The sequence below is a fragment of the Hordeum vulgare genome, chromosome 3H (assembly GCF_904849725.1).
Source record: "Hordeum vulgare subsp. vulgare chromosome 3H, MorexV3_pseudomolecules_assembly, whole genome shotgun sequence".
Taxonomy (NCBI): domain Eukaryota; kingdom Viridiplantae; phylum Streptophyta; class Magnoliopsida; order Poales; family Poaceae; genus Hordeum; species Hordeum vulgare.
The window spans coordinates 80,148,986-80,221,074 of NC_058520.1; the positions used below are offsets into that span (position 1 = coordinate 80,148,986).

At 44.2% G+C, this 72,089-nt stretch overlaps 3 protein-coding genes and 3 non-coding genes across 7 annotated transcripts; 1 reads left to right on the forward strand and 5 right to left on the reverse strand.

Annotated features, from left to right (window-relative positions):
* Nucleotides 1-14,937: 14,937 nt before the first annotated feature.
* Nucleotides 14,938-16,091, reverse strand: LOC123439566. Its single transcript, XM_045116262.1, has one exon. It carries the CDS (start codon nucleotides 15,975-15,977, stop codon nucleotides 15,225-15,227), a length of 753 nt encoding a protein of 250 aa, XP_044972197.1. The 5' UTR covers nucleotides 15,978-16,091; the 3' UTR covers nucleotides 14,938-15,224.
* A 12,325-nt stretch (nucleotides 16,092-28,416) lies between these two features.
* Nucleotides 28,417-29,577, forward strand: LOC123439567 (probable glutathione S-transferase GSTU6). The gene has a single exon (XM_045116263.1). The coding sequence runs from the start codon at nucleotides 28,716-28,718 to the stop codon at nucleotides 29,466-29,468; it is 753 nt and encodes a 250-aa protein (XP_044972198.1). The 5' UTR covers nucleotides 28,417-28,715; the 3' UTR covers nucleotides 29,469-29,577.
* Nucleotides 29,578-29,617: 40 nt separating this feature from the next.
* TRNAP-AGG lies at nucleotides 29,618-29,689 on the reverse strand. Its single transcript has one exon. It is a non-coding gene; the product is annotated as a tRNA-Pro (tRNA).
* Nucleotides 29,690-37,763: 8,074 nt separating this feature from the next.
* On the reverse strand, nucleotides 37,764-37,835 carry TRNAP-AGG. Its single transcript has one exon. It is a non-coding gene; the product is annotated as a tRNA-Pro (tRNA).
* A 5,197-nt stretch (nucleotides 37,836-43,032) lies between these two features.
* Nucleotides 43,033-43,104, reverse strand: TRNAP-AGG. Its single transcript has one exon. It is a non-coding gene; the product is annotated as a tRNA-Pro (tRNA).
* Nucleotides 43,105-43,280: 176 nt separating this feature from the next.
* On the reverse strand, nucleotides 43,281-44,834 carry LOC123439568 (peroxidase 25). 2 transcript variants are annotated; one of them, XM_045116264.1, is made up of 4 exons: nucleotides 44,573-44,834; nucleotides 44,200-44,379; nucleotides 43,923-44,085; nucleotides 43,281-43,821 (listed from the first exon to the last, which is right to left on the reverse strand). In XM_045116264.1, exons 1-4 carry the CDS (start codon nucleotides 44,786-44,788, stop codon nucleotides 43,400-43,402), a joined length of 981 nt encoding a protein of 326 aa, XP_044972199.1. In that variant the 5' UTR covers nucleotides 44,789-44,834; the 3' UTR covers nucleotides 43,281-43,399. The 2 variants fall into 2 exon arrangements, with proteins under 2 accessions (XP_044972199.1, XP_044972200.1); XM_045116265.1 differs by having other exon boundaries at nucleotides 44,569-44,715.
* Nucleotides 44,835-72,089: the final 27,255 nt, after the last annotated feature.

Genomic DNA, 72,089 nt, shown 5'->3' on the forward strand with positions numbered 1-72,089 from the left:
ATAAGTCGAGAGGGTCAATTAAGTATCCCAACGTGTGGTAGTATCTGGTCTTGGATTACATACATGGAACTCGGTTCCTAAGGACGGTTCCAATGAAACAACCCGCCATGTACTCCTACATAGCCTTTCACCGGTACCTTTACCAAATCAGGTTCAACACACAACCTTCACTTACTGAACACATTCTCACAATTCTGTTCATCTCCCAGATGGCAGACCATACACAACTCTAAGCATAGCATGCATAGCAGGATAAGGAACATCATGGCTCAAGCATCTACCAGGTATGCTAGGTTGCAAGGTTCATCTATTTACGGTGACAAAACAGGTCATGCAAAGGAAGTGGGTTCAACTAACGTGGCAAAAGCATTTGAGGCATTTGATCCTAATGCGATAAGTAAGTGCAGGAGCAAGAACATGGGATTTATCGGGATGATCAAAATGGTTGCTTGCCTTGTTGCTCATAGGAGGGACAATATCCGTCAGTCGGATATTCAGTGGAATCCGGAGGAGCGGAGCCTACCGAAAGAAATGACAACAATCAATAACAATCATATGCAACAAGATGATGCATGAGCATGGCATGAGGATGCAAGGTGGTATGCTAATATAGCTGACATTTATTAGGTTTGAAGTTGATTTGAATCAGATTCAAATGTCACTTCAAACGAGGTATTCTCGAATACCATTTTAATTGATTCGACCTGATGCTCAGATCAACTTGTTTTTAACATGCATGGAAATGATATGTTAAGTTGCTGGTTATGATTGAACAATGTTTGATCATAGCATTTGAAGTGGAATTCAAATGATTTTCAAATTCCATCTCCGTAGCATTTATAAAATTTAACTTATTCATTATTCTACATGTTTGGTCCAGTAACATTTTCAAACATGTTTGAAAATAACATATTCAGATTCCTTGGATTTTTCTGATACTTTTTCATATATAAATTATTTTCATTGGAGTTACAGATTAATTTCTATGATTTTTAGAAGTTATGGCATTTTTCTGGAATTCTTTTAAATCAGAAAATCTTTACTGCATCAGCATGACATCAGCAGGTCCAACTTGCCATTGAAAGTCAAACCTGACTAGTGGGACCCACTGGTCAGTGACTCTGGTCAGTTTTAGATTAGTTTTAAACTTAATTAGCAAATTAGCAGTACTGGACCCACATGTCACTGACTTATTAAATTAATTAACTTTATTTTTATTAATCCAAAACATCCAGAGGCTGGCCCAACGCGTCAGTGGCTCAGGCCAGCTGAGATCCACCGGCGGCGAGGTCGTCCTCGCCGACGGGGAGCCTCCAGCGACCACCGGTATGGCGGAGGGCATCGGAAACTCGTCTCCGACGACCAAACGCACGGCGGAGACCACAGGGAGATCAGCCACTCGACGGCGCGCACGATGGGGCAAACCCCAGGGGCTAGGGTGGCTGGAATCGACGCCGACGACGAGCTCGGCGGCGACCAAAGCTCGGCCATCGTCGAGGTCATCGGAAACAGGGTCAAATCGCGCGGGGCTGGGCTCCTAAAGCATCTATGCGACGGCGTGAAGCTGCTGGTGGCCTTGGATGGACCAACCCTTCACCGGAGGGCTACCGGTGACGAGCTGCAGCGGCGGTCCTCGTCGGGCTCCGGTGGAACTAGGCCTAGACGAAGAGATCGATGGGGAAAACTTGGGGGAAAGCTGCGCAAGCTCACGGGGAGTGCAGTGGTGGCGCTAGCTTGCTCGGGGAGGCGCTGAAGGCGACGAATCGATCGGAGCTCACCAGCGGCCGAAGCTTGAAGACGACGGTGCCGTGGGCGTTGCAGGGCTCGGGGGACCTTAAGCTTCTGCAGGAAGGACCAGCTCGTCGAGGCGGAGCGAATGGGGCACTTGGGGGAGAGAACTAGTGACCAGAGGCACGGGCAGCTCGAGCTCGAGCTCCTGTCAATGGCGGCAGAAGGGGGAGGAAAGAACCAAGAGGAGAGGGGGAATGGTGCACGGGAATGGATAGGCCAGAGCTCGGGGAGGTTATCCCTGCTGTCGCGCTGTCCTGGGGAGCACCGGAGCATGCCACGGCGAAGCAGGAGGTGGAGGAGACGCCGTGGGCGTTCGCTCCTCTACCAGAAGGCAGGAGGAAGAAGACGCCGCTGCCCGTGGTGGGCTGGGCCTCCTCAGGGCGACAGGTAAGTGCTTCTTCCTTCTTCTCTTTTTTCTGTTTTGTTTTCTATTTTACTAACTATTTTGGTTTCCTATTTATTTCAGCTCCAAACTAGTTTACCAAAAATATTTTGAACACACCAGAATATTTGTTGGACTATATCCAACCATTCCTGAAGTTTTCAGCATTTTTGAAAACTTAAAGTTTTTGAATTCAAATTTAAACTTGAATCCAGTAGCTTTTCGCATTTAAATAAAATGCCAAATGTGTTATGAAAATAGTTTTCTTCACTGCTTACTTGTTTCCATGAATTATCAGAAAAGTTGAACTTTTCTTGAGGCCATTTTGGGTTCATCGATTTGAACAAGTTTATAATTTCTTTGATTTTGAGAAGTGGCTAGGGTTTTTTGAGTTTTTCTTCACCACTTGCTTTGTTCTTGTTGAAATTTTCTTGGATGCAATGCAAAGAAGATATGAGCACAATGCTATACTTGATTAGGGTTTCGGGGATGTGACAGAGATTTATGTGATAGACAAGACCCAATCCTAAGCATAGCACTAGATCGTATTGTTCGTATGCTAAAGCTTTTCTAATGTCAAGTGTCTTTTCCTTCGACCGTGAGATTGTGCAACTCCCGGATACCGTAGGAGTGCTTCGGGTGTATCAAACGTCACAACGTAACTGGTTGACTATAAAGGTGCACTAGGGGTATCTCTGAAAGTGTCTGTTGGGTTGGTACGAATCGAGATCGGGATTTGTCACTCCGTGTGACGGAGAGGTGTCACTGGGCCCACTCGGTAGAACATCATCATGAGCTTAATGTGACTAAGGAGTTAGTCATACAATGACGTGCTATGGAACGAATAAAGAGACTTACCAGTAACGAGATTGAACAAGGTATTGGTATACCGACGATCGAATCTCGGGCAAGTTCTATACCGACAGACAAAGGGAATTGTATACGGGATTGATTGAATCCTTGACATCGTGGTTCATCTTATGAGATCATCGTGGAGCAAGTGGGAGCCACCATGGGTATCCAGACCCCGCTGATGGTTATTGGCCGGAGAGGTGTCTCGGTCATGTCTGCCTGTCTCCCGAACCCGTAGGGTCTACACACTTAAGGTTCGATGACGCTAGGGTTATAGGGAATTGTTATACGAGGTTACCGAAAGTTGTTCCGAGTCCCGGATGAGATCCCAGACGTCACGAGGAGCTCCGGAATGGTCCGGAGGTAAAGATTGATATATAGGATGGATGGTTTTGGACACCGGAAGTGTTTCGGGCGTTACCGGTAACGTACCGGGACCACCGGAGGTGGCCCCGGGGGTCCACCGAAGGGGGGCGACGACCCCAAGAGGCTAGATGGGCCAAGTGCGGGAGGGAACCAGCCCCTAGGTGGGCTGGTGCGCCTCCCACACCCAGCCCAATGCGCAAGTGGTGGGGAGAGGGGGCAACCCTAGGCGCAGGTGGGCCTTAGGCCCACCAGGTGGTGCGCCACCCCCTCCCACCCTAGCCCCCCCCCCCCTCTCCCATCTAGTGGCCACCGGCTCCTAGGGAGCGAACCCTAGGGGTGGCGCAGCCCTCCCCCCTCCTCCTATAAATAGAGAGGGGTTTTGGCCCTTGGGAGACAAGACTTCTCCCTCTCCCTCGACGCAGCCCTGCCCTTCTTCCTCCTCCTCTCTGCCGGTGCTTGGCGAAGCCCTGCCGAGAGACCTCGTCCCTCCATCGACACCATGTCGTCGTGCTGCTGGAGTTCTTCCCCAACCTCTCCCTCCTCCTTGCTGGATCAAGGTGCGGGAGACGTCACCGGGCTGCACGTGTGTTGAACGCGGAGGTGTCGTAGTTCGGCACTAGATCGGAATCACACCGCGATCTGAATCGCTGCGAGTACGACTCCATCAACCGTGTTCTAGTAACGCTTCCGCTTAGCGATCTTCAAAGGTATGAAGATGCTCTTACCCCTCTCTCGTTGCTGGTCTCTCCATAGGAAGATCTGAATATGGCGTAGGAAAATTTTGAATTTATGCTACGTTACCCAAGAGTGGCATCCGAGCCAGGTTTTCTATGCGTAGATTCTATGCACGAGTAGAACACAAAATTTGTGGGCGATGATTTGTCAATTTTCTTGCCACTACTAGTCTTATTCTTTTCTGGCGGTATTGTGGGATGAAGCGGCCCAGACCGACTTTACACGTACGCTTACGTGAGACTGGTTCCACCGACAGACATGCACACCGTGCATAAAGGTGGCTAGCGGGTGTCTGTCTCTCCTACTCTAGTCGGATTGGATTTGATGAAAAGGGTCCTTATGAAGGGTAAATAGCTTTGGCATATCATCGTTGTGGCTGTCACGTAGGTAAGAAGGCGTTCTTGCTAGAAACACAAATCAGCCACGTAAAACTTGCAACAACAATTAGAGGACGTCTAACTTGTTTTTGCAGGGTTTGACATGTGATGTGATATGGCCAAAGTTGTGATGTTGCATGTATGATGTATGAGATGATCATGTTATTGTAATAGGTTTCACGACTTGCATGTCGATGAGTATGACAACCGGCAGGAGCCATAGGAGTTGTCTTAATTTATTGTATGAGATGCAAGGCCATGTGCTTACTACTTTTACTTCATTGCTAACTGTTAACTATAGTAGTAGTGATAGTAGTAGTTGGTGTGACGACTTCACGGAGACACAATGATGGAGATCATGGTGTCACGCCGGTGACGATGATGATCATGCGATGCCTGAAGATGGATATCCAAAGGGCAAAGATGATAATGGCCATATCATGTCACTATATGATTGCATTGTGATGCTTATCATGTTTTTCATCTTATTTCTTAGAACGACGGTAGCATAATAATATGATCCCTCTTAAAATTTCGAGAACGTATTCCCCTAAGTGTGCACTGTTGCGAAGGATCGTTGTCTCGAAGCACCACGTGATGATCGGGTGTGACAGATTCTAACGTTCGCATACAACGGGTGTAAGCCAGATTTACACACGCGAAACACCTAGGTTGACTCGACGAGCTTAGCATGTACAGACATGACCTTGAATACAAGAGACCGAAAGGTCGAACATGAGTCGTATGGTTGAATACGATCAGCATGAAGTTGCTCACCATGGTGACTAGTCCGTCTGACGTGATGATCGGACACGGGTTAGTCAACATGGATCATGTATCACTTAGATGACTAGAGGGATGTCGATTTAAGTGGGAGTTCATACTTAATTTGATTAAGTGAACTTAATTGTCATGAACTTAGTCTAAAAGTTGTCTTTATAAATATGGTAGATGGCCAACGTCAACCTCAATTTCAACGCATTCCTAGAGAAAAACAAGCTGAAAGATGATGGTAGCAACTATGCGGACTGGGTTCGCAACTTGAAGCTCATCCTTGAAGCAACTAAAAAGGCTTATGTCCTTGATGCGCCGCTAGGTGACCCTCCCGCTCCTGCAGCAGCCCAGGACATTCTAAACGTCTGGCAAACGCAGAGTGATGACTACTCTCTAGTTAGGTGTGGCATGCTATACAGTTTATAAACAGGGCTCCAAAGGCGTTTTGAGCAACACGGAGCATATGAGATGTTCCAAGAGCTGAAGCTAGTTTTTCAAGCTCATGCCCGTGTCGAGAGATATGAAGTCTCCGACAAGTTCTTTAGCTGTAAGATGGAGGAGAACAGTTCTGTCAGTGAGCACATACTCAAAATGTCTGGGTTACACGGTCGTCTGACTTCACTTGGAGTCGAACTTCCGGATGATGCTATAATTGACAGAATCCTCCAGTCTCTCCCACCAAGCTACAAAGGTTTGTGCTTAACTACAACATGCAAGGGATGGAGAAGACCATTCCCGAGTTCTACTCAATGCTCAAGTCTGCAGAAGTAGAAATCAAGAAAGAGCATCAAGTTTTGATGGTCAACAAGACCACTAGTTTCAAGAAGGGCAAGGGTAAGAAGAACTTCAAGAAAGACGGCAAAGTTGTTGCCGCGTCGGGTAAGCCAGATGCCGGGAAGAAGAAAAGGAATGGACCCAAGCCTGAGACTGAGTGCTTCTATTGCAAGGGAAAGGGTCACTGGAAGCGGAACTGCCCCAAATACTTAGCGGACAAGAAGGCCGGCAACGTTAAAGGTATATGTGATATACATGTTATTGATGTGTACCTTACCAGCGCTCGTAGTAGCTCCTGGGTATTTGATACCGGTGTTGTTGCTCACATTTGCAACTCAAAGCAGGAACTGCGGAATAAGCGGAGACTGGCCAAGGACGAGGTGACGATGCGCGTCGGGAATGGTTCTAAGGTTGATGTGATCGCCGTCGGCACGCTACCTCTACATCTACCGTCGATATTAGTTTTAAACCTTAATAATTGTTATTTAGTACCAGCTTTAAGCATGAACATTGTATCAGGGTCTTGCTTGATTCGAGACGGCTACTCATTTAAGTCAGAGAATAATGGTTGTTCTACTTATATGAGTGATATGCTTTATGGTCATGCTCCGCTGGTGAATGGTTTATTCTTGATGAATCTCTATCGTGATGTTACGCATATTCATAGTGTGAGTACCAAAAGATGTAAAGTTGATAATGATAGTCCCACATACTTGTGGCACTGCCGCCTTGGTCATATCGACGTTAAGCGCATGAAGAAGCTCCATACTGATGGACTATTAGAGTCTCTTGACTTTGAATCATTTGACACATGCGAACCGTGCCTCATGGGCAAGATGACTAAGAGTCCATTCTCAGGAATAATGGAGAGAGCAACCAACTTATTGGAAATAATACATACTGATGTGTGTGGTCCAATGAACGTTGAAGCTCGCGGTGGCTATCATTATGTTCTCACTCTCACCGATGATTTGAGTAGGTATGGGTATATCTACTTCATGAAGCACAAATCTGAGACATTTGAAAAGTTCAAGGAATTTCAGAGTGAGGTTGAGAATCAACGTGACACAAAAATTAAATGTCTACGATCTGATCGTGGAGGAGAATATTTGAGTCACGAGTTTGGCACACACCTAAGGAAGTGTGGAATCGTTTAACAACTGAAGCCGCCTGGCACACCACAACGCAATGGAGTGTCTGAACGTCGTAATCGCACTTTATTAGATATGGTACGATCTATGATGTCTCTTACCGACTTACCGCTATCGTTTTGGGGATACGCATTAGAAACTACAGCATTCACTTTAAATAGGGCACCGTCTAAATCCGTTGAGACGACACCGTATGAACTATGGTTTGGCAAGAAACCTAAGTTGTCGTTTCTTAAAGTTTGGGGCTGCGATGCTTATGTGAAGAAACTTCAACCAGAAAAGCTCGAACCCAAAGCGGAGAAATGCGTATTCATAGGATACCCTAAGGAAACTATTGGGTATACCTTCTATCTTAGATCCGAAGGTAAAACCTTTGTTGCCAAGAACGGATCCTTTCTAGAGAAAGAGTTTCTCTCGAAAGAAGTAAGTGGGAGGAAGGTAGAACTTGATGAGGTAATTACACCCCCTCTCGAAGAGGATAGTAGCGCAGCGCGGGAACTTGTTCCTGTGGCGCCTACACCAACTGAAGAGGAAGTTAATGATGATGATCATGAAGCTTCAGATCAAGTTACTAGTGAACCGCGAAGGTCCACGAGGGCACGCTCTGCACCAGAGTGGTACGGCAACCTTGTGATGGAAATCATGTTGTTAGACAACGGTGAACCTTCAAACTATGAAGAAGCGATGGCGGGCCCGGATTTCAACAAATGGCTTGAAGCTATGAAATCCGAGATAGGATCCATGTATGAGAACAAAGTATGGACTTTGGTGGACTTGCCCGATGACCGGCGAGCCATAGAAAATAAATGGATCTTCAAGAAGAAGACTGATGCAAACGGTAATGTAACCGTTCACAAAGCTCGACTTGTCGCAAAGGGTTTTCGACAAATTCAAGGAGTTAACTAAGAAGAGACTTTCTCTCACGTAGCGAAGCTGAAATCAGTCTGAATCATGTTAGCAATTGCCGCCTTTTATGATTATGAAATTTGGCAAATGGACGTCAAAACAGCATTCCTTAACGGGAACCTTAAGGAAGAGTTGTATATGATGCAACCAGAAGGTTTTGTCGACCCTAAGGGTGCTAACAAAGTGTGCAAGCTCCAGCGCTCCATCTATGGGCTGGTGCAAGCATCTCGGAGTTGGAACATTCGCTTTAATGAGGTGATTAAAGCGTTTGGGTTCATACAGGTTTACGGAGAAGCCTGTCTGTACAAGAAAGTGAGTGGGAGCTCTGTAGCTTTCCTCATACTGTATGTGGATGACATATTATTGATGGGGAACAATACATAAATGTTGGAGAGCATAAAGGCCTATTTGAACAAGAGTTTTTCAATGAAGGACCTTGGAGAAGCTGCATAAATATTAGGTATCAAGATCTATAGAGATAGATCAAGACGCCTCATAGGTCTTTCGCAAAGTACATACCTTGACAAGATATTGAAGAAGTTCAATATGGAAAACTCAAAGAAAGGGTTCTTGCCAGTTTTACAAGGTATGAGATTGAGTAAGACTCAGTCGCCGACCACGGCAGCAGATAGAGAGAAGATGAGTTATGTCCCCTACGCTTCAGCCGTGGGCTCTCTAATGTATGCCATGTTGTGTACCAGACCTGATATAAACCTTTCCACAAGTTTGGTAGGGAGGTACCAAAGTGATCCCGGTATGGAACACTGGACAGCGGTCAAGAATATCCTTAAGTACCTGAAAAGGACTAAGGAAATGTTTCTCGTTTATGGAGGTGACGAATAGCTCGTCGTAAAGGGTTACGTCGACACTAGCTTCGACACAGATCCGGATGACTCTAAGTCACAGACCGGATACGTATATGTGTTGAATGGTGGGGCAGTGAGCTGGTGCAGCAGCAAGCAAGAAGTCGTGGCAGCATCTACATGTGAAGCGGAGTACATAGCTGCTTCAGAAGCGGCTCATGAAGGAATTCGGATGAAGGAGCTCATCACCGACCTTGGAGTGGTTACAAGCGCGTCGGGTCCAATGACGCTCTTCTGTGATAACACTGGGGTCATTGCCATAGCCAAGGAGCCCAGGTTTCACCGGAAGACGAAGCACATCAAACGCCGCTACAACTCCATCCAAGACCATGTCCAGAGTGGAGTAATAGATATTTGTAAAGTACACACGGATCTGAATATTGCAGACCCGTTGACTAAACCTCTTCCACGAGCAAAACATGACCAACACCATAATGCTATGGGTGTTCAATACATCACAATGTAACTAGATTATTGACTCTAGTGCAAGTGGGAGACTGTTGGAAATATGCCCTAGAGGCAATAATAAAATGGTTATTATCATATTTCCTTGTTCATGATAATCGTCTATTCTTCATGCTATAATTGTATTAACACGAAACAGTAATACATGTGTGAATAAATAGATCACAATATGTCCCTAGCAAGCCTCTAGTTGGCTAGCTCGTTAGTCAATAGATGATCATGGTTTCCTGATCATGGGCATTAGATGTCATTGATAACGGGATCACATCATTGGGAGAATGATGTGATGGACAAGACCCAATCCTAAGCATAGCACTAGATCGTATTGTTCGTATGCTAAAGCTTTTCTGATGTCAAGTGTCTTTTCCTTCGACCGTGAGATTGTGCAACTCCCGGATACCGTAGGAGTGCTTTGGGTGTATCAAACGTCACAACGTAACTGGTTGACTATAAAGGTGCACTACGGGTATCTCTGAAAGTGTCTGTTGGGTTGGTACGAATCGAGATCGGGATTTGTCACTCCGTGTGACGGAGAGGTATCTCTAGGCCCACTCGGTAGAACATCATCATGAGCTCAATGTGACTAAGGAGTTAGTCACACGATGACGTGCTATGGAACGAGTAAAGAGACTTACCAGTAATGAGACTGAACAAGGTATTGGTATACCAACGATCGAATCTCGGGCAACTTCTATACCGACAGACAAAGGGAATTGTATACGGGATTGATTGAATCCTTTACATCGTGGTTCATCCGATGAGATCATCGTGGAGCAAGTGGGAGCCACCATGGGTATCCAGACCCCGCTGATGGTTATTGGCCGGAGAGGTGTCTCGGTCATGTATGCTTGTCTCCCGAACCCGTAGGGTCTACACACTTAAGGTTCGATGATGCTAGGGTTATAGGGAATTGTTATACGAGGTTACCGAAAGTTGTTCGGAGTCCCGGATGAGATCCCAGATGTCACGAGGAGCTCCGGAATGGTCCGTAGGTAAAGATTGATATATAGGATGGATGGTTTTGGACACCGGAAATGTTTCGGGCGTTACCGGTAACGTATCGAGACCACCGGGACCACCGGAGGTGGCCCCGGGGGTCCACCGAAGGGGGGCAACGACCCCAAGAGGCTAGATGGGCCAAGTGCGGGAGGGAACCAGCCCCTAGGTGGGCTGGTGCGCCTCCCACACCCAGCCCAATGCGCAAGTGGTGGGGAGAGGGGGCAACCCTAGGCGCAGGTGGGCCTTAGGCCCACCAGGTGGTGCGCCACCCCCTCCCACCCTAGCCGCCAGCCCCCCTATCCCATTTGGTGGCCGTCGGGAGAGGGAACCCTAGGGGTGGCGCAGCCCTCCCCCCTCCTCCTCTAACTAGAGAGGGGTTTTGGCCCTTGGGAGACAGACTTCTCCCTCTCCCTCGGCGCAGCCCTGCCCTTCTTCCTCCTCCTCTCTGCCGGTGCTTGGCGAAGCCCTGCCGGGAGACCTCGTCTCTCTATCGACACCACGCCGTCGTGCTGCTGGAGTTCTTCCCCAATCTCTCCCTCCTCCTTGCTGGATCAAGCTGCGGGAGACGTCACCGGGCTGCACGTGTGTTGAACACGGAGGTGCCGTAGTTCGGCACTAGATCGGAATCACACCGCGATCTGAATCACTGCGAGTACGACTCCATCAACCGCATTCTAGTAACGCTTCCGCTTAGCGATCTTCAAAGGTATGAAGATGCTCTTACCCCTCTCTCGTTGATGGTCTCTCCATAGGAAGATCTGAATATGGCGTAGGAAAATTTTGAATTTATGCTATGTTACCCAACAGTTTCCAATCCCTTCATTTGGTGAATCAAATAAGTCGTAGGAGTTGGAGGAAACAAGTGCAATGTCGGCTACACCTTCACCTTGACTGTAGTCAGAGTTGGAGTTATAGCTTCTCTTGGATTGGTTGTCAGACTCAGAGCGAGAAACCCATTCACCAACATGAGCTTGATGTCTTATATTTGAACTTCCCTTGGTGTACTAGTCCTTCTTCTTCGATTATCTGCCTCTCTGGGAGTGTCTTCATTCATAATGATCTTCTCTACTCCTTCTCTCTCTGCACGTGACTCGTCTCTTGAGCTTCTTCTTTTGGGTGACTCTTATCTTTGAGAACTCATTTGAAAAGTGTCCAGGCGTTCCACAGTTGTAGCAGTTTCAGTCACGACTAGACAAATGCTTCTCATCATATGTTGAGCTTGAGCTTCTCTCTTTCATGTACTCTTGTATAACTTTTTGAACTTTCTGAGCATGAGGCTAATCTCTTCATTGGTAACAAGGTTGTCACTTGAAGTAGCGGGAGCATCGACTGAATCTTTGTAAGCACCGCTTGACTTGTTGTGCAACTAATGTTTGTCTTTGAGAGACATTTTGTGAGCAACAATCCTTCCAATGACTTCAGTTGGCTTGAGATCTTTGTAGTTGCGCATCATTTGGATTAATGTGCACATGGTGTCGTATCTTCCATCCAAAGCTCTAAGTATCTTCTTGGTGATGAATTTGTCGTTCATCTCTTCTCTTCCTAAGCGGGCAATCTCATTTGTGATGAGAGCTAGCCTATAGTACATATCTGTGACTCCTTCACCATCCTTCATCTTGAACTTGTCAAGCTGACTTTGAAGCACATCTGGCTTAGATTCTTTGAAAATTTGGTACCTTCGTGCATATCAATTAAAGTATCCCAAATTTCCTTTGCATTCTCAAGGCGAGTGATTTTGTTGAATTCTTCGGGACACAAGTAGTTGAACATGATGTCACTGGCTTGAGCATTGAATTGGAGCATCTTCAATTCTTCCGCTGTGGCATCACGATCTGGTTCTTTTCCATCTTCGAAGAAATCACCTTGCACACCAACACGAACAACAACCCAAACGGCAGGATTATGACCAAAAATATGCAATTTCATTTTATGCTTCCAACTAGCAAAATTAGTGCCATCAAATATGGACCTCTACGGTGATAATTTCCCTCACGAGACACCATACTTTCCTAGGTTGTGAAACCAATGCAATGGAGATCAAAGCTCTGATACACTTGTAGGATCGAAAGTATGTCTACACAGGATTGATTAGACTACTTGACAAGATAGACACTTAGCCTTTTCCCAATTTTTAGTGTGGGCCAGTTTTAGCAACTATGACTAGTCACGTACACCCTACACATGCATATCTAAGAGTATTGCAGCATAAAGTAAAAGATGCAAGTGTAAATAGAGGGTAAGGTAGGGAGATCAAATGCAAAGGTTGACACCGCGATTTTTTGCATGGTTCCAATAGGTGGCGCTATCGTGCGTCCATGTTAGTGGAGACTTCAACCCATGGAGGGTAACGGCTGTGAGAGTCCACGGAAGGCTCCACCCACAAGGGGTCCACGAAGAAGCGACCTTTTCTATTCCACCATGGCTTCCGCCCACACAAGACTAGCCTCACTCACGGTAGATCTTCACGAAGTTGGCGATCTCCTTGCCCTTACAAACATCTTGGTTCAACTCCACAACACAAAGTAGGAGGCTCCGAAGCGACACCTAACCAATCTAGGAGGCACCACCCTCCAAAAGGTAATAGATGTGGTAGAACGATGAACTCCATGCTCTTGCGCTTCTAAAGATAGTCTCCTCAACACTCAATCACTCTCTCTTGGATTTCGCAGGGGTAGAATAGATTGATCTTGTGGAAAGCAACTTGGGGAGGCTAGAAATCAAGGCTCAAATGGTAGGAATGGAACCTCTTGATCTTAACACATGAGTAGGTGGCTCTCTCTCAAAAATGGATCTGGCAAGTGTAAGTGTGTTCTGAGTGCTTCCTCTACGAATGAGAGGTAGGTGGGGGTATATATAGGCAACCCCCAAAATCCAATCGTTACACCATAATTGACCAACTCGGTGACACCGAAGTTAAAAACTCGGTGGTACTGACTTGCTCAAAAGGTAGCAACTTTGAATCTCGGTGGAACCGTTATACACGACTCCGTAGAACCGAAATGTGACTAACGATCAGATGACACAACTCGGTGACACCGATACAAAAACTCGGAAATTCTGCTTTTGTGTACCGAGGCAACATAAGGTTGGTCACCCCAACTCGGTAGCACCGATGCAGATTTGGTTGTACCAAAAAGATAGGGTTTGGCTGGGATGTGTCTAAGTCTGAAATCGGTATGACCGAGTGATAAATGTTGGCGGCACCGATTTTGGATATTTGGCTCGGGAGATATATTTTGTGGAAGAGTGGCTGAGTATTTTTGGTGGCTATATCTAAGCACTTGAGCAACCAATTCATCATAATACCTCATCCCCTTTTAATAGTATTGGCTTTCCTATGGACTCAAATGTGATTTCTCACAAAGTGTAAAATGAAGAGACTTCTTGCTTGAAGTTTTAGCCAATCATATTCCTTCCTTCATCAAAGGGGCATCTCCACTCAATCCTATAGCCAAAGCATATTTGAACTTTTCTGAAATGTATTTGAATAAATTCATTAGTCCAATGATGCATATGTTGTGATTAATTACTAAAACCTCCTTAGCGAGCAAATGTGCTTTCGGATATTTTTGAATTTTATGGACCAAAGAGGGACGTCGGGGGCCACTCGAGGGGGTGGGGGCACTACACGTTAAGGCATGGCCACCTCCCCTGGGCATGCCCTGTTGTGTGACCCGAGGGGGTGGGGGCGCTGTATGAGGAAAGGAGCACACAATAGGGAATGTCTAGAGAAGGTGGCCACGCCTTAATGTGTAGTGTCCCCACCCCCTCGGGTGGCCCCCCTTAGATCAATGTGGTCAATAGCATGTGATGAAAGTAAAATAAACTACACGGTGCCTAGATCAAATGCATGGGGTGTAGCGAGCAGAAGTGATGAGACAAAACATGTAGAATCATGATTATACACGAGAAGATAAACAATATAAGACATAGATGATCCATACAACATAGTCTCACACATAGATAGATAAGGTAACTCACAAGCACATGAAAACAATGCAAATAAGAGTATCTCAAGCCAAATAAACACCACAGAAAACACGAGACCTTGAGATATCAGAAACTCAAACTCCTAAACCACTTCTCTTCCTTTGTCATCAAGACAACAAAAAGGGAAACGACACCGGGAAGTTTTTTTTTCCTTTCTTTTGTCTCCCTTTTAAGCTTGGTCGTCTCTTGTAAAAGTTCAAATCAACCAATTCTAGCTGAGGTTGTGAGTCATAGTGGTCAAAAAGGTAGCAACCATAAAGGATGACGAGTTTCTGCAAATATTGTTGTACCATCCGACACATCCAACAAACATGCTAAAGCGAGTCGTCCTACACAAAATTCAAGGACAATTATCCAACTCAACATTTGTCTTCTTCTTTCTTTATCATGCACTACTAGCTCGGTTTAACATAAACATTTTTTTACGGAACATAAACAATTGTTACTACTAGTAATCTACCACGTGGATCGAGTAGTTCTTTTACTTTATATATACTCCTGCAGTTTACAGATTCAAATTGAAGCATCGAAGAATATATTCATCTTAGCATGTAAACAGCAGAGGACTGTTTAAACAAGATCCGGGGAAAATTTACGGGAAAGACAGAAAAATCTCTCTCAAATTAACAGAAACCAGAGCAAACTGATTAAATGCGACATCGACAATTGACTGGTGTACAAGGACAAGCGTCAACACACAAGACTCATGCATGCGGCGTGTCTAGAGTCTAGACACTCCTGCCAGCCGGCGGCCGGGCGACCGGTGGCCGCCTCGGGCTCCTCCGAGACTTCCCCTTCACTAAACGATGCCAGCGGCGACGACCGGACGTGGGGAACGCCCAGTGTACGAGCCGGCAGCGTAACCGTCGTTCTCCGGCGTGGCGGCGACGCTCTTCTGGGCGCGCAGCTGCTCGTAGAACCTCCTGATGAACTCGTCGGCTTTCCTGTCCACCTGCTGCTCGCCCGGCGTTTCGTTGCCCGGCGCCGAGAACGGGGAGTCGGCGATGCGGAGCTGCCTCGTCCCCGGGTTGGGCCTGGCCCCGGACCCGGAGGCAGATGAATACCACGGCGCGGGCGACGGCGTGGCCGTGGCCGCCGCCATCACGACCGCGTCGTCGTCGAAGGGGTGGCCGCCCTCGTTGAGCATCTCGAACACCTTCGCGATGTCGGCCGCGTCGTAGCTGTAGTAGTACCCGGGGTCGTCGTCGTTGTCGTTGCGGTGGTGCCGGCCCTTGGCGGCGGCGGAGAAAGGGGTGTTGCTGCAGCTGAACTCGACCTCGCGGCGGCTGCGCGAGGGCTCGTGCACCGCGAGGGCCGGGTCAAGCGCACGGCACGAGAAGGACGACGACCTCGCCGAAGAAAGGCCGCCGAGGACCTTGCCGGCTTTCTTGCCGCGGCGGAGGAGGAGGCCGAGGTCCATGGCCAGCTTGCTCCCGGACGGAAGCACGCCACGCCGGAGCATGTAGAGCACGGCGCGCACCACGCGCCACAGCCGCCTTGCCACGCTCTTCCGTTGGGTGGTCGCCGTCGGCACGACGTCCTTACCAGCCATTTTCGGTGGAGGGGGGAGAGGCGGAGAGATCGAGGAGAGGAGAGCGAGATTGAGGATGGTGACCACGGTGGGCTGCTTCAGCTCACTAGCTCGCACCTGGTGGTTGGAGGAGGGTCGGGGGCCGCAGCTCTATCTTAAAGGAGGTAGGAGTAGGAGAGTTCCCGTACAGAAGAAAGAGGTAGGACCGTAGGAGCGCCAAGCGTCAGATATTTCCTTGATTCAAGATTCACGCCGGGAGTGATTAGTCTTCACTCGGCCTGTGTACGGCATGCGGCCAGCCGTTTTCCCGTTTTCCTTTCCTTTTTATGTTAGAGCAACGGGAAACGTTTATACGCCGCGCGTCCGGTCAAATAATTTCGGCCGGACGCACCGTGTTCATCTGATCTGAGTGGATCGCGATAGGCCGTCGTCGCCCCCTCCCTGTGTAGGTGTCGCCGTCGCGTGCGTCCCCTCTATGCAGGCCTATGTCGACCCTCCCCCGCGCACGCGCCGTCGCACGCCCTCGTACATTCGTTGGCGTCCCCTTTGCGCAGGTCGTCGACTCCCTCCCCCGCAGGCGTCTCCGCACGCCCTTGTACTCTTCGCTGACGCTGCTGCAAAACCACCATCGTCGGTGCTCGGGCCAAGCCACGGGGGAGATGTCATGGCTGCCTCCTACCATGGACGGATCTGTGCTAATGCATCTATTAAAAAAAAGCTACAAGCCGTGTGCAAAAAAGCTTTAAACGGCATAAAAAAGCTTCAACCGGCATGGAAAAAAAAGCTTCAAGTGTTGACGGAAATTTTGCTACAAGCGTTGGCATGGCGAGCTGCAACCATGATGAAAAAATGCTACAACCATTATACAAATTTTCTACATCTATAATTTTGTTTTGTTGCAAACCGTTTTGTTCTTTGCTACAAGCATTGGCATGGCGAGCTACAACCATGATGAAAAAATGCTACAACCATTATACAAATTTGTTACATTCTTCATTTGATTTGTTGCAACCGACGATATAAAAAGCTTCAACCGGCGACTGCGAAACACAAAAAGCTGCAATCGTTGACACGAAAGCTTCAACCATATGTTTGAAAAGCTTCAACCATAGATCAACGAGGAAAGCCTGTCATTTTTGCTACAACCGGCAAAAAGCTTCAAACGACATGGAAAAAGCTTCAACCGTTGTGAAAAAGCTTCAAGCAACACGGAAAAAGTTTCAACGAAAGTGAAAAAAGCTTCAAACCAGCGGCGTCGACGGCGACAAGTGGCGAGCGACGGGGTGAGGGCATGAGGGTGCTTTGACGAGCGACGACAGGCTCCAGCGAGCGGCTCTGACGAGCGCGCTGACGAGCAGCTCCGACGAGCGTGCTGGCGAGCGCGCCGACGAGTAGCTCCGGGGAGCACGGGGTGTGTTGTGCTGCTTCGAGCTCAGTCGCCTCACGGAAGATTACGGCCGGGGTCAATGACGCTCGTGACGCTGTAATTTTTCAGAGGAAGACGATGCAAGAGATTGACGGAGAGACAAATAGATCTGATGGCTAGCAGATGTTGCATCGTAGGGTTGCGCGTTGACCGGCGGGAGCGCTCGCGCTGGTGCGCCGACGAAGAACGGTGCCCTAGAGCAACTCTAACGGCGATTCAAACGGACATGTGTTTTGTCGATTTTTTGTTTGTTCGGATTGTGCATTCTCTTATGAGTATCTACTTTTTTTATTTGGATCGGCACATGCTTTCAACGGGGCAAACGCATTTGATGACATGTTCGTTGGACATTTCGTCGAACACCTGATGGGACTCCATCCTTGAACTGTCTCGAGCTCCCGTGCCGCCGCCCCGAGCTCCTGTGTCGCAGCCCTTCTGGCGGGCAAGGCCGTCGGCGACATTGAAGGCCACCTGAATGCGTTGCTTCCGCAGCCGGTTGTCCGGCCGGTTGATTTGCACTTGGACGGCTCGGTAGCGACGAGAACAAAAAGCGAGTCGATGGATGACAACAACCTTCCCTTTCCCTACCTTGCCTCCTCGGCCAGCAAGCACTCACCGATAGGCAGGGCACGATAACAATCACGAGTCGCGAGTGAGACGACAACTTGGTCGGATACATGTCGCTCCTGGCCGCCAATGCGTATGAGCTAATCCTGGGCCGCGGGCACGTCGGACCCTGAGGAGGTCGAACGGGACGACGAGCGCATCGGGGCAGTGCAGGCCGGCGTCGGTGTAAAGGCGGACGAGGTCGACCCGCAAAGCTCTACATGGCCTGCACGACCTGCACAAGCTCCGCGGCATGCGGCCTCGAAATGGAGCAAGTGGATGGAGAAGAGAGAGGTAGGGTGGGGTGGACCAGGAAATAAAATAAGAAAAGGGAGGTGGATGTGTGGGTAACAGGTGGGGCAGGCCCGGACACAAATGGACGATGCAGACACGAAAAATGTCCGCTTTATGTCTGTCTCGGGTCCAAATGTGACCCAAGTTTGGGACGGGAATGGATCGAAGCGGACATAAAATAGACATGAATGAAAATGGGTTTTTCTGTTGGGTCATTGTTTTTGTCCATGCCAATCTAAAAGGACATGAATTGATGAAATGCGTCACCTGGTTGGAGTTGCTCTTAGGCTTTGTTTTGTGGGTTTGTGCGGTGGGTTGGGCGGGTGAATTTCTGATGCTACAGGAGCACGTCACATTAGGTGCTCTTAATTTTCAAAATACATATTTAAACGTATAGAAAAATTCCAAAACAATTTGTGGATTTTTGCGTCACATGAGAGTACAATCCCTAAAAAATTCAAATCAACATTTGAAATACACATTTGAGAAACAGAAAAGATAAATCCAGCATGAATATTTTCCAGAAACCCCCCTAACATTCTTGAAATAACGCTTTGGTCCACATCCCGTGATGCTAGCCATTCGACCTCAGATCGACGCGTGAGGTCGCGCGGAAGCACCTAATTTGAGGTTCTCCCGTATCACCAGATATTCTCCCTGGTTGGACAGGTGTTCGAAGCGAGACTTATATAGGAGACTCTAATGACGTGAGCGTTATGTCTAGCATTAAACGAGATGGTAACAACTCTCGCTCGCGAGAACCTAGGCATTGGTAGCCACTCTGCCAAGGTTCCATTGGTGGTAAGTAAGAAGGGCGATTCAAGCCGGGTTTTTTTTTTTTCATTTTTTCCTTTTCCATTTTCTTCTTCGTTTTATATTATTTCTTTGCATTTTGTTTCTTTGCTTTCTTTTTCGGTTCTGTTTGTTCTTTTGGTTATTATTATACATTTGTTGTATATATTAGCAACATGTTTCTAATACACATCTAATATTTTTTCTATACAAATTAAACATTTTAAAAATGTATAGTTTAAAAAAAATCCATATACATTTTAACATTTTCAAACACTTGATTAACATTTTCAAACACAAGATTAATTATTTTTATAATATATGGTCAACATTTTCTATATATTTTAAACATTTGAAAATAATCTATTAATAGTTTTCAAATGAAATGACTAACACTTGTTGAATACATTGTCAACATTTTTTATACACATTTAACATTTTACAAACGCTTTATATACATTTCTCAGACACGTGTTCAACAAGTTTTCAATGCTTCATTAACATTTATATATATATGATAAAAAACCAGAATTTTTTAATACATGGTCAACATTTTTTATACATATTTATATTTATTCAAATACTTAACTAATTTTTCCCAAATAATTGTTTAATATTATCCAAATGCTTGATTGACGTTTTCAAATATGTATTCTCAAAAATCTTATATTATTTTAATACATGGTCCACATTTTTTATATACATATTTAACATTTTAGAAATGTTTGACTAAAATTTTGAAATAATTTTTCAACATTGTTACTCAAAACGCTCAGTTAACATTTCTATGCACATGATAAAAAAAATATCATTTTTTAATACATGATCAACAATTCTTCTATACACATTCAACATTTTTAAAATACTTGATTAAATTTTTTAAAATACTTGTTTAATATTTTTTAGATGCTTATTCAACATTTTGTAAAATATGGAGAGAGAGAAAAAGAGTTATATATATATATATATATATATATATATATATATTCCATGCGCATGAATTAGTACCTTCAATTATATTTCTCAGTATTCTGTTGCTATATAGCTCGATTGTTTTTAAAAATACAATGGGCTCAAACTTGAATGTTTTCCAAACATAAGAGCCCAAGGACTTGCAATAATCTGGCCGAGCCGCCGAGGTATTAAAGCTGGACAAAATCAATTACCAAAACAAGGCCCCTGCACTTGCCGTAGTTTGGCCGTGGAATTAAAGTTGGACAAAATTAAATCACGAGCATGCACTTTACATACTCGGACGTGATTCACTCTCACTCATTCATCTTGTACATGAGCATACGCATGCGATTTCTCCTCTCCTTCGTTCGTCCTCTCCACCAGCATACCCAGGTCATCATCGATCCATCGTTCGCCCACAACACGAGCATACCTAGAGTTCAATTCACGAACATACACATGTCATCATCGATCCATAGTTCATGCCTAGAGGTAAGTATGGTTGTTCAGTTCAATCCTACTGATTCTTTTCATCAACCCCAATACTTGTAATTTCATCAATTAGCAAGGTACGTCTCATTTTTTCCTCACAAGCCTAGGATGTCGAGACTACCTCAATATATCAGGTTATTGTCTCTCATTTTTTACCATTGTGTTCAAGGCTTCCTTTCATTCATCAATTTGGATACTATATGCATGCTCTTTTTATATCCTGAGTAGAGTTTTTGTGGTAACTTTTCAGATAGATCCAGAGAAGAATGTTCTGTAGTGCACATTGAGCCACCAGACTTATTAAATGATGTTCTGGTTGATGGCGAAGGCTTTGTGTGACAACGCCAAGGACTCAAACAACATGCAAGAAAAGGACATGGAGACATGTGATTTAAGAAATTTTCTTTCTCTTTGGGATTCTTGTATGTGTACTTGTAAATACAATAGCAAATACCTTTTTATTTCTCGTAGATTGCAATATAATATGGTTGTGTATACGCATGGCCAAATTAAAGGGAAACATGAGAATCAAATAGTACGGTCACTTTTTCGTTGAAACTCTAATTCTTGGTAAAAACTTAGTGATTCACGTATGTACAAGCTTAAATAAAAAATGCATATTAGGACATATGGTATTTTGAGTATGTACACACTGAACCGCCATTGTTTATTAGAATGATTATATCACAATACCTTCCACTTTCATAGGTATAGAATACCCACATTTTTGAACCATTTTTATAGATGCATACGAATCAAATACCCATATTTCAATACCATAACTGAGGTATCTATTTCCATCCAATGAGAAGCAAAGTTTAGACCCTGTTTTGAACCACAATAGATTATGGTAATCTGGATTATGAAGATAGATTATATAATGTGGTTTATAAAAATAATCTAGTGGGTATGTTTGGAGGCCAGATTATATAAACTGTAATCCAGGTTTTGCATAGCATAATGACCTGTTTGCCCTTATTTTTTTTTAAAAAAAGAGGAGGGTGTTCGTGGCAGGAATGTAATTATCTCTAACTTTACAAGGGTAATGGGTCATTAGCAATCCGTAATCTCATTTTAGCTGGGGTAGAGTAGATTGTGAGTTTTTAATAATATGTGCATCTAGTTTTTATAATCTACACCATAATCTGTCCTCTTTGAAGACAAAATCTTTCCCTAATACTAAACATGCAGTGCTTCTACCCGCTCACCCGTCATGATGCTTTTACAACTAAGCCCTTGTGCTTTATGGAAATAAACCCACAATACAAAAATAGGTGAGAAAAAACGATTCAACAATTCGCTTGTCTTCTGGTCGCCCGACTGGGTTTCATTCATAGGCGCTACGCGCTCCTGTGCGGGATTCATCGGTTATGTATTTGATCATACATTTTAATTAATAGCCCCACTCTGTTTGTATACATCAAATCCTACCAACTTATATATATATATATATATATATATATATATATATATATATATATATATATATATATCACGAGTTACAAAATCAACAAGCCAACAAGAGGTGGATGAGATATGGTTCATGTGTAGCCAGAGCCAAAGAAATGAAGAAAGGTGGCTGATACAACAAAAATTGGAGCAAAAAAGAGGAGAGGTGGGCCCCGTCGCCCCCAGCCGCCAGCAACCCACCACCACCATGGCCCCGTAGGCCGACCTCGCAGCAGCACGCCATGGGAGACGATCGCGAGGTGAATAGGTGGGCGGCAGTGGAGGAGCAGAGGAGGAAGCAATGGCTCCCCCAGAGTTGCACGCGCGAGACCTCGCAGCAGCACGCCATGGGAGGCGGTCGCGAGGTGCAGAGGTGGGCAGCGGTGGAGGAGCAGAGAATGAGCAACGGCTCCCCTAGAGTTGTAGGCGCGAGACGTGCTCACGTCGCGACGCATGAGGCATTGGCAAGGACAGGCAGGGGAGACGAGGGGAATTGTGTGTGCCATAGGAAGGGGGAGTCGGGGAGATTGGGGATCAACTGGGCTGTCTCCCCTGGCGGCGCGAGGTGGTGGGGAAGAGGGGGAGCTGGGAATCAAAAGAGTAGATGGGATCGAGCTAGATTAGGGAATTTAGGAATGGGTGTGGTTGGGCCTTGGCAGACTGGATGGGCTCTGCACTATTGCTCTCTCTCTCCTTTAATTTCTTTCTCTAAATTCCTTTATAGAAATTAGAAAGAAGAAGTAGAAATAGAGAAGGATGGAAAAGAAATGGCTAGGGTGCATGGTAAATGTTGAAACTTTTAATGTAAAGCATATGATTTATACTTAGTTCAACAAAAGAAGTTTCAACCGATATGGAAGAGTTGAATTCAAATTCATTTGAATAGGAAGTAGATATTTGTAAGGTCCGAAAAAAAGTTCAGATATTTGGTGGGGCTTGGGAAGGTGACAAAAAAAATTATGGGCAAAGTTTGGGGACCGAACTTTAAGTAGAAGTGACATTCAATTTTTAACAATATAAGTTTGTTCATGGATGATTCCAAACGACTAGAATATTTATTATAGCTCCCCAAAAAAATTGTGTTTCACGTCCCATCTTATAAAATATTCTTTTAATTACATATTTCCTCGTATATAAATTATTGCGAATGTCATTGATTTAATTTATAGAGTTAGAACGGATGGTATTATTTTTCTCCCGTTGCAACGCACGGGCTTTTTTGCTAGTAGATTATAAAATCTAGATCATATAATCTGAGTGGTTCCAAACATGACGCTAATTCTGCAATTGCACAATTGAGGTATTTATAATATATACACATTGAACTTAAAACCGTCCTCGCTGTATTGTGAGTATATAACCCATCTATACATGATTACCGGATGTATAGTATACCTCGTTAGTAAATGATTTCTATGTATGCATTTATACAAACAAATCCATGATACTTGCGGATACCTAAGACCTACATGTAATTTTGTAGTTTAGCCCCCCAACATGAAATGATATGCTCACTACATTTCTAGATATTTCTAGGTATGTATATATGTGAGTTATTCGTGGGCATATGAATTTTGAATTTAGGAGTTCTTAAGTATCATTTTAGTTTTATTTGGCACACTAAAATTTTGAATTAGTCACATTCACCAAATTGTTATCATTTTTTTAAATTGGGCAACAATGGCAAAAACAAAAGCACATCCACGTCTACAAATTGAAGTATGTTAATTTTAGATTTATTCTATAAACGAATGTTGCATGTAAGGCTCTCTTCTATTGCTTTGGCTATGAACAATGTCGCCATGCATGGCTTAATAATTGATCCTATGTACTCGCAATACAAAGCGCAGATACCCGACTGAGTGTGTATGTGCGTGGATATAGTTATCAGCAATTATATATTGAGAAAAAAAAACATTGGAAGCATACATTAAATCATGTTCACAAAAGGAGTTGACAAATTCTACACTTTTTTGTGCATACACGTAGTGGCAAGATTGTACTCAGTATATTATTTCCATAATATGGTTCACAATTTCTGACAAACCTAACACTGAAATTTCTCCCAAATTTACTACTAATTTATTTCACGGACGGACAATTGATGACACATATAAATTCGACTGTTTTTATCATTTTCCATACAAGGAACGCAATGATTAAACAATTAGAAAGTAATAAAGTGACATACACAGGTATGATTTCCCCCTATGAAGATATGCATGCATTGTTTTTTGGAATGTCCTTGATTGGGGTACGTAGGTATGAAGCTACAATAAAATTAAGGAAAGGTTTTCATAGAAGGTATATCGTATCAAATATAACCTAATTTGTTAACGGGTTAAACCCAGTAATTTAACAGCCATCTCAAAAAACAAAAAAACATGATACGATCCAACAACATCTAGACAAGATGTCCAGGCACCTAGGTGTCCCAAATGACCGTCCTTTGTATGTATGTCTGTGTGTGTAGAGAAAGAGTGTGAGTGAGAAAGAGAGAAAGATATTTTAAACTGTAAACAAAGTTACTTAAATGAAGCAAAAACGAAAGGGGACTGATCTGCGTCGGCGCGTCGGCCCAAACTTTCGGCCGGCCACGCGCGAGCCACAGGATCCACCAACCCCGCGTCGTCCGCACCGTTGGATCCGCATGCAACATTTTTCCCTCTATGCAGCAAAATTTTGATGCGATGCAACAAAAAACAAAATTTGTAGTAAAAAAAATATCTACGTGATTGTACCAAAAAAACGAAGTTGATGGTGCGTGGTAGCAAAAGTCAAACGCCGGTTGTAGCAAAGATTTACGTGACGTGTATGCAACTTTTTTAGTGAACGGTTGCAGCAAAACATGATGCCGGTTGTAGCAAAAATTAACACGATTGTAGCAAAGGTAAAAAACATCGATTGTAACGAAATATCCGACGAACTGGAGTTGCAACCAAACGTATATGCAGTTTGTTTTACTGGGACAAAAAATAGTAAAAAACGCTTGCAGCAAGTATGACGCTGATTGCAACATATTTAGACGAAAAATGTTGCATCCACTGACCAGCAAAGGACGCGGGTGGGAAAAATATTGCATGGGTCCACGCGCGCGAGGAAGCGACCGACGCATCGTATGAAAACGATTCCCAAAACGAAAACAGAAAACAGAAAAAAAGGATCTCGACCCGTCGAACGCCGACAGATCCGAAGTGGACTCGCTGAAAGCGAGACATAAGGACGCCCTTATAAGGGAGCACCCAAGGATAGATACCAACATCTCCTATTTGTTGTGTAGCCTTGCTAGCCAATGAGTCAACATCAGCTTCATGTTAAATTAGTATAGCACCACCAGTAAAAGGAAAGAGCCGCATTTCCTTTGGTTTTTACTGGGTATTTGTAATGCTTTTTTATTGGCTTTTGTTTGTTGATTTCTCTATTTTTAATGAGTTTATTTTTTCTCCGTTCCTCTTTCTTTCTTTCTCTGTTTTCACTACCTTTTTTCTTTTCTTTATTTTCTCATAATTTTTCTTTGGTTTCCTTTGTTTTTTTGTCGGTTTTCAATGGATTTTTTTCTTTGCTTTGCTTTTCTTGTTTTCTTTATTGTTTTCCTTTCTCATTTTTCATTGGTTTCCTTTTGTTTTCACTTAGATTTTTACTATTTTTATACATACTTTTGGTATGGATCTAATATATTTCTGTAATACACATTTAACATTTCTCACATTCAATATAAATATTTATTGAATACATGATCGACATTTTTCTATAGACATTTCGCTTGATTAACATTTTCAAAATGGCAGATTAATATATTTTGACCTGATAAGTGGCATAGTGCATGTACATCACTGCTTACATCACGGTCAGGGGCGTCCATCAGCATCGGCGAGGGGAAAGGGGGAAGGAGGGGGCCGACGAGGGGGGTGGAGCACGCTGCCTCGACCGCCTCCCGGGAGACGACGCTAGGGCAGGACCGTCCGGAGGAGGGGAGGGGCTCGGGGGAGGGAGGAGGGCTGATGACGACGAGCGGGGGCGACGGTGAACCCTAGAGGGGGGGTGTCGGGGTCGGGGATGGGGGCGGGGGGGGGGGGGGGGGCTCGCCTTGTCCAAGATTATGAAGCTCGTTTTTGTAAATGGTCGAAGCAACTGTACTTCAACATCTCCATCGACAAATATTTTGGTAGGGGAGTATTACACACAAAAACGAGCATTGAACAATTTATATACATAAATAATTGGGCACTCAACTGTGCCGGACGCTGGCCGAAACTTTCGGCCGGTCGCGCGCGAGCCGTCAGATTGAACCCTGTTGACCGTAAGATCGAGCCATGCAGCAAAAATCGTCGATGATAGCAAAAACAAGCAGCAATGTAGCAAAATTTGGTCACGGATGCAACAAAAACATGGTTGCAGCAAAATCGTCGTCGTCGTCGTCGCGAGGTTGCAACACTGCCTTGATGGATGTAGCAAAAAAGTTCGCCAGTAGTAGCAAAATGCAACTACGGTTACAACAAAAATTCAATGCAGCAGTCGCTAGGTTGCAGGTCCACCTTGATGGATGTAGAAAAAAGTTAGCTGGTAGTAGCAAAATGCAACTACGGTTGCAGCTTTCGTTGCTGGGCAGAGTCGATTGAAGCTTTCTTTGTCTATGATTGAAGCTTTTTTTTTGAAAGATCTAGCAGCTAGCTGGCTTATATTGAACAAAGCAGATAGAAAGGCGGGCTACAACAAGGTGGGATTGATCCTAAGGATCAAGGAAAAAAAAGAAGAGTAAAAAAGGGAACAACATCCCAGAAAAGACCTACTAACTTCTCCCAGTGATTCCCCGAATGGGTGCTCGAGGCAGGCCGCTCCCGCCTGCCTCGAGAACTCTATGGCAGGCAGCTCCGACTCTGAAGGAAAGATTCAAAGAAGAACTATGCCAGGCTGGTGCCGTGGAAGAACACCGAACGGACCAGCTGCTGCCTGTCATCATTGCCACAGGGGTCCCGCCGCTGCAGCTCCGACTTCACTCGCCCCATCATCGTTGCCACAGCAGCCTCGACGCCACAACAACGCTTTCCATCACCTAACCTTCCAACACACCCCTTGGTCCCTGTGACCGGATTAACCTCCAAAATCGATGCCCTCAAGAGGGGAGCGGCGTCAAATGCCGCCAACGACCGACCCTTGGGTCTGGAGTTTCCTCCGGAGTTGTCCCTCGCAGAGGAAGAGAGAGCGTCCCGTCGACGCCTTCAGGAAGGTCACGGCGTCCACGGACGCCGCCCTTCACAGGCTCCAACCATGGCCAGAAACGGGTTTTCACCCAGCCCTCGAAATCCTCTGGTCGACAGCCAATCCGTCAGCCCACCTTCGGACCTCCTCTACGCTGCACCTCCACGCATCAGCCACCCAGGCAGCCAAATCTTGCATCCCTATCGCCGCAGCACGATTGGATGCTCTCTCTTGGCCCGCAACCAACACCACCGCGCCGCCCAGCAGGAACGACGCCCGAGCTCCGGGGCCGCCCCGGCGTCCAGGCTCAGCCCCCCTGCAGCACCGCATCCGCACAGCCTCCAGCAGCCGCCGCCGCGCAGATCTGGCGCTGCCGCAGCAGCCCCCTCACGCCCCGCCACCAGCTGTGTCGCCGAAGCCCGACCGGAGCACCGGATCCCAAAGCCCCAGGCACCGGAACCCTGACCTGGGAGGGAGAGGGGTCGGTCGGGGGCCTTCACTTGCCTATCCCTGAGAGGGGTCATCCGCCACCGCGTAGATCTGGCGCCGCCACAGCAGCCCCCTCACGCCCAGCCACCAGTTGTGCCGCCGAAGCCCGACCGGAGCACCGGACCCCCAAGCCCCAGGCACCCCCGCGCCGCGACGCCCGACGCCGGCGCCGTCCCCTGGGCGGAGGGGTCGCTCCGCGCCGCCCCCGACCACCATGAGAACGCGAAGGCCCCACCGCCGCCGGCTCCGGTCGGGCCTTACCCGACCGAGCCCCGGGGCGGCGGCGGGGGAGACAGGCGAGGGAGGGGAGGGGGCTGGGCGGCGGATCTGGGATCCGCCCGGTCGCCGCGCGGGGCGACCTGGGAGGGCAGGCGTTTCCTCTCCACCGACAGAGTTAATGCACGTACGTTTGCAAGCTTCCCTTAAAAGGCAAGGCCTATGCGTTGTGCAACGAACCAGTTGGGCTTTTTTCAACATTGTTTGACTGTTGCAACACTTGTATACGAACGAACCCGACCATGACAACAGGCGAAGGCTGGAACCAACAGAGCGGGCGGTCGATGGGACGAGCATCGACGATGCGGGCGGTCGATGGGGCAGGCACCAGCGATGCGGACGGCAGCAGCACACGGACGCAGGGATCGCGTGGGTCGCATGCGATCGGCCCGAGCATTCAGCCAGCGCACCGGTTTCAACGTTTCCCTAAACAATTTTTTGAATGTCGACGAAAATCGGTGGTATATGATCCGCCTGGCCTCACTCTTACATGCTCATAGAGCCACCGAGGAAAGATCGGACCGACTGATGAGAGTTGTGCATATCTGACTTTCCATTCTTAGCTGTCACAACGAAAGAAAATAGCAAGAAATGGCCAGTTTGCTCACTTGGTCGCGCCAAAAATGGCATCCGAGATAGGATAACCATTCCGATTTTACACTCACGGCCACACCCTCGCCGTCACGCATGACGAAACGAGGTGCTATATCTGAGCAGGCAGACGATTCGTGCCCTGCGCCACACCAGATCCACCAACCACTCGACCGGCGGAGACAGCAGCAATGGCGGCGGCGGCGGCTGAAGCGACCGGAGGCGGCGGCGGCGGCAGGGAGGAGGGGCTGACGCTGCTGGGGTTCTGGACGAGCCCGTTCGCGCTGCGGGCGCGGTTCGCGCTGAACCTCAAGGGCATCCCCTACGAGTACGTGGAGGAGGACCTGTTCGGCGAGCGGGGCAAGAGCCAGCTCCTCCTCGCCTCCAACCCGGCCCACGGCGGGAAGGTGCCCGTGCTCATCCACGGCGGCCGCGCCGTCGCCGAGTCTCTGGTCATCGTGGAGTACGTCGACGAGGCGTTCCCGGAGAGCCTCCCGCGCCTCCTCCCCGACGACCCGCACGGCCGCGCCGCCGCCCGGTTCTGGGCCGCCTACGTCGACCAGAAGCTGCTCCCCACGTGGATCCCGCTCTACGGCGGGAAGACGGCCGAGGAGAGGGCGCGGGCGGCGGGGGAGGTCGTCTCCGTGCTGGAGGCGTTCGAGGGGGAGCTCGGGGACAAGGACTTCTTCGGCGGGGACGGCGTGGGGCTGGTGGACGTGGTGCTCGGCGGGTTCGTCGGGTGGTTGCGCGCGTCCGAGGCCATGTGCGGCGTGCGGACCCTCGACCCGGCCAGGACGCCGCGGCTGGCGGCGTGGGCGGGGCGGTTCGGCGCGCTGGACGGCGTGAGGGAGATCGTGCCGGACGCGGCGCCGCTGGTGGAGTACAACCTCATGAAGCGGGCTCGCCGCGGCCTGCCGTATCTGCCGCCGCACCAGACGCAGTAAATCGCTAGTTTTAATTCCAAGGCGAGTGGCTGGATCCATCGCGCGCAGAGGAGGAATTGAATTGATTTTGAATCTGATCCTTTAATAAAGTCTGTGTTCTTGTTTGGAACTCTGGATTTCTGCAGAGGCAAAAAAAAAAGAAAAATAAAGGGGCATTCCGAGAATTGAACTCGGGACCTCTCGCACCCTAAGCGAGAATCATACCACTAGACCAAATGCCCTTGTTCGAAATAAATTGGGCAAGTAGGTTATTTGAATATTTGGATTCCTGTATTTGACAACACAATGAACGAATTTTGTCGGTTTATAAATGAAACAACAAACATCCTAGAATCCGCAAAGCTACATCAGAAAACAGGTTCAAAACGAAAAGCAAAACAAGTTCACTCTTGTGAGCAACATCACAACAATATGCTCCAAGCCCGAATGGATACAACCAAGAGGAACAGATGGAGGGGCCAGTCTACGAGCCGAATCCCCCAACCGGGCGTGAAATCTTTGATGACGACATTTTCACGCTATTTACTAAGGGCCAATCACTAGTGTAAGAAACTATGCAATTTAAAAAAATGTATCAATAACGCATTGCCGCCGAATATTCTTAGTGACAAGCTTGATGTGAATGACGAAAACGGCCAACAAACGACACCAAACACAACCCAATGTTGCGTGAGCCCAAATGATCTCGTAAAGATAAAGATCTGAAATGTTCATAGGAGACCCCCTTATCCTAAAACCCTATTAAAGCAACACCAAAGGAAGTGGATGGTCACACAAATGAAGTATATGTGATTGTTACTTTCCAGGACATCACACAACGGACATCTGCCATCGTCGGGGTTTTTATACTTCAAGACCTTCACCCCTACAGGCAAGTGATCATGAACTAATTGCTAGAGGAAAATCCTAATTCTAAAGGTTAGCTTAATCGACCAAATGTCGGTTAACTTCGAAGGACGAGATTCCTCCACAAATGGTACCATAGAATGATCTATCGGAGAAACATCCAAAGGATCCTAGACGCTAGAAAATCGAATGAGGAGCCATCGATGACATGAATTCCTCTAGGTTCGAGACCAACATGTCCAAGGCAACAACCTCCCCCGGTCCAAAAGGATGCCGAAACACCGGAGCACTAATATGAGTGAGGGTCGCTACCATCGAAGCATTTGGATTCACGCAAAATATAAAAACACCTCATGGAATTTTACCCATAAGGGAATCTAAATCAACTAACAATCGTGCTAAAGGAGGATCTGTGATCCCGACTCGACCGAGATCATGGTATCATGGTGAAAAATATGCATCAAGGAATTGACATCTAAAGTAGCACTACTGGAAAATGGCTTATAGGTGAACCCCGTCAGTGGCGGGTGGTTTGTGTCACCCGCCACTGCTAATTTTAAGGCAAGCACTAGCGAACGCTAAAACCTAGCCGCCAGTGCTACACATGTAGCTGTGGCGGGCGGCGTCGGCGACCTACCACAGCTATGGTTTTTCCAATTCGTGTCTGGCTGACAAGCTACGGCGGTGGGTGCATATCACTGCCCACTATAGCTTGCTTCCATACCTATGGCATGCCGCCTTCCTTGCCCGCTACAACCATATTTGGGCACCCTCGCGCCAAACGTTTTCAAATATTTTCATGCATCGCAAGGCAGGTGTTTGCTGTCGCTTGTCACTACTATATTTGATCATGTTGCCACCTCCCACGCTTATACCTTGGTTGGGATCGTTTTTGTGCACTCATCACTGCTAAACAACACCTTACCTACCCCCCCCTCCGTGGAAGTAGGATATGATTCTAAACTCCAACTCCTTCTCCCTCCTCTCTCGTCGCTCTCAGCATCGTGGCATCGTTCGCCGCAACCGTCAAGGTCGTTGTCTGCCGCCTCAAACAACATCGAGGACCTAATCTTCCCCGTCGCCCGCATCGTCCGTCCCCGCCTCGAAGTTCGTCGGTGTCTCCATGCAATGCTACCTTGAACTACTTCCTCGTGACCGTCGCTCGAGCCTTCCTCCGCATTAAACATTGTCCTTGTCTCCATAGAACTCGCCGTCCGCCGACTCCTCTGCCATCGACCTACGCCTCATCCAGCCCTTCGTCCTACTCCGGCCCGGTAAGCACACCTCCCTTCTCCCTGTTAATGTTACTTGCAGCATGAGTTTATTAGTTTAGTTACAACATATGAATAAAATTCTTGTACAATATTTTATTAGGATAGCTAAAATTTGTTGTGAGTGCCAATGTCTACAAATATGCACACGACGTTTTATTATTATAGTTAAAATGTATCATTAAATCTTCATAAGTGAATGCCTTAAAATATGGACGATCATATGGTACATCAGTTTTTTCATGATTCAGGTGTATTCATAGTGAGTGCCAATGTTTTTGCGAAGCATGGATTAAGTTCTTTTTCACTTAATTTCTGGTACTCAATATGTCCAATTTTTATCAAAGGTCATGATGTTTTTTTTACTAAATGCCCTATCTAAATGTCAAATTGTTTAATGCAATTTAGATGAAGAAGTTAAGATGCTTGTTAGGACTCCTACAACCATAGATGGAATTCCTACTGCCGTCGACATCGTCACGAGGGTGGCTCAGTACACCGAGATCGTGCTCGCCTATGTTGTGAGTGCTCGAGCAGCCATCGAGAGCCCTTAGTCATATTCAGAGAGCGCTAGAGCAGCCGTTGCGAGCGCTAGAGGAGCTGTGGAGAGTGCTCGAGAAATCGTCGAAGCTTCGATGGAGTTGAACAACTAGTGCACTACTTTCTTGTGATCTATATAATCGATGCTCGTGAACTAAATTTCTAAGTTGTTATGATGGAGCTGAACATGTGCTTCTGAACTACTAATAAACTGTGCAACGTGGTGACTTGTATTGTCTATGATGCTATGAGGATTAAGATGTGACATCGCTCGATGTGATTGGATAACTATGAAATTGACTTGTTTGCTTCTTTATTTATTAACGTAGATGAAGTGGAACAATTACACAAAGAGCTGATGCAAATGATATAAGACTAAAAAAGAAGCTAAGGGTCATTATGCCAACTACATTCGTAGAGAAGATGAGGATCATTATGCTAACTACATCTGCAGAGAAGTTGATGGTCATTATTGCCAACTACATTTCGTCAAGAGAAAATCAAGTATGAAATATGCAAGACCATGTGGACAAGTGGACGAGTAAAGAACTTGATTATCTTTATCCTACTCATTGTCATTATAGTATTGTTGTTATCATGAGGTATTGTATGCATGTGTACGTAATAAGATGCGACATGAGTTGTTGTACATTAATGATGCGCATCTATTTGTATGTATCTTAGGTTATTGTTATGTTAAATATAATGTGTATGATTACTAAGTTAGTTGTATGCTGTAATGTGGTATATTTGTATCCTGTAACGCGTAGGAGCTGCTAGGGTTGCACGTCGAAGAGGTAGCACTGACGGATGACAGGGACAGCTCATCGCAACTCTTAACATGCACCAATGGCTGGCGTTCAGCAGCGCCCACTACTGGATGAGCTCTAACAGTGGCGAGTGCCCGCCCACCACAGATGCCATAATAGCAGTGACAGGAGGTCGGTGGCTGGCGCCCCTGGGGGCCTCACCCGCCACTACTAGGATTTTTACGCCCGCCACTACTGGGCATTCCTACAGTAGTGTGGTGTGGGGTGCACAGTCCGGTGAAGAGAGCCCGATGGTACCTAGACATGAATTTTGTCGGATGCCCCTCTCCCCACTGAATCAACAAGCGCGTCGCTACTTAGTCCACACATTTCAAAACCCAATGACCAGTCTGCCTTCCCATGCGCGAGCATACCATACTAGAAGGGTTGAGCCCACTTTGTTGCATCGTTGGTGTCGTAGGAAATTCATAATTTTTGTTTGTTCTTTAGTTTGTCATGTGGGAAGATGGCGTGTGATCTTTCATAATATGGTATTTTGGTGGACTTTCTTGGCAGTGCAATTCCATGTTAATCGACTCATATTTATGTGAGGATTTTTCTTGTGTTGGTGACGGTATGTATTATATTGGTGCTATAATGTCATATCTTGAAAAACAATTCTCGATGATGACAGGATGTGGGGGACTGATGTGATTTTTGGTTTGTTTTTGTCGGTTAATTTGAGAAATAGTTGACCCAGCCAAAATAATGAATAAGCTCTAAAATTGATTACCTTCACTCAGTGAAAGAGCCTCTTGAGAAACTGTTGACCCGATCAAAACCGTGAACCAAATCCGAATGTAACACCTCAATTGAACGAGAGTCTCTAAAATTAGGGAGGGTAGTTTTGAGAAATCGTTGACCTTGTCAAAATTGTGAATTAAAATTGATTGCCATAACTGAAAGAGGGAAATCCTTGATCCGACGAAAACCACAGACCAAATCCAATTGTAACACCTTAATTGAATAGGAGGGCGCTAAAATTAAAGAGCATAGTTTATTACTAAATGGTTGTGCGCGTTTTGTTTTGTGTTGTCGATGTCTCGTATTTTTTTTTGTTTGGCACATGGAAAGATAATAGAGTATGCTTTAATCAAAATCATGAACCAAATTCAATTTTGAATGGTTCAATTGAATAACAATCATGAATCAAATCAAAAATAGACATCTTAATAAAAATCATTGACCTAGTCAAAATCGTAAACCATATTCGAAATTGAACACTTCAACTAAATGAGAGAGCTCCAAAACTAAGAAGTATATGGGTGATTTGAATCCCTTGAATAAATCTATGGTTTGTGGTTTTTCCTAGATTGGACGCATATTGTTTTGTGTTGTCGGAGTCTCGTAAATAAGTTTGGTTTGGCATGTGGGTAGATAATAGAGTATATGTTTTAGCTTTTACTAGGAAAAGGGCCCGTGCGTTGCAACGGGGAAAAAAATACCACACACTCTTAATTCATAAAAAGATGCTCTATAATTTGAGTATTCGTAGCTACGACCAAAACAAAGATGATCTTAGCCTAAAAAACTTAATTCAAGATTCTACAGGTCATCTATTTAAATACATCTTGCATGTAGATTTAATACGTACAAAGATACGGTCAAGTGATCTTCAATTTGGTCTCTAATCTTGATTTTGGTGAGATGTGCATCCACAATCCAAATCAGTACCGGTATGAAAGAAAGATGGGTATGTAATCTAATCCCTACAAAAGTTCAATTCAAGATTCCACAAGTCTTCTATTTTTATATGGCTTGCATGTAGATTTAATACATATAAAGAAACGGACAAGTGACCATCAATTTCATCTCCAATCCAGATTTTGTTGACGTGTTCATCTCCAATCGGGATTGGTACCGTTATGAAATAAAGGCGAATAACGAATTATTTATTCAAATTGCACCCTAGATATTTTTTTATTAAATTTTTAACATGTAAAATAACATCATATTCAAATTCTACATATTTTTCTAATCAAATTCTATATATAATATGTTAAATTTGGAGTTACCATTTAAAAGACATGACTATTTTAAAAAACATTTAATAAATACTGCGGGTTTAATGTTTGAAACATCAGGGAGTTTTTAATAAAATAACAAGACGAACTAAGAATACTTATTTCTTTTATTAATAATAGCAAAAAGGCCCGTGTGTTGCAACGGGAGAAAAAAATCATAATCTTCAATTGTGGTAATCACATTATGTTCTTAAAATTTTAGGACATTTCTTGAGATGCATGAACATTATTTGAATTATGATGAAAATGGCAAAGTATGTTTTGCTAATTAATGATAGCATATGCATAAGAACATTATTTTTATCTTGCTGATATTTGTGTTTGCATTTGTAATCTAAGTGAAGTCTTAATTTGGTTGCAAACATATTAGACAACTTCATCGAAAACAATCAATTTGTAAGTACATGCCTACCAAATGTTTCAGGTTGCGTATCAATATCAATATTCTTAAAAGAATAATTAGCAAAACAGTTTATATATATGAAAGATCAGAGCTAAGCCATTTGTTTACATAAAGCTTGTATAAACATCATTGTATATTTTTTATACATTAGAAACATTTTTTTGTCGTGTGACATCAGAAACATTATTGAGTTTTGATGTCTATTTCTTTAATACACATTTCACATATTTTGTATGCATCATGAACATTTTTTATATACATGGTTTACATTACTCAAATACACGATTAACATTTTTGAAAAGTCTTTTTTTTATATCTACTTTGTTCCATACACATTATATAGTTTTGTATATTTTTCTTATACACAGGAAACATTATCCTATGCACATTTAAAGTTTTCTAAATACACGATCAATAGTTTTTAAAATTAAAAAAAAATATTATTTATTGTCCATACTCACTGTACATTTTTTTGTATAAAGGCAAAAGAAAAGAAAAAGTAAAAAAATACGAAATAGAAGAACAAAAAAGGTTGTAGGCTGCAATGGGGATTAAACTTGGGTCTCCTGGGTGGAACAAGGCGTACCCAACCAGTTGGGCTAACTTTGTGCCTGTGAGAAAATATGGGAACCGCATCCTTTAGAATCAGAAAAAAGAGCCGAATCGAAGTTTAAAAAACGAATCGTTTTTGTCATTTACGGGTGGCATTGGTGGGTAATTTTGACGAACTTTAAGGGTAAATTTAATGACGTACCACAGAAGCAATAGGTGTTTTATTAGTAGGTATAGATATAGATATAGATATAGATAATACTGTTTTTCGGTGGGCCTTTCATGCATGTGAGATTACATGTTCTGTACTAATCAACGCACATGCATGTGGGAAAGTTTCTCATCTAAGATCACATGTACTATATTGATGGTATAATGTCGCATGTTGATGTTTTTTTTTGCCATGTGATGAGAGGTTGTGCGGGGCTGATGTGTTTTTATAGGCTGATTGTCGGTGATTGATTTGAGAAATCGTTGACTATGTCGGATTCATGAACCAAATTCAAAATTGAGCACCTCAATCGAAATCATTGACCCGTAACAATCATGAATCAAATCAAAATTAGACACTTTAATCAAAATCATTGACCTAGTGAAAATCGCGAACCATATTCAAAATTGAACACTTTTTTTTTCGAATACGCATAAGCTATACGTATCATATACTCCCTCCGTTCCTAAATATAAGTCTTTTAAAAGATTTCACTAGAGGTCTACATACGGAGCAAAATAAGTGAATCTATAGTCTAAAGTATGTCTATATACATCCGTATGTAGTTTACTAGTGAAACCTTTACAAAGACTTATATTTAGGAACGGAGGGAGTATTATAGATAGAGAAAGCGTTAGAGAGCCCTCTACATGGATATGTTTACAAGACGCAACCTAGTTCACCGCTGCAAAGTTTGTTACACTGACTACTAGCGGTGACAACATGTGAAAGATCCCGTCAGCTTCCAAGCCTTTCCTTCCGCCAAGATCCTTCTACCAACCTGTCGTGCTGACGGTGATGCTCTGTCGAAGACAATTGAGTTCCTCTGTTTTCATAGCTCCCAAAGAGCAAGCATGAGGATAGTCCGATGATCTTTCCGCGGACCACTCATTTAAACGGCTAGCTGGCTGCGGCACCCAATCCTCTCTGCCGAGGACGTTGCATACCTCCTGCCAGACAGTCCTTGCCAGTACACACTCCACCAACAGGTGGTTAATTGTTTCGTCGCTTTGACTACAGAAGGGACAGGCGTCTTGATGGGGTAAGCCACGTATTGCAAGACGGTAAGAGGTCCAACACCTATTCTTCACCACGAGCCACGTAAAGAACTCGCATTGCAGCGGCGCTTGCGAGTTCCATGTGAATTCAACTGTTGGGCTGATCTCCCTCCCAGCGAGTCTGGCCGCGTATGCCAACCGGATCGAGAACTCGCGTTTGCACTCCCATGCCCACCTGAGGCTGTCCGGTGTCTCCGGGTCGAGCTCGGTTACCGCAACTCTATGCCACAAGTCCACATACTCTGCGAGCGTCTCCAAGTCCATGCTCGGGCCGATGCCAAGCGGCCAGGCATCTGCCCTCCTGGATGGCTCCAGCGACCGTGAAGCTTTTCTTCATCCGTAGAGGTATTCTTTCATATACCCCTTGGCGCCACTTCCTGAACACTGTAACTAAATGAGAGAGCTCCAAAATTAAGAAGTATATGGATGATTTGAATCACTTGAATAAATCTATGGTCTGTGTTTTCTCCTAGCTTGGGCATCTGAATTTGTACGCTACATCAACACTCCCAAATGATCTTGCTTCTTCAGAGTGTATGTTGTCCCATAGTACAGAGACAAAAAAGATAAAGAAAGATTAAGGGGCATTCCGAGAATTGAACTCGGGACCTCTCGCACCCTAAGCGAGAATCATACCACTAGACCAAATGCCCTTGTTTGATTTTAATTAATCAACACCTTTAAAGAACTAATATTCCATCCTTAGCTTCAGCATAATATAACACGACAATATTACCGTCAGCATATCTGAAGGCTGAAGCACATGATCGTGGAACAAACACTAGCCTTGGCTCACGCAGCAGGGAGTGAAAGGAAACCTTACAAATAGAGACACTTTTACTATATTACTAGATCATCGCTGACGCGCGTTGACGCGCCCATACATTTCTTCAATAAGCATATTGGATGTAATAACGTCTTATATCATGAAACTGCACGAGTACAAAATAAGTTTCTTGGATTTAAGGACAACAAACTGAATATTCAGGTTAGCAAAACACAGCAATGGTACTTGTTTTAGCACAGTATAATGTGTGTACTACAGTTGCAAGATCAGACACTGAAATCTTATTGTAACCAGCTAGGAGTTTTAGCTACAACATCAGGTTGTAAGGTAAAAAGACAACTCTAAAGCTGTTGTACAACCAGCCTTAAATAATCTTCCTAAGAACTGAAATCATAAACACCCATCAACTTGTTTGATCTTCGTTTTCCCAAAAGTTTTAGCCTAGCTCGTTGTTCTTGCTCATCATATGGCACACATGGTTCTTGATTTCATATCTTATTGGCAGTTTATCAACTCATCATTTGGTAATCCTGGTCCTCGTTGATGCACTGATTTGTTCTGTTTCGTAATTGGTAGTAATAAACATATTAAAAAGGGTTGATAAATTTCTAAAAGTAAAGTAGTTTTATTTATTCTATAACACCAATTATATTGAGCAGAAGACCATTGCAAACCATTATATTGAGTAAAAAATATCAGCGAAAAACATGTAATCATGAAATGCGGATTAGCAATATGTGCTTGTCAACAAAACATCAGGAGAAGTATACAAAAAGAAAGAAAAAACAGTTCCACGGTTTTGAATTTTGAATTAGTAGGTTGGTTTTTTCAGTTCTTTTAAGTTCACAACAAAGAACAAATATGTATGTCATCAAAGGGACCATGACATTACTACACTCCATCTAGGAAACGTCATTATTACCCATCTTTAGAAATGCTGGATTAACCCTCACTATTATAGGAGAAAACCTTCACTGCATGATCTCGATTATATCAGTATGAGTCTTGTCCAACGAAATGTTGCATTTGCGTGACCTTGTAAGATTAGAAGGGTAGTAATTGATAATGTTATTTCACTAAATAAGAGACATAATTAAGTTTGTTGTCTGAATGTTGAACACTAAAAAGGTGAGACAACAAAAGATATTTATTTTACTTTATAACTTGAAACACCACAAAGGGAAACATCTCACGATAGTTTCTAAACCACATAAAAATGATTTTTGTTGTACTGCTCTCCTAAAAAGAACTTTGTGTAAGCATTTACATGTTCTACTTTAGCAGATTAGTGTAGAAGTATTTTTTCTAAATAATGTAGAAACATAATCCACTATGCATCATATGTCCTAGAAGGGGTATGTCTGCAGTTCAGCAACATTGTGCTATTACTTGGTCATATATGTTATAAGTGAATTGTGCACAATGTTATAATCGAAGTTGGTCCTCTTGAAACCCACATGACCAAACAAAAATGCAGGGTAATAATACATTTGCCTTCAGCATTGAACATCAATTTTTATCATCGCCTAGCTCCATGGCTTAATTCATAGCGAAGTTGAACCGCACAATGACCAGACGCATCTGTGGTGCCCCCTACTTTTAGTTTTGAATCCAGTAGCATATTGCATCTACACTAATTAAATCCATAAGTTTCCAGAAGGTATAAGCTGGAGATTGATATATATTCTGGATTTCTGGCTAACTACACACTGCTATTATGGCATCTACATTTTTCTTGTGAAAAGTAGCAGTGTACAGGGAAATAAGCTAGCTTATCCCTATCAGAGTTATATTATTCCACGTCTAACCTGAAGGCAAGTACTTACCTGAGATAATCGATTGAACCCCTTTCTCGTAGTTGATAGCAAGGTAGTTTTTCATTGTTAAGTAATACACACACGTATTGAGTTGATAGTCTTCTAGCTCATCAGCCTCTTCACATTGACCAGAGATCATCAATTTTTCCACAAAAATTCAATACTCCAAAAACCGAAATGTTAAGTTATCTAAGAACACTTTTAGATGAATATCACTCTGAAATTCATTGGATACATAAAGTTAAAAAGTTTTACCTCGAAAGAAGAGCTTCCTGGTCGGTTCCATTTAGTATAATGGTTCATGCTCGAGGACTTGTTACATGACTCAATCAAGATCTTCTCCACAACCAAATTCAGTTTCGTTGCTAACTTTGCATTGTATGCACGGCTACTGTTTTTCCTTGTGGTTAAGTGCCTAACCTACTAAAGAGCCACAACTTGTATTAACTCAAGAGCTAAACTGAAAGTGGAAGAAGGGAAGGTCTAAATTTAAAGTGGAAGAAGGGAAGGTGTACCTGGAAGTAATTAAGGACATGAATTTTGAGACGTGAAACAGTCTAGTGTCCAATGTAAATCCCATGGAAATTCTGAAATAACAAGAGAATGCCAAAGTATCAAATATTTGGCACTCACTAACAATAATACCTTTTGGATAGATAATTAAAAAACAAAGAGATACCTTGTGTTTCCTCTAGATTCTTAACCATAAGTAGGAACTGATCCCTTTGTGCTCCCAAGTTCCATCTACTCCTGATTGTTCCATATAGCAGTCAAAGGTAATAAGGAATGGCGGGAGGATGCCTATGACATGGATAGATCAGCACAATATGGAGGTTGAAATAATGATGGGGACCTGCAGAGAGATAGATGAGTACTCCTTGCCAGCGTGCCGATGTGGTCTAAGGGCGGAAGGGCAGCGTCCGTTTTTGACAATAGTTGCGTCTGGGATCCAGCCGACCGTCGGGCGAGCTGACGTCTCCGATGCTGCTAATCGTCATGAGGGGTGCCACACTTCACCTCCTGGTCTTCACGCACTCCTCCATTTGCCCTACATCGCGGCGGCGCACATATGTCGCGAGAGGAGAAGGATCGAGGGGAGCCAGATCCGTGGATCGCCAGCGGTCGCCACGCTGCCATCGCGAGAGGAGAAGGATCGGCGGGAGCCAGATGCGTGGATCGCCAGTTGACGCCACCGCTGCCATCTGAAGGGTGAAGGATCAAGGGGACCTGATGTGTGGATCGCCAGTGGACGGCGCCGCTCCCATCAATCACCCCCCTCTCTATCTCTCTCTGACCTAGGGCGAGACTGGGAGTGGTCGGGGGTAGCGGCGAGGGGCGAGGTGCGAGAAAGGGATTAGGACATTAGGTATAGGACGTGGACACGGGGTAGAATCATTACGGCTCGTTTCGGATCGGACGTTAACCAGTAACAATGAACGAGAGGCAACCGATTCTGCCCCCGGAATAGCAGGCCAAGGACAACCGGCCCAGGGCCCCAGGCGCAGCCCGCATTGCCGGGAATGATGCATCGGACGACCAACAACGACAGTGAAGCGAGATCCAACGGTCAAAACCAATGGATGCGTGAGAGAGCTCGGATCCCGCACTGCTGGGAATGATGCATCGGACGACCAACAACGACAGTGAAGCGAGATCCAACGGTCAAAACCAATGGATGCGTGAGAGAGCTCGGATTAGGTGCGGTTTTATTGTCCTTAATTATTACGAGCATCGCATCAACCCAGTCATACTCATTCAGAATTGCATATACTATCAGTTCAGTTGAACCTGGAGCACTTACTCCTGATCTCACCCTGCCTGCCGATCTTGACGGCGATGCCGCCGAGGCTCACCATGGCCTTGGGGAACTCATAGGAGAAGTGGAGCCCAAAGAGGTCCTCGATGTTGCTGAAGGTTTGTTGTTGCCGATTAATTTGAGAAATAATTGACCAAGTCAAAATTATGAAAAAAAACTCTAAAATTGATTACCTTCACTGAATTAAAGAGCTTTTTGAGAAATTGTTGACCCGACCAAAATCGTGAACCAAATCCAAATGTTACACCTCAGTTGAACGGAGGTTCTAAAATTAGGGAGGATAGTTTTTGAAAAATCATTGACCTTGTCAAAACTGTGAATCTTATTCAAAATTGATTGCCATAACTGAAAAAGAGAGATCCTTGATCCGACCAAAATCGTAAACCAAATCCAATTATGACTCCTCAATTGAATAGGAGGCGCTAAAATTAAAGAGCATAGTGTATTACTAAATGGTTGTGCGTTTTGTGAGCGTTTTCTCTATTTCCAGCTCTTTGTGAGCGTTTTTATTTCTTGAGACTTGAAGACTTTGTTAAACTATTTCTTTTCTAATAAAGTGGCCGCATGCATCGTTCTGATGCGGAGGCCGGGGGATAACCTCCTTTTTGAAAAAAGAAAAAAATGATTGTGCGCGTCTTGTTTTGTATTGTCGGAGTCTCATAAAAAAATATTTGGTTTGGCACGTGGGGAGATGATAGAGTAATTTTTACTTTTTATAACACGGTGTTTTGGTGGGCCTTTTCTGCGCGTGAGATTATGTGTTCTCTACTAATCAACGCACATGCATGTGAAAAGTTTTTCGTTGAAGATCACATGTACTATATTGATGGTATAATGTCGCATGTTGATGTTTCTTTTTGCCAGGTGAGGAGAGGATGGGCGGGGCTGATGTGTTTCTATAGGTTGATTGTCGCTGATTGATTTGAGAAACCGTTGACTAGGTCTGATTCACGAACCAAATTCAAAATTGAACACCTCAATCGAAATCATTGACCCGACAAAAATTAAGAACAAAATCGAAATTTGAATGGTTCAATTGAATAACAATCATGAATCAAACCAAAATTAGACATCTTAATCAAAATCATTGACCCAGTCAAAATCGTGAACCATATTCGAAATTGAACTCTTCAACTAAATGAGAGAGCTCCAAAATTAAGTATATGGATGACTTGAATCCCTTGAATAAATCTATGGTTTGTGGTTTTTCCTAGCTTGAGCATCTGAGTTTGTACGCTAGATCAAAACTCCCAATGATATCGCTTCTTCGAAAAATGCTAAAAATACAACAGATCAGTTGTAACATCTACAAGGTGGTTGGTTCAGACTGTATGTTGTCCCCCAATACAGAGGGGGAAAAAAGAAAAAATAAGGGGAGGTTCAGACTGTATGTTGTCCCCCAATACAGAGGGGGAAAAAAGAAAAAATAAGGGGCATTCCGAGAATTGAACTCGGGACCTCTCGCACCCTAAGCGAGAATCATACCACTAGACCAAATGCCCTTGTGTGAATTTAATTAATCTTTCCCTTGAAGTACTCGTATGCTAGCTTCAGCTTAATAAAACAGCACAAATATTTCTGTCAGCGTATCTGAAGGCTGACGCACATGATCGTGGAACAAACACTAGCCTTGGCTCACGCAGCAGAGAGTGAAAGGAAACCTTGCAACTAGAGACACTTTTATACAAGGCACGTACGCTGCCCACCAGTTAATTGGTTTATTATTATATTATTAGTACAAGCATAGCGTCAACCCAGTGATACTCATCCAGAATTGCATATACTATCAGTTCAGGTTCAGTTGAACCTGGAGCACTTCCTCCTGATCTCGCCCTGCCTGCCGGTCTTGACGGCGACGCCGCCGAGGCTCACCATGGCCTTGGGGAACTCGTAGGTGAAGCGGAGCCCGAAGAGGCCCCGGATGTTGCCGGCGTACTTCTGCACCACCCCCTGCGTCGCGTCGTCGCCCCACAGCCGCTGGTCCGACTCCAGCACGGCGTTGCCGTCCCTCACGTTCTTGAAGAAGGCGGCGTCGAAGGACCCCGCGCCGTCCTTGTCCAGCGCCACCCGCCGCACCGGGTCGCCGTTCGGCGGGCACAGCGCCCGCAGCTGCGGCAGGAACGCCGGGCTGATGGACGGGTCCGCGTTCCCCGTCGCCGTGAAGTTGTACAGCCGGTACCGCACGAACGCGCAGTCCGTCTGCCCGATGGTGTGCGCGCCTGCGGATCATCGTCGGCATGCATGCATGCAGGCTCGTGTTATCATTTCTCGGATGTGGATTTGCTGCATGAAGGGATCGTTATCGAGGAGGATCAGTTACCGACTAGTGTGACGAGATCATGGTCGGACAGTCCCTGAGCTGCGAACTTCTGCCGCTGGACGGACACGGGGTCGGCCGGGGACGGAAGGGCCTTGGCATCTGCAGCTGATGAGATCCTCCCGTCTCTTCGTCCCAGAGGCACTGCCCAGCTTGGCCCGCCGGCCTTGCCATCGACATAGAACGTGACGAACGAAAACAAAAATTTCAGTCATCGTGCTCTCAGTCGAAAAGTGAACAGTTCTTAGCAGGAGTTCAGTCAGCAGCAAAACTTGCCTACCAGATCGACGGAATCACGTGCGGCGAGGGCCAGTATGTCGGCGCAGGACACCACCCCAGGGCACGTTGATTCCAGCTGGGACTTGGCATCGTCTATCACCTCAAATCCCCTGAGACCGAAATTCTGTGGTGCACTCCTCTCGGATGATGCTCCAGAAATCAAAACGGAAGCATCACATCCCTACAAAGTAGTAGCATGTCAGACAGGAAAGCCTAACTGCCCTAGGTCCTTTGCTTACTTCCCTTTACATGTGCATTTTGCTGTCTACAGCGAAATGAAAAGGAACAATATGACATGTGATTCAGAGTGATAAATTTATAGAATCGTAGAACTGCATGCTGTAAAGTGTAGGGAACAGAATTACTGAACTGACTTGGACAAAGCAGTCGTGGAAGTGCAGCCTGAGCAAGCCCGGGGCGATGGTGGCATCGTTGTTGTAGTACTTCCCGACAGTGGACCTCACGATATCCTCTGCGTCAGGGCAGCTGGAGTCGTAGAATCCTCTCTGGAGTCCTTGGCTTTGGACCAAAGAACCTCTCAGCAAGGCATTCAACAGAAGGAAAACTGTTGCTATTTCTGATGCTACCATGGTCTAAGTAAGGTTTATCAACAACAACTCTACTTGTGCCAATCATGTAATCGTATGTTCGTTATATAGGGTCTCTCTCTCAGCCATGCTATCCTCCAATTGCTACAATCTTGTCGCAATTTTGGTCAGTGGGGTAGCAAGTGGATCATGCACTACTGAATGGTGTGGATTACAGCTAGAATATCAACCTGCATATATCTTACAATTGATATATCCCTCATCAAATTGTGCAAGAGTCGTTCTGTTGTGTCAGATAGCAGCAGCCACTCAGGCCGCAGTTTGTAAGTGGTAGATTGCCATACTGCACCCACACAACCAAGCAACATGCTCCAACATAGTATACATCAGTATTTAGCAGTACATTAACTAACATTAGATGCAGAACATACGTTTCTGATTAGTGGCCAGAGATCAGTAATATTTGATGGTTTTCGGAAAGCTGGTAATGCTATTCAGCCAATCTTTAAAACATGGAAAAACACCGTTGTGACAACCATTTCAAGGCAAGATGAGTAGCATTTTGAAGCTCATTGGTCCAGAGAGAGTAGAATGAAAAGAGAGGCACCCCACTGTTTTTTGAGCAATTTGGTAACTATGAATTTTGGACACCTCGAAGATAAAAATTCACTTGTTCAGAGAGATGTAAAATCCATTAGTGAACTCCATCGACATGACCAATTCCCATATTTACCAACAGATAGCCCGCGAGTCAGTGGTGCTTGTGGTTCACGGAGAAAAATGGGAATTGTGAGGCTACAGTCAGAAAAGGCCTCCTAGTATATGTACACTCGTGATGAACATGGGGGACAAAGTGTTAGTGGAAGGGTTTCTCAAAGTGGGCTTCACATATATGGGATCCCACCATACTCATTTTGCAATTCATGCGCACGAAAACAAAGCGTTGCATGTGATTCTCGCAAATTGATAAGAAAGGCACCAGTGTCCTGGCACACTGATGACTGATGAGCATAGTCCAACAGATAGACTGTACCTGCTTTTTTGGTGTCATCTTCAGAGCACCAACGGATGTGTCGCGCTGGGGATTATTATTTTTCAGCCAAGTACGGCACTTCATTGATTAAATGACATCATTATAGAGTCTCCCGGATAAAGTCCGAATGTACATTATGATTTTGATACACAGAGCGCATGGCGTGCAGAGACATTTGAGAAGCAATTGACTCGATCATCATAAGAAGGTGATCATCAATTTTATCTTTAACACACTCTCCGACCAGGAGCCACAATAACCTTTTGAAAACCTTCATCATGAGCAAGGGTGACAACACGGTTAGTCGACATATCTTCTGCAATTTCAGCAGTAACAAAGGTTCGTGCTGGAGATTTGTGAGGAGAGCTAGCTAAGAAAAACTCACCATACCAAGATTACCATATGATATTTGTTTTGTGGGACCTGTATAATGTATTTTTTTAACACGATCACCATAAGAAGGCGATCACCAATTTTTATCTTTAGAAGCAAGATTCGATCAAGTAATATTTACGCTTTCTCTTAGTCGAGTAGTGAAAGTGCATTATATCGACTAGAGGGGGAGGGGAATAGGCAATTTTTACAAATTCGTCACTATGGAAATTCCTAGTGAGGAAAGTCCTCAGTCACGAATGGAGTGCAGCGGAGTAAGTATTCAAAGAGATGTGCAAAGACAACTGTAGCTTAGTCGTCAGAGTGAAGTGAAACGTCACGTTGCACATGTCGCGTGATTAGGATAAACAGGTGATGAATAACTTAAGTGAATAATTTGAGGTGAGGAATTAGAAAAGTTTTCAGTCAAATTCTTCAAACAGTAAAGATCAAAGTCATCAACATGCAATTGAGGAAATGAAAGAGTTGAGAAATTAGAACCCGTTCCTTGATGAAGACAATGATTTTGATGACTCAGTTCCAACTGCTCTGACAGTCATACGTCTGGTTTGGAGCGGCTTGATATTCAAACCAAAGGACACACAATCCCTACCGTATTCTCCTTGAGCTAAGGACACACAGTCCTCGCCCAACACTTGTGGTAAGTCTTCAGGGAATACTTCCAAACCTTCACAAACTCAGTCACCTCGCGATCCACAATTTACTGCTGGATGCTCTACACCATGACGCCTAACCGTCTAGGGGATGCACAGTCCTAAAAGATAACAAGCATCGGTTCCACACAGGAACTATCTCTCTAGTGATGCTCAATCACTTTGGGGTTTTTGGGTTTTGGTTTGGGTGTTTGGGTTTTTTTCCTCACTTGATGATTTCCGCTCAAAGTCCTCGAGGATTGGGCTCTAAATGACAAGTATAAGTTTCTCTCGGAGCAGCCAACCAACTAGTGGTTGTGGGGGGGGGGGGGGCTATTTATAGTCTGGGAGCATCCCAACATGATTTGACATTAATGCCCCAATGATATGACCGTTGGGTGGATAGGATTGGGGACAGGTGGCGTGCCGTGCGGCAACGGTTGGATCTTTCAATTGTGAAAGTCCTCGTGTCTATCATGTTCCTCACTGGTCGGCAGTTCGCACTAGCGAAATCCTAACTCCTCACTTAGTGCAATTTCTTCAGCGACGAGAAGAACCTCGTCTCTGTCACTCAAGACTTTGACTAAGCTATGAGATATTTTCAAAGGCTTCACTCGAAGGGTTTGGTATGTGTAGGTTTTGAGTTGAGCATCATGAGGAAACTTTTCCTTAGTATTACCTCGACCCCCTTTAACAATACAGTGTTCCTATGACTCAAGAAAGAAGAAAATGAAACAGAAAGAGTAAATCTTCAAGCTTCAAAGTCTTCAGAGCATTTTCTTAGGGATGCACCAAATTCCTCATTTTCAAAGTCTTCATGAGAAATAGCAATTTCTTCGCTATCAAAGTCTTCAAGGAATGACCAAAGTCTTCACCCAAAGACGTACATTTTTAGGGGTCGATATTTTTCGAATAACTCAAACTCCTTAGTGTCTTATAGGGCCCGTGTACACTCACTAGTAGAAAAGAGGGCTTTGTTCCAGGGCCTGAAATCTCATTAGTCCCGGTTCACACACGAACTGGGACCTATGGTGTCGCTGGTCCCGGTTCATGAGGCCAGGGCGCTGGCCGGGCATCGTGGGCCATTGGTCCCGGTTCGTGTCACCCCTTTGGTCCCGGTTCCATACATGAATCGGGACCAATAGGCCGGCAACCGTTCATATCCCCCTTTAGTCCGGGGTGGTGGATCAAACCGGGACTAAGTGGTGGTGGAAACTGTTTGTATCACCCTTTAGTCCTGGTTGGTGGCTCAACTCGGGACTAAAGGTCCAAATGGTTCGCCTCCCGCGTCGTTTCCAGCGATGGAAAGCACAACCGAAGCAGAGCCCCTCGCCATTCTCTGTTCTTCTCCTCTCTTGCTGTCATCTCTTCTTCCTCTCTTCTTCCCCTCTCTTCTTCCCTTCTCTTCTTCCACCATGCCAAGAACTCGCTTCGTAGAGGTGCTCGCACATGGCACGACCCAACTCGATGTCATGTACACTAACGACAACAGGGAGGTGCCGCATTCTCTTGGAGAGTTGCAGGAATGGCTTGATGCCATGGAGGAGCATGAGAATTTCTTGGGGCTTGATCTAGAGTACACGGTCAATCAACAAGGTGTTGTCGTCATGCAACTATGTTTCGAACTCCATGTCTTGGTCTTCCAATGAGCGAGGTAAGTTTTGAGGCTTTCTTTGATCCAAGGTTATGGAAATTGCATATAGTGATCTCTCTAGGTTCCATTGGATAGCAATATGCAGTTTCTATGTATGTTCTATTGGATAGTTAATTGAGGGTTTCTTGATCAATTCATAGGATATGAAAATTGCATAGGATAGCAATATGTTCCATTGGAATCCTATAAAGACCAATTTCTCTTTAGTTGTAGTGAAACAATTTTCCTTGTTGCATATTTGCAAAACCGTGGGAGAATATATATATGTCATAGTTAATTTACGGTTTCTTGATCAATTTATAGGATATGAAAATTGCATAGATAGCAATATGTTCCATTTGAATCCTAAAGATAAATTTCTCTTTAGTTGTAGTGAAACATTTTTCCTCGTTGCAGCAGTATGTAACATTTGTTCCATTTTAATTTGTTGTTGTTGCAGTAGTGACAAGCATTGTCTAGAACTCATGGACTTCCTTCGCAGCGGCATATGTTTTGCTAGCGTTGACATAAGGAATGACAAGCTAAAGATGAGCGACATCTTTGGTATTGAGATACCAGCTCACTAGCACATTGATATATCCAAGACATATTCAGGCTTCAACATGAGAGGACTTCGATGGCTCATATGGCACTCGCCTTGATCGACGAGGAGTACGCTGATATGAAGACCAAATTCCCGAAGTATCAACACAAACAGTGGGAGAGTGATGGGGAACGATGCGTCGGAAACAAAAAATTTCCTATGCACACGAAGACCTATCATGGTGATGTACATCTACGAGAGGAGATTTGGATCTACGTACCCTTGTAGATCGCACAACAGGAAGCGTTAAGAAACGCGGTTGATGTAGTGGAATGTCCTCACGTCCCTCGATCCGCCCCACGAACCGTCCCACGATCCGTTCCGATCTAGTGCCGAACGGACGACACCTCCGCGTTCAGCACACGTACAGCTCGACGATGATCTCGGCCTTCTTGATCCAGCAAGCAAGACGAAGAAGTAGATGAGTTCTCCTGCAGTGTGACGACACTCTGGTGGTGGTGACGATCTACTCCTGCAGGGCTCCGCCCGAGCTCCGCACAAATACGATCTAGAGGAAGAACTATGGTGTCTAGATCTGAGTTGCACGTGGCAAAAGTTGTATCAAATCAGCCCTAAATCACCACTATATATAGGAGGGAGGAGGAGGAGGCTTGCCTTGAGGGCCAAGCCCTCAAGGGTGCGCGGGCCAAGGAGGAGAGGAGGAATCCTACTCCAATTAGGATTAGAAAGTGGAGTCCTTCTCTTCCTTCCCACCTCCCCTTTTTTTCGTTCTCTTTGGTTTTTCTTCTCTTGGCGGCAAGACCCTCTTGGGCTGTCCCACCAGCCCACTAAGGGCTGGTGCGCCACCCTAGGGCCATTGGGCTTCCTCCGGGTGGGTTGCCCCCCTCCCGGTGAACTTCCGGAACCCATCTGTCACTCCCGGTACAATGCCGGCAATGCCCGAAAACCTTCCGGTAACCAAATGAAACCATCCTATATATCAATCTTCGTTTCCGGACCATTCCGAAAACCCTCATGACGTCCGTGATCTCATCCGGGACTCCGAACAACATTCGGTAACCACACATATAACTCAACTATACTAAAACATCGCCGAACCTTAAGTGTGCAGACCCTGCGGGTTCGAGAACTATGTAGACATGCCCCAAGGCACTCCTCGGTCAATATCCAATAGCGGGACATGGATTCCCATATTGGATCCTACATATTCTCCGAAGATCTTATCGGTTGAACTGAGTGTCTAGGATTCATATAATCCCATATGTCATTCCCTTTGTCCTTCGGTATGTTACTTGCCCGAGATTCGATCGTCGGTATCCACATACCTATTTCAATCTCGTTACCGGTAAGTCTCTTTACTCGTTCTGTAATATAAGATCCTGTGACTTACACTTAATCACATTGCTTGCAAGGCTTGTGTGTGGTGTTGTATTACCGAGTGGGCCCCGAGATACCTCTCCGTCACACGGAGTGACAAATCCCAGTCTTGATCCATACTAACTCAACGGACACCTTCGGAGATACCTGTAGAGCACCTTTATAGTCACCCAGTTACCTTGTGATGTTTGATGCACACAAGGTATTCCTCCGGTGCCAGTGAGTTATATGATCTCATGGTCATAGGAACAAATACTTGACACGCAGAAAACTATAGCAATAAAACGACACGATCAATATGCTACGTTCATAGTTTGGGTCTAGTCCATCACATGATTCTCCTAATGATGTGATCCAGTTATCAAGTGACAACACTTGCACATAGCCAGAAAACCTTGACTAACATTGATCAACTGGCTAGCCAACTAGAGGCTTGCTAGGGACATTGTTTTGTCTATGTATCCACACATGTATCTATGTTTTTATTCAATACAATTATAGCATGGATAATAAACGATTATCTTTAAATAGGAGATATAATAATAACTATTTATCATTGCCTCTAGGGCATATTTCCAACAGTCTCCCACTTGCACTAGAGTGAATAATCTAGTCCTCACATCGCCATGCGATTTACATTGTAATAAATTGAACACCCATACAGTGCTGGTGTTGATCATGTTTTGCCCGTGGAAGAGGTTTAGTCAGCGGGTCTACTATATTCAGATCTGTGTGCACTTTGCAAATATTCACGTCCTCTCCTTCGACGTAGTCGCGGATGAGGTTGAAGCGTCGTTTGATGTGTTTGGTCTTCTTGTGAAACCTTAGTTCCTTTGCTAAGGTAATGGAACCAGTGTTGTCACATAACAAAGTTAATGGATCTAGTGCGCTCGGCACAACTCCAAGATCTGTCATGAACTGCTTCATCCAGACACCCTCCTTTGCTGCCTCCGAGACAGCCATGTACTCTGCTTCACAAGTAGAATCTGCTACGACGTTCTGCTTGGAACTTCACCAGCTTACCGCACCCCCATTAAGCCTTGTTCGGTTGCAATAGATTTGAAGGGGATTGGAGTGGATTGGGGAGGATTAAATCCCCTGTAAGCCAAATTCCACCTCAATCCCCTCCAATCCTCTCCAATCCTCTTGTGGTGAGGATTAACCGAACAAGCCCTTAAGAATAAATATGTATCCGGTTTGTGACTTAGAGTCATCCGGATCGGTGTCAAAACTTGCGTCGATGTAACCTTTTACGACGAGCTCTTTGTCACCTCCATAAACGAGAAACATTTCCTTAGTACTTATCAGGTCCTTTAGAATATTCTTGACCGCCGTCCAGTGATCCACTCCTGGATTACTCTGAAACCAGCCTGCCATACTTATGGCCAAGCTGACGTCTGGTCTACTGCACAATATTGCATACATGATAGAACCTACGACGGAAGCGTAGGGGATGGAACTCATTTGTTCTCTATCTTCCGCAGTTGCTGGGCACAGAGTCTTACTCAACTTTATACCTTGTAATACTGGCAAGAACCCTTTCTTGGACTGATCCATTTTGAACTTCTTCAAAACTTTATCAAGGTATGTGCTTTGTGAAAGTCCTATCAGACGTCTCGATCTATCCCTATAGATCTTAATGTCTAGAATGTAAGCAGCTTCTCCTAGGTCCTTCATAGAGAAACTTTTATTCAAGTAATCCTTTATGCTCTCCAAAAGCTCCACGTTGTTTCCAATCAGCAATATGTCATCCGCATATAATATTAGAAACGCCTCAGAGCTCCCACTCACTTTCTTGTAAATACAAGATTCTCCAACCACTTGTATAAACCCAAATGCTTTGATTACCTCATCAAAGCGCTTATTCCAACTCCGAGATGCTTGCACCAGTCCATAAATAGATCGCTGGAGCTTGCGTACTTTGTTAGCATTCTTTGGATCGACAAAACCTTCGGGTTGCATCATATACAACTCTTCCTTAAGAAAACCGTTAAGGAACGCCGTTTTGACATCCATCTGCCAGATTTCACAATCGTAAAAGGCATCTATTGCTAACATGATTCGGACAGACTTAAGCATCACTATCAGTGAGAATGTCTCATCGTAGTCAACTCTTTGAACTTGTGAAAAACCCTTTGCCACAAGTCGAGCTTTATAAACGGTCACATTACCTTCTGCGTCCGTCTTCTTCTTAAAGATCCATTTGTTCGGAATAGCCTTGCGGCCTTCAGGTAGTACTTCCAAAGTCCACACTTTGTTCTCATACATGGATCCTATCTCAGACTTCATGGCCTCCAGCCATTTGTTGGAATCTAGGCCCACCATTGCTTATTCATAATTCGCAGGTTCATTGTTGTCAACAACATAATTGATAAGGCAGGATTACCGTACCACTCAGGAGCAGTACATGATCTTGTCGACCTGCGAGGTCCGATAGGAATTTGATCCGAAGTTTCATGATCATCATCATCAACTTCCTCCTCAACTGGCGCCGCAGAAACATGGGTTTCCCCTTGCCCTGCGCCACCATATAGAGGGATTAGAGGTTCGACAACCTCATCAAGTTCTATCTTTCTCCCACTCGATTCTTTCGAGAGAAACTCCTTCTCAAGAAAAGCTCCATTTTAGCAACCAACACTTTGCCCTCAGATTTGAGATAGAAGGTATACCCAACTGTCTCTTTTGGGTAACCTATGAAGACGCACTTTTCCGCTTTGGGTTCGAGCTTTTCAGGCTGAAGCTTTTTGACATAAGCATCACATCCCCAAACTTTAAGAAACGACAATTTTGGTCTTTTGCCATACCATAGTTCGTATGGTGTCGTCTCAATGGATTTTGATGGTGCCCTATTTAAAGTGAATGCAAGTTGTCTCTAATGCATAACCCCAAAACGATAACGACAAATCGTTAAGAGACATCATAGATCACACCATATCTAATAAAGTACGATTACGACGTTCGAACACACCATTACACTGTGGTGTTCTAGGCGGTGTCAACTGTGAAACAATTCCACATTGTCTTAAGTGAGCACCAAACTCGAAACTCACATATTCACCCCAACGATCAGACCGTAGGAACTTGATCTTCTTGTTACGATGATTTTCAACTTCACTCTGAAATTGCTTGAACTTCTCAAACGTCTCAGACTTGTGCTTCATCAAGTAGACATAACCATATCTACTCAAATCGTCAGTGAAGGTGAGAAAATAATGATATCCGCCGCGCGCCTCCACACTCATCGGACCACATACATCGGTATGTATGATTTCCAACAAGTCATGTGCACGCTCCATTGTTCCGGAGAACGGAGTCTTAGTTATCTTGCCCATGAGGCATGGTTCGCACGTGTCAAGTGAATCAAAGTCAAGTGACTCCAAAAGTCCATCGGAATGGAGTTTCTTCATGTGCTTTACACCAATATGACCTAAGCGGCAGTGCTACAGAAACATGGTGCTATCATTGTCAACTCTAACTCTTTTGGTCTCAATGTTATGTATATGCGTATCATCGCTATCAAGATTCAATATGAACAATCCTCTCACATAGGGTGCATGACTAATACATCTCCAACGTATCTATAATTTTTGATGGTTCCATGCTATTATCTTGTCAAACTTTGGATGTTTTGTATGCCTTTTATATATTTTTTGGGACTAACTTATTAACTCAGTGCCAAGTGCCAGTTCCTGTTTTTTCCGTGTTTTTGACACTTTTCAGAGGAGAATATTAAACGGAGTCCAAACGGAATAAAACCTCCGAAAAGATTTTTTCCGGAACAGAAGATACACAGGAGCTTGAGAACCAAGGGAGAGGGCACCAGGGGAGGCCACAAGCCCCCTAGGCGCGGCCAGGGGGGCCCGCGCCTAGTAGGCTTGTGGGCCCCCTGTGGATCCTCTACCCTACTTCTTCCGCCTATAAATCCCCGAAAAATCCAAAACCACGAGAGAGATCCACGAAAATACTTTCCCGCCACCGCAAGCTTCTGTCTCTGCAAGATCCCATCTGGGGCACGTTCTAGTGCCCTGCCGGAGGGGGGATTCGGATACGGAGGGCTTCTTCATCAACACCATTGCCTGTCCGATGATGTGTGAGTAGTTCACCATAGACCATTGGGTCCATAGCTAGTAGCTAGATGGCTCCTTCTCTTTCTTGGATCTTCAATACAAAGTTCTCCATGATCTTCCTGGAGATCTATCCGATGTAATCTTCTTTTGCGGTCTGTTTGTCGAGATCCGATGAATTGTGGATTTATGATCAGATTATCTATGAATCTTATTTGAGTTTCTTCTGATCTCTTATATGCATGATTTCATATCCTTGTAATTCTCTTCGAGTTCTGGGTTTTGTTTGGCCAACTTGATCTATGATTCTTGCAATGGGAGAAGTGCTTGGTTTTGGGTTCATACCGTGCGGTGACCTCACCCAGTGACAGAAGGGGTAGCGAGGCACGCATCGTGTTGTTGCCATCAAGGATAAAAAGATGGGGTTTATATCTATTGCATGAATGTATCCCTCTACATCATGTCATCTTTCTTAAGGCGTTACTCTGTTTGTCATGAACTCAATACACTAGATGCTTGCTGGATAGCGGTCGATGTGTGGAGTAATAGTAGAAGATGCAGAAAGTATTGGTCTACTTGTCTCGGACGTGATGCCTATATGTATGATCATTTCCTTAGATATCGTCATGACTTTGCGCGGTTCTATCAATTGCTCGACAACAATTCGTTCACCCACCGTAATATTTGCTATCTTGAGAGAAGCCTCTAGTGAACACTATGGCCCCGGGGTCTACTTCACATCATATTTTCAGCCCTACACTTTTACTTTGTTGCACTTTCCGCCTTCAGATATCACCTTCCAATCAATCATGAAGGGATTGACAACCCCTTTGTAGCGTTGGGTGCAAGTTTGCTGTTTTTGCGCAGGTACATTGGTGCCTCATCTTGATACTTGTAAGTGCATCTAGTGCCCCTTAGTGATTTTGGTGGTTTGAAGACTTATAGGTTAAGTATCTAATGTGTTTTTAAGTGTACACAGGATCTATAAGTCATTGAGGAGTTTGAGTTATTTGAAGAATATCGACCCCTAAAAATATATGTCTTCAGTTGAAGAAATTGGTCTGAAGCTGAAGAAATGAATTGCGAAGAATTTGCGATGAAATTGATATTCCTCATGAAGATATTGATATTGAGAAGATCGGTGGTTCCTGAAGAAAATCGTTCTGAAGAAATTGAAGCATGAAGATTTACGTTTTCTGTTTTACTTTCTTCGCATTTGATGAATAGGAACACCGTACTGTTAAAGGGGGTCAAAGTAACGCTATGGAATGAAATTCCTCATGATGCTCAACCCAAGCCAAATCCTACCAAAAGCCTCAAGTGAGGAATATGAGTGACATGAGGACTCTCACAGTTGAGAGTCCCGACCGTTTCGATAAGCCATGCCAAGTCACTGATCTTATCCACTCCAACGGTCATATTATTTAAGGGCATTAATGTCAAATCATGTAGGGATGCTCCCAGGCTATAAATAGCCGCCCCCCACAACCACTAGCTGGTTGGCTGCTCCGTTAGAAACTGACACTTGTCATAAGAGCAACCCAAATTCCTTAGAGCTTTCGAGAGTAAATCATCAGTGAGGAAATACACCACCCACCGAAACCACAAACCAAACCTAGTGATTGAGCATCACTGAAGAAGTTGTTCCTGTGTGGGACTGAAGCCTTTTACCTTTGAGGACTGTGCATCCTCCAGACGGTTAGGCGTCATGGTCTAGAGCAATCCAGCAGTCAATTGTGGATCACCGGGTGACCGAGTTTGTGAGGGTTTGGAAGTCTGCCCTGAAGACTTACCACGAGTGTTGGGCGAGGACTGTGTTTCCTTAGCTCAAGGAGAGTACGGTAGGGACTGTGTGTCCCAGGACTGGGTGTCCTTTGGTTTCAATACCAAGCCGCTCCAAACCAGATGTACAACTGTCACAGCAGTTGGAACTGGGTCATCAACAACAGTCTCCTCCAAGAATCGGGTTCTAATTCCTCAACTCTTTACATTCTCTGTATTATGTGTTGATGACTTTCACTGTAACTGTTTGAAGAATTTGCTGAAGACTTTCTCTGAATTTCCTCAACCCCAAATTCTTCACTTGAGTTAATCATCATCTGTATTCTACGTGCCTGCTTGCTGTGCAATCTGTTTTTATAATCTTCACTCTGTAATACTGCTGTTGTGAACGATTGCACAACTGATCCTTAACTGTTTCCGCTGTAAGTTAGTCATCAGTGAGGAATTTCCTCAAAAGGAATTTCCTCAGTGATGAAATTCTAAAAATCTACTATTCACCCCCCTCTAGTCGATATAACGCACTTTCAATTGGTATCAGAGCAAGGTACTCCCTTGTTCTGTGTGATTTTGGTTTAACCACCTGGAGTTTTAGTTATGTCGACTGCAGGCATGTTTAAGGTGACTGCAGCATGTCCTACCTACGAGGGAAAGAATTTTCCCTTCTGGAAGAACAAAATGCAAATGCATCTACAAGCTATAGACAATGATCTCTGGTATATTGTGGAAACTGGTGTTCCCATCATTTCTGCTAGTGTCACTGCAGCTGATGTGAAGAAATTCAAGCAACTCGATTCTCAAGCGAAGAACATCATCTGTGGTCATCTGAGCCCTGGCCAGTTTGGAAGAGTAAGTGCCTTAGGCTCTGCAACACTGATCTGGGAAAGACCGTGCAAGGTAAATGAAGGAGTATCAACCCAACGCGACTCTCGTGTTGATATTCTTCGCAATCTCTTCAATCGCTTCAAGAGACATGAAAATTAAAGCTGCCAAGACACCTTTGATCGCCTCACTGACATATCAAATGAACTGCAAGCACTGGGAGCTCGAGACATCACTGATCACGAAGTTGTGAAGAAACTGCTGAGATCTTTGGATTCTTCATTTGACACTTTAGTTCTGATGATCCAAGAAAGACCAGACTACAAGATGCTAGATCCTGCTGATATCCTTGAAAGGCTAAATACTCATGAATTCCAGCTAGAAGAAAAGAGAGATCTATATGGACAAAGCTATTCCAGACCACGCGCACTGAAGGCAAGAGCAATTTCCTCATCTGAAGAAGAAGACACAGATGACAGCAGTTGTGACCCTGAAGAATTTGGTCAGGAACTTGCAATGCTTGTGAGGAAATTCCAGAGATTTACACGACGAGGCCAGTTTGGTAAATCATCAAGAAGAGACATGAGGAAATCAGAATCTGCATCTGAGGACTACAAGAAACGGACCTGTCACAAGTGCAAGAAATCAGGCCATTACATTGCTGATTGTCCTCGCTGGGGAAAGGAATCAAAGAATAAGAAATACAAGGATGACAGTTCTGATGACTCAAAGAAGAAGAAGAAATCTTCAAAATCCTCATCCTCAAAGTCCTCCTCACACAAGAAGACTAGCTTCAGAAAGGCTCGGGCACTTATTGGCAAGGAAATGGATTCCGAGGCAGAATCAGAAGAATGTGATGATGAAGAAGGCTCTGGAGAAGATTCAGAATCCGGACAGGCTAGTCTTGCACTAGCAACCAATTTCGTCAGCAAGTCAATCTTCAATCTTGAAGAAAATGAGTGCACCATCCATACTGATGACTATGCTGATGACTTCGCTCCAACCTATTGCTTCATGGCAAAAGGTTCAAAGGTATCACATAATGCCTCCTCATCTGATTCAAGTGACTGTGAACATGATGATTACATAAAACCCAGTTAGAGTAAACTTGCCATCATTGCCACTTAACAACAAACTGCTCTTGAAAAGCTTCAAAAACTGCTAGACAAAAGTGATGATCTGTTGAATGATGAAATGAATCTTAATCAAATCCTCGCTAATGACATGAAAAATCTTCAGTCTAGATTTGATATTCTTCAGGATCGTTATGATACACTCCTCACTGATCATGAGAAGCTTTCCTACGAATTTCTTCAAAGGAAGCTTGATCTTGAGAAGCTGAGGATGTCTTATGATGATCTTCGTATGGAAAATGATTCATTACTAGCTCAACAGATCAGCGCTAGTAAAGTTGAATTTATTCCTCCATGTCTTAAATGCATTGATCGTGAAACTGCTAATTCTTCACCAGAATCTTCAAATGCTACCACTGCTACAAATACTTCAACTGCACCTGTTGTGTCTATTTCCTCACTTGAGGAAAACACAAATGTCACTGATGAAAATGCAGGGTTGAAGGAATTTTACGTGACAGGCATGTACAAAAGCCTCAAAGGACATCAAATCCTTTGTGATGTGCTCAAAAAGCAGATCTTGAACAGGAACCCGAGGAAAGAAGGAATTGCCTTTGAGAGGAAATTGAATGCTGATGGATCTTACTGGAAACCTGAGCAGTATCCCAAAACCTCATGGGTTGCTGCTACTGGGCCTCCTTTTGATCCATCTAATCTAACTGGATTCTCGTGTGAATTATCCTATTCCTCGGATGAGTCATTTGATTCCAACTATAAACTGTTCAAAGATCAATCTGGTGAAGTATTTGCTCGATATGTTGGAACTAACTGCAGGAATGGCCCTCCTCTGAGGAAAATCTGGGTTCCCAAAAGTTGTCTTGAAAATCTTCAAGTAAATGTCCTCATGACATCACCTCTGAAGAATCTGAACCCCAGATCAAATTCCTCAGGAGGACCAAAGTCTTCAAGAGGATCAAAATCCTCAACTGGTCAAAACTATGCTCATACCCGTGCTTATGCGTCTAACATGCAGGGAAACTACAAGGAATATGATTATGAGCTCTATTCTTCAAGTCATTATGTTCATAAATCCTCAAACCAGTTCTCTGCATACTCATATGAGTACTTTAACCCCCCTACTGTTAAGAGAAGTGCATTAGCTTCAATGCCACCTTTCTCATATGGTGCTCGCAGGATGATGAACGCTTTGCCACCCCTTCAGATGTGGGTGGTGAAGAAATCAAACTAATCACTTCTGCAGGTCAGGTCTCCAGATGAATATCATCATCTGAAGAATTTGCTGGAGACTTGAGGAAATGCTTGATAGGACGCAAGCTAATGATTGATGAAATAGAAATATTTCACACGTCCTTACATTTCTGTTATGATGAAATTAGTATCATATTCTTCAAATTTGAAGCATATGAGATGGTAAGCTGTACTAATTCATCTGCAGGATGACAAACCCAAAAATACTGAGTGGGTTCTCGATAGTGGCTGCACACATCACATGACTGGTGATAAAAGCCTACTGATGAATATGCCACTAACTCCATCACCTCTGAAGTAAATCACATATGCTGATAAAGGTAAAAGCAAGGTATTGGGACTTGGCAAAGTAGCTATTTCCAAGGATAGGCATATGGACAAAGTGATGCTTGTTGAATCCCTTGGTTTTAACCTCATGTCAGTCTCAATGCTTTGTGATCTTGATATGATTGTTATCTTTGGTAGATATAGATGTGTAGTCATCATGGAATCTCACAGATCCAAAGTCTTCGAAGGTGTAAGAAGAGGGGATTTGTACATTGTTGACTTCTCTACAGGTCCTCAACCAACCACTTGCTTACTAGCAAAAACCTCAGAAGGATGGCTATGGCATAGAAGACTAGGTCATGCAGGCATGAGGAATTTGCACACACTTGCAAAGAAGAAGCATGTTATTGGCATCGAATCAGTCAAATTCCTCAAGGATCATCTCTGTGGTGCTTGTGAATCTGGGAAAATGACCAGATCCAAGCATCCCTCCAAAACCATCATGACCACTACACGTCCATTTGAATTGCTTCATATGGATTTATTTGGACCTACACACTATGCAACACTAACCAATGCGGCATCTCTATATGGCTTTGTCATAGTTGATGATTATTCCAGATACACTTGGGTGCATATCATAGTGTATAAAACTGAAGTGCAGGAAATCTTCAAACGATTTTCTTCAAGGGCATCAACAAACTTCGGCATCAAGATCAAACATATCAGGAGTGATAATGGAACCGAGTTCAAAAACACTGGTCTTGATGATTATCTTGATGAACTTGGTATTACTCACGAATTGTCTGCTCCTTATACTCCTCAGCAGAATGGTGTCGTCGAAAGAAAGAACAGGACTCTGGTTGAAATGGCAAGAACTATGCTTGAAGAATATCAGACTCCTCGTCGCTTCTGGCCTGAAGCAATCAACACTGCATGTCATATCATCAACAGGGTATATCTTCACAAATTCCTCAAGAAAACCTCGTATGAACTCCTCACTGACAAGAAACCCAATGTAAGTTATTTCAAAGTCTTCGGTGCAAAATGCTGGATTAGAGATCCTCATCATAGCTCAAAATTTGCACCTAAGGCACATGAAGGTTTTATGCTCGGTTATGGAAAGGACTCGCACACCTACAGAGTCTTCAACAACTATCACAACAAAGTTGTTGAGACTGTAGATGTGCGGTTCGATGAAACTAATGGCTCGCAAAGAGAGCAATTGCCTTCTGATCTAGATAAGCTGTCTCCCGAGGAAGCGATAAAGCTTAAGCCTACTGAAGACATTGTCCCCACTGAGGAAATTGGTGAAGAAACAATCCCCATCGCTGATGAAAGTCAAGAAGATGCTCCTGAGGAAATTGCAACAGCACCACTTCCTCAGCCCAGACAAAATCCTCAACCAGCTCATCCGAGGATTGCAAATGAAGTTGAACTTGACAAAATCCTCAACGACATCAACGCGCCAGGTCCTCTCACTCGCTCAAAAGCTTCACACTTAGTTAACTTTTGTGGGCATTTTTCTTTTGTATCCATCACAGAACCCTCAAAAGTAGCTGAGGCTTTTCTGGAACCGGAATAGATACAAGCCATGCAAGACGAACTTCTTCAATTCAAGCTGAATGACGTATGGGAGCTCGTCAAGCGACCAGATCCTCGCAAGCATAACATCATCGACACCAAGTGGATTTTCCGAAACAAGCAAGATGAGGACGGTCAAGTGGTGAGGAACAAGGCACGACTTGTAGCCCAAGGCTACACCCAGGTTGAAGGAATAGATTTCGATGAAACTTTTGCACCGGTTGCTAGACTTGAAGCTATTCGAATTCTACTTGCTTACGCTAATCATCATAACATCATCTTATATCAAATGGATGTGAAAAGTGCATTCCTCAATGGTAAGCTTGAGGAAGAAGTATATGTTGCTCAGCCCCCAGGTTTTGAGGATCCAAAGAACCCAGACAAAGTCTTCAGACTCAAAAAGGCTCTGTATGGTCTCAAGCAAGTCCCTCGGGCATGGTATGATACATTGAAGGAATTCCTCATGAAGAAAGGCTTCAAACCTGGTTCACTCGATCCAACTCTTTTCACAAAATCTTATGATAATGAGCTGTTTGTATGTCAAATATATGTTGATGATATCATATTTGGCTGTACTGACAAAAGATACAGTGATGAATTTGCTTATATGATGAGTGAAGAATATCAGATGTCTATGATGGGGGAGCTGAAATTCTTCTTAGGTCTTCAAATTCGTCAACAAAGCAATGGAATCTTCATATCACAGGAGAAATACCTCAAGGATGTTCTGAGGAAATTCGACATGCATGAATGCAAAGGTGCCAAGACTCCAATGCCTACCAACGGTCACCTCGGCACTGATGAAAATGGTAAAGATTTCGATCAGCAGGTATACCGTTCTATGATTGGCTCTTTATTGTATCTATGTGCATCTAGGCCAGACATAATGCTTAGTGTTTGCATGTGTGCACGTTTTCAAGCAAAACCGAAGGAATCACACCATAAGGCTGTGAAACATATTCTTCGATACCTAGCTCACACACCAACACTAGGATTATGGTATCCCAAGGGCTCCAATCTTCATCTAGTAGGGTATTCTGATTCAGACTATGCTGGTGACCGTGTGGATCGCAAGTCAACTTCTGGCACATGCCATTTCCTCGGAAGATCACTGGTTTGCTGGTCCTCAAAGAAGCAGAACTACGTATCACTCTCCACTGCCGAAGCTGAGTACATTGCTGCTGGTTCTTGCTGTGCTCAATTACTATGGATGAAGCAAACCCTCAAGGACTACGGCATCAACATGAAGAATGTGCCTCTCTACTGTGACAATGAGAGTGCTATCAAGATTGCCTATAACCCAGTACAACACTCGAAGACCAAGCACATCCAGATTCGTCATCATTTTCTTAGGGATCATGTCCTCAAGGGCAATATCCTCATCGACCATGTGAAGACTGATAATCAACTGGCTGATATCTTCACTAAGCCCTTGGATGAGAAAAGGTTTTGCAAGTTGCGGTGTGAGCTAAATATCTTAGAGTCTTCAAATGTTTTGTAAAAACATGCACACATCCTAACACTTATGCAAAGTTGATGACTTAGATGTGCAACACATGATGAAACAATTTTCTTCAACCAATGAAGAAAGTCACTCTGAATGTGAAGAAATTAACGAAGAAATTGATTCTCAGGGCCCTACGACAATTGTACGCGGCGTTTGTAATCAACATTCTTATATGGTGGGCAACGCCACCGCCCAATGTGAAATTCCTCAAGTTGATTTTCTTCAAATGATCAAATTCCTCACAATGCATTTTTCTTCAAAACAGTTGTTCTTCATTGTGATGATCTATTGCAAAATCTTCAAAAACACTTGATGACTTTCATTTGCCTAGGTAGACTGTGATTTCCAGTCCTCAACAGCATTCACTTATTGCTATTTCTTCAAGTTGATGTTTCTGCTAAGTGAATGTGATCGGACCCTATTTTCCCTCTATGCTATACTTATCCAGTCTATTCAATTCATTATATGCGTTCTACTTGAAACTTTGTTCAAAATCCTCACTGCATCCTTGCCAGCTGATGATTTTGTAACGAAAATCCTCAAATCTTCGAAAAGTTGTTTTCTTCAAATGAACAGTAACTGAACCCCCACTTCCCACGATTGGATAGCCACGATCTCCACTATCTCCACCTTATCGGACGGGAGCTACACGTGTCCTGTGGAGACGTAGAGGCAAGGGCTATTCGGTCCGAAACTTTCGCGCCAAACAGTAACTTTCGGGCTATAAATATGTCCTTAATCCCCTCGGTATCATCTTCTTCGCCTCATCGCTCTCCTGCCACAGCACACCGAACCCTAGCGCCACCGCTGGTAGTCTTGTCGCCGGCAAGGAAGAGCTTCACTGCCTCAACCTTCTCGCCGCCAGGATCACGCCGGAGTCGGGACATCTACGTCCGCCGCCACCGTAGACGTCCTCTGCTGCCAAGTTAGGGTGCATTGGACACTTGACCGAAGAGCCTCTCCAACACCACCTTTTTGTGTTCTTTGTTCGCACCTTCCAGGGTAATTATATCCCATTTTTACAACAGATTAGATCTGAAATTTTACCTCTCCCATGTGAAATCTGTTTTTCCTCAAGATACGATGCGCACATGATTCCTCAAACACTATCCATCACCACAATCATTGATGAACTAGCTAAGCATCTAAGATTTTCACGAGATTCCTCAATTGTGCGAATTTTCGGATCTGTACAACTCTGGAACCCAAGAACAGAATGCTTAAGCAAATTCCTCAACCACTGGTTATATTCCTCAAACTGTCAAACTTTTCATTTTCTTCAAATCTGAGAACGCATATGACCTCTCCAAATTCCTCGCAACTATACTCTGTTCATAGGTACACACATGTCAGCTGATGAATCTCTCGGTTCTCATCACATTAACTCATTTGCAGCGTTTCTGGAAGAAACTCTTCAAGGCTCATCAGAATCCTCAAGAGTTCAAAATCCTCAGGAAGTTCCTCGTCTGAAGAAAATGGAGGAAGAAAGGAAACAGAAGGGAGGAAAGAAACTGGAGCAGAACACAGCTGTTGATATTCCTGATGACATATACCTGGACTATTGCACGCCTGATGATGAACCTGAGACTATGCCTAAAAGAAAGATTAGGCTGCAGAAAATTGAATGCAGATGGGCAAAGGAGTGGAAGGAGTACAGGTTTGTGACTCCAAAATATGCGAAGAAATTCGCTTTGAAGCCTCCTGGCAGAAGAGCCCCACTTGAGGATCATCAAGTAGCTCATCCCTCAAGTCTTATGACACTTGATGACTACCCAGATGAAAAAGACAGGCATCTGGCCAAGCTCAAGAAGCAAGCAGAAACAGCAGTGAAGAAATTTCATGAATCCTCAGCTGCCGCCTCCGGTGCTGCTCATTCCTCAACAGCAGAAACCTCAGGCTCCGAGATTCCTCAACCAAAGTCTGTGCCAACAAAGCCAAAAGCTTCAAAACCCCAAGAGAAGTTTGCACAGACTTCTGTCACCAAACCCTCACCTCCAAAACCCTCGGTTCCAAAACCGTCAACACCAAAACCATCAACGCCAAAACCTTCAGCACCAATCACATCTACACCAAAGTCCTCAGCTCCACTTCCAAAGCCAGTACAGAAGAAAGTCGTGAAGACTACGACTGCCAGCTCCAGCTCCTCACTCCCAGCTGCAACTAGCTCGGAGACAAAGTCTTCAACACCTCTTTTGAAGACTTTGACAACAACTGAACCTGCACCTCTGCCCAGCCCCAGCAAAATCATCACAGTCCCGTCTGCATCAGAGGGAAGTGAAGAATATGATGATGAAACTCTGGAAGCCATCATCAGGAACAAGCAAGAAAGGGTAGCACAAGCATCAGGCAGTGCTATTCCTCTGGCGATGGACCCGAAGGTCCTCCTCGACTTCATCAATGTGTGGTATGAAGACCCGAACACACCCATTGATGATTTGAAACTTCCTCCTGGTGTCAGCCACATGGTGGCTACCTTCATAAACGAAGCCAAGTGGAAGGAATAGAAGGCCAAGCAGGCAAAAATTGCAAAGGCCAGAAAGGAGAAATTCCTCAGGCAAAATGTTCTCAAGCTGACGCCTGAAGCATTGGTGTCCACCCAGGCAGAGCTGCAAGTCTTGACTGACAAGTGTGAGAAACTGTCAGACCGCACAAGCATCAAACGCAATTTCATCAAGCTAGCCACTAGTGCTGTTGATGACTACAACAAACGTCACTCCCACCAGCACCGACTCCTCAGCCCCTGGTTGAACAGCCAGAAGATGCATCTCCTGTTGAGGAGGAAATTCTTCAAGCTGAGGAACAACACCAAGAGCGCCGTGCTGATGAGCCGGCCATTGAAGAAATCATCACTGAGACCGCTCCTGATGAAACTGCAAACCCTGATGAAACTGCTACTGATCCAGCTGCTTCACCAAAGCAGGCTGATGACTCTGTTCCAGCTGGTTCCTCACTGCCAGCTGAAGAATCTGTTGAGAAATCACCTTCACCAAAAACTGCAAAGGTGAAGAAGTTAATCCCGTCTGCATCAGACGCGAAAAAGACAAGGGCTGCTGAGAAGGAAGCGAAGAAGAGAAAAGCTTCCTCAGCAGAAGAAAAGATTGAGGCAAAACGCCTCAAGGAAACTGAAGAATCTGCCCCACTGGACCCGGTGCCTCTTAATGTTGCACCTTCATATGAAATGGTCGTCATTGGTGACCACACTACAAGGGCAGATGAGGAAATGAAGGATGCTACCTCTGAGGAGCATACTGATGAGGAAATACAAATTGATGACAGTCCTCAACCTCATATTCCTCAGAAAGAGACTACTCAAGCTTCAGCTGCAACAGCTGATGAATCTGCTTCTGCCACAAAGTCAGCTGATGAAAATCAAGCTGAAGAAAATGTCTAGTCTGAGCAGGCTCCTCCCACTGAACAGGCTGACCAAACTCCTCAAGCTGAGAAGGATGAAGAAATTCCTCAGCCTGATGCTCAGCCAGAACAAGAAATTCCTCATCCTGAGGAAACTGCTGAAGAAAATGTTCCCGCCCCTGACAATGAATTTATTGTCCTCAACCCAGAGACTGCCATGGTTGTTTCCCCTCCCATTCCTCAGCACAATCTCAATCCAGTTCAGCGCCTGCCATTCTCAAAGCGGCCAAAGTTTCAGAAAGAGAATTTCTTTGAGGAACACATGTATTTCATCGGAGAGAATCCTTATGACAAGCCTCAAATGAGGCATCTGAAGTTTTGGACAAGGACTCAGATGAACTACTATGCTTCTGTGCTCTGTGGCCGCAACAAGATATTCCAGCACAGGCACATTCCTCATGATGAACTTGAAGAGATTCCCTGCATGGAACCAGTCCTCAGTGTACTACATGATGCAGGTTTGCTCCCTATGTGCTCCGACATATCAGATTGGAATAGTGAGCTAATTCTTCAGTTCTATTCAACTCTGCACATCTCGGGCAATGCTGATGACATCAACACTTGGGTGTTCGACTGGATGACCCAAAATACTCACTACAAGGCTCCAGCGTCTGAACTCCTCAGAGAACTGCCCGTACCAATTCCTTCAGAAGGGGCAGTGAAGCTTTATGGTGAGCGTGAGCTGCCAAATGGAATGATGGAAGTCCTCATGAAGCCTTTGGCTGCAGGAAAACCCTCAAGAACCACATTCCTCGTCCATGAGCTAAAGTACACACCCCAGTCTGTCTACCGCATTCTCTGCAGTGTGCTAGCGCCAATCAAAGGCCATGATGATGACGAAGATGTCGTCGGCCTAATGAAGAATATCCTCTTCAACATCATTCACGGTATCCCCATGAATATCCATGATTTCTTCTTGAGGACTTTGGCTGACAATGCAATGTGCCCATATGATCACAAAATTTATGCACCATGGATCATGAGATTCCTCAGGACAAGGACAGGCATCAACTTTCACGCAGATTTCCACAACCATGTTGGTTATATGCCTCCTATCCGGGTCAACAAGAAGACTTTCGAGCCTATTGAGGGAAAAGGAAAGTCTGTAATTGATGAAGGAAGCAGGCCTCTTGATGGTCAATTTAAAGAGCCAGATGCATATTCCTCATGGGACGATACTGAGACTCGTCCACCAAGCCCAGTTCCTCCTCGCGTGCTAAACACCAAAGAGCTTCTTCTCAGTCTTCATCAGAAGGTGGATCACAACCACAAATGGGTCAAACGCCAGTTTGGTGCCATTCTGAAAACCCTCACTGAGACACAGAACAGTGTGAAGCTAAATTATCACTATCTGCATGAGGTTTTTGATCGCACCTGGGCTACCCTTGCACATCTGAAGACCCAGACTGAGCTTGAAGAATTGAACTTTGAGCAGGACTTTGACTGGTCGTGGCCTCCCAAGAAAAAGTTCAGGCCCATTCCAGTGCCAGATCTTGAAGACAGCTCCTTCTCATCCTTCCGCACCGCCGAATCTGATGAGGAACAGCTCGACACCGCAACAGGCCCAAGGAAGAAGACTACACCCAAGAAGCGCCAAGGATCTTCATCAACCGCCAAGAAATGAAGTCTTCACGGGCGTTAGTCCTCAGTTTGTCCCTTTTTGTCACTTGATGACAAAGGGGGAGAAACTTGAGAGTTAGTCTTCAAACGGGATTTATTTTTGGGGCTTATGAACTATATTTAAGTTACAAACTCTTGGCTCTTCTGAAGTTTTTATGTAATGAGTTGTAACTTAAGCCCGATGGTACTCTGACGCTTTTGAACGTTTTTCTTCGCATGCTTATTCCTCAAGTTTTAATGCACGCATGCTGAAATTCGTCAGATATCATTTTCCATCATGCATCCTCATTTTCTTCATATGATATGTTATATGTATGCATGATTTACAAGATTCAGGGGGAGATCTCCATGATATAAATCATCAATGTGCATATGCTATAAAAGCAAAATCCTCAAGGTATGCACATCTTCAGGGGGAGTCTCTGTGAATCTTGTTTTCAAATTCCTCAAATAAGTATTTACACTTCATATTTTTGATCCCTGTTGAAGACTTAACCTAATTGTCATCAACCACCAAAAAGGGGAAGATTGTAAGTGCATCTAGTGCCCCTTAGTGATTTTGGTGGTTTGAAGACTTATAGGTTAAGTATCTAATGTGTTTTAAGTGTACACAGGATCTATAAGTCATTGAGGAGTTTGAGTTATTTGAAGAATATCGACCCCTAAAAATATATGTCTTCAGTTGAAGAAATTGGTCTGAAGCTAAAGAAATGAATTGCGAAGAATTTGCGATGAAATTGATATTCCTCATGAAGATATTGATATTGAGAAGATCGGTGGTTCCTGAAGAAAATCGTTCTGAAGAAATTGAAGCATGAAGATTTACGTTTTCTGCTTTACTTTCTTCGCATTTGATGAATAGGAACACCGTACTGTTAAAGGGGGTCAAAGTAACGCTATGGAATGAATTTCCTCATGATGCTCAACCCAAGCCAAATCCTACCAAAAGCCTCAAGTGAGGAATATGAGTGACATGAGGACTCTCACAGTTGAGAGTCCCGACCGTTTCGATAAGCCACGCCAAGTCACTGATCTTATCCACTCCAACGGTCATATTATTTAAGGGCATTAATGTCAAATCATGTCGGGATGCTCCCAGGCTATAAATAGCCGCCCCCACAACCACTAGCTGGTTGGCTGCTCCGTTAGAAACTGACACTTGTCATAAGAGCAACCCAAATTCCTCAGAGCTTTTGAGAGTAAATAATCAGTGAGGAAATACACCACCCACCGAAACCACAAACAAAACCTAGTGATTGAGCATCACTGAAGAAGTTGTTCCTGTGTGGGACTGAAGCCTTTTACCTTTGAGGACTGTGCATCCTCCAGACGGTTAGGCGTCATGGTCTAGAGCAATCCAGCAGTCAATTGTGGATCGCCGGGTGATCGAGTTTGTGAGGGTTTGGAAGTCTGCCCTGAAGACTTACCACGAGTGTTGCGCGAGGACTGTGTGTCCTTAGCTCAAGGAGAGTACGGTAGGGACTGTGTGTCCCGGGACTGGGTGTCCTTTGGTTTCAATACCAAGCCGCTCCAAACCAGATGTACAACTGTCACAGCAGTTGGAGCTGGGTCATCAACAATAGTCTTCTCGAAGAATCGGGTTCTAATTCCTCAACTCTTTATATTCTCTGTATTATGTGTTGATGACTTTCACTGTAACTGTTTGAAGAATTTGCTGAAGACTTTCTCTGAATTTCCTCAACCCCAAATTCTTCCCTTGAGTTAATCATCATCTGTATTCTGCGTGCCTGCTTGCTGTGTAATCTGTTTTTATAATCTTCACTCTGTAATACTGCTGCTGTGAACGATTGCACAACTGATCCTTAACTGTTTCCGCTGTAAGTTAGTCATCAGTGAGGAATTTCCTCAGTGATGAAATTCTAAAAATCTACTATTCACCCCCCCTCTAGTCGATATAACGCACTTTCGATACTCCTACTGGATTGATACCTTGGTTCTCAAACTGAGGGAAATACTTACTGCTACTGTGGTGCCTCACCCTTTCGTCTTCAAGGGAAAAAACCAACGCAAGCTCAAGAGGTAGCAAGAAGAATTTCTGGCGCCGTTGCCGGGGAGCATCAAGTGAAGCTTATCCAAGTAAGTGTCGCAAACTCATCTCTTGCATTTACTTTTTTTTGCCTCTCGTTTTCCTCTCCCCCACTTGTGAAAAAAAATTACAAAAATATTTGCCTTTTTTCGTTTGCCCTTTTCTTTTGCTTGCTCTCTGTTCGCTTGTGTGCTTGTCTGTTTGCTGAAGTCACAATGACTGAAAACACCAAACTTTGTGACTTCTCGAATACTAATAATAATGATTTTATTAGTACTCCAATTGCTTCCGCCACTAGTGCGGAATCATATGAAATCAATGCCGCTTTGCTGAATCTTGTTATGAAAGAGCAATCCTCCAGCCTTCCTAGTGAAGATGCCGCATCCCATCTTAATACCTTCATTGAGTTATGCGATATGCAAAACAAGAAAAATGTGGATAATGATGTGATTAAATTTAAGCTATTTCCGTTCTCATTGCGAGATCAAGCAAAAACTTGGTTTTCGTCTTTGCCCAAAAATAGTATTGATTCTTGGAACAAGTGCAAAGGTGCTTATATATCCAAGTATTTTCCGCCGTCTAAGATTTTCTCTCTCCATAATGATATCATGAATTTTAAGGAACTTGATGATGAACATGTTGGACAATCTTGGGAGAGAATGAAATTGATGATTAGAAATTGTCCCGCTCATGGCTTGAGTCTTTGGATGATTATACAAATCTTCTACGTTGGTTTGAATTTTGCTTCTAGAAATATCTTGGACTCCGCCTCCGGTGGAACTTTCATGGAAATCACATTAAGAGAAGCCACAAAACTCCTAGACAATATCATGACAAACTATTCTTAGTGGCACACTGAAAGGTCACCTACTAGTAAAAGGGTACACGCTATAGAAGAAATTAACTCGTTGAGTGCTAAGATGGATGAGTTAATGAAATTGTTTGCTAGTAAAGGTGCTCCTTTAGATCCAAATGGTATGCCCTTGTCTTCCTTGATTGATAGTAGCAATTAAAGCTTGGATGTTAATTTTGTTGGTTGGAATAATTTTGGCAACAAGAGTGCTTTTAGAGGAAACTATATTCCTAGGCCTTTTCCTAGTAATCCCTCTAATAACTTTGGCAACTCCTACAACAATGCTGATGGAAATTACAATAGATTACCCTATGATCTAGAGAGTAATATTAAAGAGTTTATCAACTTGCAAAAGATTTTCAATGCGTCCATAGAAGAAAAACTACTCAAAATTGATGATTTGGCTAGGAGCGTTGATAGAATGTCTCTTGATATTGATGCTTTGAAAGTTAGATGTGCTCCTCCCAAGATCAATATGGATGAAACTATGAAAGCTATGCGTGTTTCCATGGATGAGAGTAAAGAAAGAACCGCCCAAATTCATGCTAGACATGAATGGCTTAAAAAGGCGTGTTCTCGTGATGAGAATCACGAAGATCTTAAAGTGCTTGGCGTGACTCCCATTGAATCCTTGTTTTCTTGTGTTAAACCTAATGATGATGGGGCTGGATATGAATCCACCTTGGTTGAAAAACGCCCCAATGATTTGGAGTCTATCTATCTTGATACTAAAAGCATTGAAAGTGGAGTATAGTATATGAAAACTTTGAGTAGTAATGAAACTACTAATTTGGATTTCAAGGAATTCAATTACGATAGTTGCTCTTTGATTGAATGTATTTCCTTGATGCAATCCATGCTAAACTCTCGACACGCTTATAGCCAAAACAAGGCCTTTACCGATCGTATCGTCGATGCTATGATGAAATCTCTTGAAGAGAAACTTGAATTGGAAGTTTCTATTCCTAGAAAACTTCATGATGAGTGGGAACCTACTATCAAAATCAAGATCAAAAACTTTGAATGCAATGCTTTGTGTGATTGGGGTGCTAGTGTTTCCGCGATTCCAAAGTCTTTATGTGATGTTCTTGGCTTTAATGAGATTGATGAGTGCTCTCTTAATTTGCATCATGCGGATTCAACTGTTAAGAAACCTATGGGAAGGATCAATGATGTTCTTATTATTGCAAATAGGAACTATGTACCCGTAGATTTCATTGTGCTTGATATTGATTGCAATCCTACATGTCCTATCATTCTTGGTAGACCTTTCCTAAGGACTATCGGTGCTGTCATCCATACGAAGGAAGGGAATATTAGATTTCAATTTCCATTAAAGAAGGGCATGGAACATTTTCCTAGAAATAAAATAAGATTGCCTTATGAATCCAGGATAAGGGCTACTTATGGTTTG

Bases quoted from the DNA above. Each gene is read 5' to 3' on its own strand.
- LOC123439566 (XM_045116262.1), bottom strand. From the start codon at position 15,977: ATGGCTGGTAAGGACGTCGTGCCGACGGCGACCACCCAACGGAAGAGC.
- LOC123439567 (XM_045116263.1), top strand. From the start codon at position 28,716: ATGGCGGCGGCGGCGGCTGAAGCGACCGGAGGCGGCGGCGGCGGCAGG.
- LOC123439568 (XM_045116264.1), bottom strand. From the start codon at position 44,788: ATGGTAGCATCAGAAATAGCAACAGTTTTCCTTCTGTTGAATGCCTTG. The intron at 44,086-44,199 runs GTAGGCAAGTTT...GTCGATGGCAAG, and splicing joins CACGTGATTCCGTCGATCTG to GCCGGCGGGCCAAGCTGGGC. The intron at 43,822-43,922 runs GTAACTGATCCT...GATGATCCGCAG, and splicing joins TGATCTCGTCACACTAGTCG to GCGCGCACACCATCGGGCAG.